Source organism: Apium graveolens, chromosome 9, assembly GCF_009905375.1.
Source record: "Apium graveolens cultivar Ventura chromosome 9, ASM990537v1, whole genome shotgun sequence".
NCBI classification, from domain to species: domain Eukaryota; kingdom Viridiplantae; phylum Streptophyta; class Magnoliopsida; order Apiales; family Apiaceae; genus Apium; species Apium graveolens.
In genome coordinates this window covers 230,237,340-230,309,428 of record NC_133655.1, presented here as the reverse complement: position 1 = coordinate 230,309,428, position 72,089 = coordinate 230,237,340, and the positions used below count along the sequence as shown (strand labels likewise).

General features: G+C 35.6%; 1 long non-coding RNA gene across 2 annotated transcripts; it reads left to right on the top strand.

Moving 5' to 3' along the window:
• Window positions 1-38,711: 38,711 nt before the first annotated feature.
• LOC141686981 (uncharacterized) lies at window positions 38,712-39,900 on the top strand. 2 transcript variants are annotated; one of them, XR_012560880.1, is made up of 4 exons: window positions 38,712-38,949; window positions 39,078-39,213; window positions 39,463-39,495; window positions 39,593-39,900. It is a non-coding gene; the product is annotated as an uncharacterized LOC141686981 (long non-coding RNA). The 2 variants fall into 2 exon arrangements; XR_012560881.1 differs by having other exon boundaries at window positions 39,463-39,500.
• The last annotated feature ends 32,189 nt before the right edge of the window (window positions 39,901-72,089 follow it).

The following is a 72,089-nucleotide window of genomic DNA, read 5'->3' as shown; positions in this document are numbered from 1 at the left end:
AGGGATAGGATCCAAACCTCGTATATAGGGGGGCGACCGCCCTCGTGCTTCGCTTCGCCCAGCATATCCGCTTCCTCCAACCTTGAATAGTCGGGGGAGTTGTCCCTTGTGGCTGAGGATGAGTTGCCCCTGTCTGGGCTTCCCCCTGAGTAGATGCATAAGTTGAATGGGGAGGAACCTCCACGGTTGATGAAATCACCTGGGTTGCCTCTAATGGTGTTCCTTCCTCTAGAGCTCCAATTGTTCTCCGTGTTCTCGCCATGGTTGTTGTTGTTTCCCACAGACGGCGCCAAATGTTATGGATAAAAAACCAAGGTTATTACTTGCTGTATTTAATACTAAGATTCGAGAGCTCAAGGCCTTTAATGGCTGCTCTCGTGTTTCGTGACTCAATCTGCCTTTACGAGATGCCTACGTATCTCTGTGAATTAGAGAATCAAGCCAAAAAACGTAGTTCTGATTGGTGGGGGTGAGACCCCTTATATAGATGTTGGGAGTCCTTGAATTGGACTTGGTATAGGAGACTTGGTGGGCAAGTCTCATAGTTAGAATGGACTTTGGAGTCCTAGATAGTAGGAAATTGATTCCTTATCCTTTTAGGTCCCCTTGAGGCTAATCTCCAAGGATTTATATTCTTATCGGGACTCTTTTCAACATCTGTTTTGTCCCTTATTAATTAATTACGAAATTAATTAATAATCAGGGCTTTTGGGCCTTTTTTATTCCATCAGGCCTGATCTGGTCCATCAGGCTTAACCTTTCTGGTCTGAGTATCATATATCTTTTTATTGGGTCTAGCAGCCCACAGCTTGTACAATTAATGCAGTATTTAATAATACAATCATAATTTATTTATCCTTATCACCCGAGGCATACCATATGTTAGCATGTGATAATTGAGTTGCTTAACCCTAACCCTGATCATATCATATGATACTTGAGATGTAAGCCTTATTCCTTGTAAATTATCGATTGTTGATTTCCCATATACTAAACCACACAAATACCATACTACTCCACAAATACATATACACCACATACCAAACACTGGAACAGAATTTCCTGAACATACAGAGACACATATATTCTACAACACCTTATAATATCAAAGAACTAAACCCTGTATAACCATTGAACAATTGTTCATTTATTACCTGATTCTTCTACGGGCTTGAAACCATTCTTCGTACATACCTTGATATACCCCAGTGATACACAAAAATTACCTTATGCTTCGAGACAAATGTCTTATCAATGTTGTTTATGATTTCGTTTTACGGAATTACATTGCTTATCGTATTGAAATGTTATATAATTGGATAGTTGTAATATCCAGGATATATCGTGTAGTTATTTTTATCAATAATTAAATATTCTGTGTTTATTATATGAATTTTTGATGAATTATCTGTTAAGTGGTATTTGTGTTCGAATGTTTAAATGTGATAAAATTTGAGTATTTTAATTTTTATATGTCCAAAATAAAGTATAGATAATTGTGATATTTTTCTATTAATTTTTATATTGTTATATGATTTTATATAGGATTTATGGTTTTAATAAAAAAATTTAATAGAGTAATTATAAACTATTTTGTATAATCGGGAACCAACCGACTTCAATCATTTGTACGTTTTTACAACTCGGAAGTCTCGAAAAACTCCTTTCTAACCTAATTTGAATATTCCGAGCATTTTCCATGTTTTGACTTTTTCGATCTAGAGTACGGTTTTACTCGTGCGGGTCCCGGCGCAAAATTTTTGATACAATATTCATTTCGGTAAATCGATAAAACCCGTATTTTTGAGAAACGAGATATTTTGATTAAACTATTATATTATCTTCTCGTAATTCGTGTAACCAAGGCGCTAAGACCAAGACCGTATTTACAAAAAGCTTGGTTTTGATAATTATCCTAAAATCAGTACCGAATTGGATCAGTTTTATTAATACTTAATGATTAAGTTTTCTGTTTTTATATCCGATACGATCCAACGGGGTACCATTATTCTGTAAATATAAATAGCCAATATAATATCTTATTCTGTACATATAATCATAACCAGACAGTTAAAATAGATAATTATCCAGAGAAACGAACCGTGTTCTTCGTGTTCTTCGCAATCGAACGAGAATTTGAAGATGTTATTGGAATCCGCTGGATGCGTATGAATAGTCAAATCGAAGCTCTGGAGGAGACAATCGTAACCGCATCAAAATCTTCGAATAAGGTTGAATATTTATTAATTTCATATTTTCAAATTTTCTTTTAAATTCAGTTTTTGATTTCAAGCAATTGTTTGAATGATTTGATGTTAAAATATGAATCCTGAGGTTGCAAGGATCGTTTTGGTATATAAGTTTCGTGATTATGGTAAGGATTTGGTTAAAAACGAGTTTTGGGTTTTTTCCAAATTTTAATTTGAATTTTTGAATTGTTCTTGAGTTTATGCTTGATTTTGATTATGTGAATAGATTCCTGGACTTAGCAGCTTTAATTCCGTATATTTTGCGTTCGATTTGGTTAAGAATCAACCAAGGTCGGTATTCGCCGGTTTCTCACCGGTTTTTCTTTGTCTTTCGCCGGAAAAGATGATGTGCTCGTTATTGGTGTTAGAAGAAAGAATAACTGGACTGTAGGGTGATTATAGGATGATTTTGCTTCAGAAACGAGAGAAAATCGTGCGTTTCGGTCATGTTTTGGCTCGCCGGAGCCCGCCGAAAATTCGACCGGAATCTGGAGAATTTCCAGAAACCATCGAATCGCCGGCCGTGTTCTTCGCGAATCCGGCGAAGTCCTTCCCCTCTGCAACTGCTGTTTGATCCAGTAGAGGAGATAACCTCTTTTCAAAACCTGTTTTTGCCATTTTCTTTTAAAATTTTATTCAAAATTCTATTTTTAATTCTAAAAATTCATTATTAATTCCAAAAATACTTTTTAATGATTTAAAAATTTAGAAATAAATCTGAAGTATTTAGTTAATTAATTTTAGTTAATAATTAATTATTTAATTAATCAATTAATTTAAATATTAATTGATTTAATTAGTTATTAATTAATTTTAATTCGTTATTTAATTAGATTTAATTGTTTCTTTTGATTTAAAGATTCTGAAAAATAGTTTCAAGCTTTAAAATATTTTCCTAAATTATGTTCAAGGCTCGATAATTATTATTAAATGATTTTAAAGTCAGATTCGGGTATTTGAACCTTGTAATTATTTATAAAATGATTATTTGACCTGTTTTAATTCCGAAAAATTTCCAAAAATTATATTAAATGACAGAAAAATCATTTTGACCCCGAACTTTCTTTGAAAAATTATTTTTATCGTATACCTTGCATGATATGTGCTATGTGATTATTATGTGATAAGCCTGTGTGTTCATTGTTTGATGGTTATCGTCATAACTTTCAATCCGTACGTCGGATTTGGGTGAAACGAAGGGTAGGGAAAAGCTTATGACGTCTATGTGACGATTAGAATAATATGAGATTGATTATTGATAGATACTTGTGATACCTAGCATAGGAAACGAGGCGTAAAAAAGGAAAGCAAGAGATCAATAAATAGAACCAAGGTGTAGAAAAAAGAAAGCAAGTGATCAGTGAGTAGATACGAGGCAGAAAAAGAAGGAAAGTGGTTGTTGAGTAGAACTGTTAGACAAGTACAAGTAAAGTTAGAAATCATATGTGATAAGGCAAGTACTTCTAAACCTTTCTCGAGATATATTGCAAATATTTCTAAACTTTATCGTGACATATTGTTAGTATTCAAAATAGTTATGTTTTATAGTATAAGTACTTTAAATCATTCAACATTGAACCCTGATCATATGATTTGATCTTTGAGTTGTAAGCCTTATTCTTTGTAAACCACCGACTGTTGATTTCCCAGATATTAAACCATACAAATACAATACTATTCCACAGATACATATACACCATATACCAGACACTAAAACAGAATTACTTGAGCTTACAAAAACTTATATACCCTAAAATACCTTGTGACGTCAAAGATCACACCTTGTATAATCATTGAACCAATGTTCATCTAATACCAGATTCTTCAACTAGCTTGAAGCCGTTTTTCATACATATACCTTGATATACCCTGGTGATACTCATGAACTGCTTTATAATCTGAGATAAATGTTTTATCAATGTTAATCTTGATTCTGTTTTATTGAATTATAATGTTTATCATATTGAATTTTTTATAATTGGATAGTTTTATTTATGTGGACTAGGTTCGTGGTCAGACCAGATTCGTGGTTGAATTAGGCCAATGTGTGTCTTGGATCCAGTTTATAGAGCGGAGCCGTGTTCCTTGCTCGGGGTTAGTGCGTGAATGATCAACAGCCTAATCTTGGTTTTCAAATTAAAATGAATATCCAATTCTAATGATTGTTTAACAAGAAATTTGATTCCTCTAAATCATTTCAATTGAAAACTATTTAACCTCAACCATTCTTATTATGACTTGCTGAGCTAGTTAGCTCACTATTGCGAATCTGTTTATGTTTCTACAGCTAAAAAGGAAATGGTTGATAGCGAGGTTTCCAGTCCAGTGTGTGCGCTAGGATTCCAGGTTAAGTTGGATCGAGCTAGAAGAAGCTTTATAGTATTGTTGAGTTATGCAAGATTGTAAGAATAATTTCACTATCAGTTGTAAGTTAAACTAGTTGGGATTTGGTACGAAGTATTAAAAGTTAAGATTGTGGCTTTTTTTCATATTTTAACCTATTGCGATCCATGGATTGAGTAAGTTAGGGTCATTGTATATATGTCATTTCATAAAAAAGTTTATATATTGTGTGTGTGTGTGTGTGTTGTGAGCCCCAAACTTTTGAATCGGGTTTGGAGGGTGTCACAGGTTGGTATCAGAGCTAGTTATAAGTCACCGAAATAATCCTAGATTGTCGGGATTGGGTAGAGGGTTAGGATTAGGAATAAGAAATAGAAAGATAGGACGTCATGAGGTTGAGTGCGACTGTATAGTAGGTTTTCGGTATGATTCGTATTGCGATTCGAGATTCTTATCTTGCTATATGATTTCCAGATAACGGTAATGGCAGATCCTATTTTCCCTGTATCATCTGATCATTCAGAGCCTTCTGTTTGAGGACCGTCATCTCTATCCATATTTGATCCACACCTTGTTCTTCCCCAGTATTGGCTGTATTACCTCCTGTTGCGATAGCTGCACCTCTTCAAGCCATTCTACCACCCCCTGATGTGAGACCACCTATTCGACGATCCCCACCTTCTAATTATGGTTCTACCGGATATTCAGCCATGAGTACATCTTTTCAATTTACCCCACAGCTTATTCCATACCATCAGTTGAGACCTGTCTTATGGAGCAACATTACCTATGAGGTATATTGCGAGTACATGAGATATTGAGGAAGGTGAGAAGAAACCTAGAAAGAGGGTTCAGGTGTTCTGGAGGATAGTTGTTACCAGGTTACATGAAGCCACTAGCGAGCATGCCACCCTTGACTATTTTTAAAGTGGACTATATAAGTTTTGAAGGAGTTTGAGAAGATTAGAGACTCAGAATTTTTTGGAATTAGATGACAGTGTTATGACGGACTAACGAAGGCAAAATGGACCCAATAAGGAGTAGAGGATATATGGAAGTGAATGGGCTCTTATATGATTGTTTCCCTAATTTGGTACCTTCTAGTGGTTAAGAAGGACAATAACCAACTCATATAGTAATGACGACCAAACGTATGATCTTCAAAATTTTGAACTAGTGTTCCAAAGAGATTTTCTTAACAAAATTTCTAAAAGTTCTTTAAACAAAATAAGTTTTAAAAATTGGTTAACAAATTAATACTTGGGTCTCTTATTTGTTATAAGATTCAGATTACCAAGAAGAATACTTGTTCTAGAATTTGTATGGTTAATTTAGAGGGCCAAGTGGACTCGCTATTACGAAGAAGTTCCAATTTCTTCCAATAGAAGAATGCAAATCTTGTTTGATAATGTTAACAATAGAAGTAGCGCCAGAGAAACTATTCACCAATTCCTGAGACTATTGGAGTTTAAAGAATTAGTTGATTAAAAGAAGCTCAAACATGATCGAAGAAGGTTGAGCAAATTTCCAGACATTTCTAGAGGAAGAAATTATTAGCAAAAGAATCGATATGTGGAATGATCAGTGGTTATTCTAAGTCGCATAGACGAAATTTGAAGTTATTCCATAAGAGCGTAATTATGGTCAAATTATTGAAATATTGAACGTGGAAACACGACGCTAAAGACACAAGGCTTAATAAATAGGAATCTATTATAATCAATTTATTAAGGCATTTCAGCGGACTTTCTAAAGTTATTATATGACTCGAATGAGGTCTATTGATCGAACGCGCTTTGAAGGTGTACATAAATAAAATGTGGATGGTGATCAACGGTATTATTCTCTTCTACAATATTACAGTATATATTCTTTTTGACTCTTGAATAAGAATGAACTTCTTTCATTATAAGTTCTCTGAGGTGATAAAAAAAAAAGAAGATTGTTGTATTCTTTTCAAAATCATTTTCCCCCTCAAGTTTTACTTTCTGATTTGGGACAAGCAGTATTATGGTGAGACGCTTTGTCAGAATGACGAAGAGTCGGGTGGGATGCCACCTAATCATGTGTTGTGTGCCATATGGTATGAAAGACTGGTCATCTTAAGTACCAACGTGGTTATCTCATTCATATTCAAATCATTACTCTTTCTTTCTTTTCAACTAAAAGTTTATTGAACTACATATCCTTCTAGTTATTTTGTTGCACTGTTGCTCTTTACAAAAGTTTTCCAAACAAAAATCAACCTATCATGAATCAAGCGGACAAAGTTCCAACCATAGGATTTACATATTTTAAGTGTGAGAAACCAGAGCATATGGCAAGGATTGTAAATCATCAGCCCCAGTCGGTGGTGCGCTAAGAATTATGGGATCTACTTCGATGATGAATAAGTCTCCAAGAACGAGAGTTTATGATATATTTGTATGTACGGATGTGATGGCAGGAATAATTACTGTGACTTCCTTATGTGCTAAAGTGTTTGCAGAATCGGGAGCAACTCGATCATTTATTTCTCGAGATTTTGTTGATAAGTTGAATTGCCTAGTTGAACTATTAAATGAGATCATGACTATAAAACTAACAAATCAAGAACGTGTATATGTTAACCAAGTGCATACCAATTGTGTGACTGAGATTTCTGGCAATAAGTTTGTGTTGATTTAATACCATTTAAGAGAGGAAAATTTGACGTTATTCAAGGAATGGTTTGACTACTTAAGCGTGATGTTCAGATAGACTGTCGTAATAAGAGGGTAAGTCTGAAGATGCCGAAAGAAAAGGTGACGATGTTTAGAATTCGAAGGCGAGTAAGGAAGTTTTAAAGATGATTCAAAATAAAAGGTAATTGTGGCAAATATGGGAGTATTATATTACTTATGTGATAAATAGAAGCCAGAAGTTAGTAAAAAATTGAAGATATTCTAAATGTCAATGAATATCTAGGTGTGTTTCCAGACAAGTTACTAGGACTTCCTCCAAATGGAGAAATCGAGTTTGCGATCGACTTAGCACCTAGAACGGAACCAGTATCCAAGGTCCCATACATAATAATGCCAGTGAAATGAAGGAGTTAGCAAAGCAATTACAAGAATTGTTAGGAAAAGGAGCGATTAGACCGAGTGTGTCCCCATGGGGTGCACCAGTATTATCTGTTAAGAAGAAGAATGAAAGCACGAGATTATGTATCGACTAGCGGAAGTTCAACAAGTTTACTATCAAGAACAAGTATATGTTACCTCAAATTAATGATTTGTTTGATCAATTAAAAGAAGCAAAATATTTTCTAAGATGGATTTAATATCTGGGTATCATCAATTGAAGATTGAACCTGAGAATATACCGAAGATAGCTTTCATAACTAAGTAAGGTCATTATGAAATTCTAGTAATGTCTTTTGGATTGACCAATACCTCAGCAACATTTAAACTTGATGGAAAGAATCTTTAAGGAGAATCTGGATAAGTTTCTAATTATATATATATGACATTATGATTTACTCAAAGTCAAGGAAGGACCATGCGGAGCATTTAAGAATAGCTTGGGAATTGTGAGAAGGGAAAAGTTGTATATTGAGTTTTCAAGGTGCGAGTTTTGGTTGCAGGAAGTTTAAATTCTTAAGATTTATAGTCAGTGATAACGGAACCAAAGTGGTTTTAGTGAAGATTAAAGCTATTATGAATTGGGAGAGCCCAAGAACACCAACAGAAGTGAAAATATTCTTAGGTTTGGCAGGATATTATCGGATTTTGTTCAAGATTTCTCGAAGATCCCAACACCTCCGACGAAGCTTACCAGAAAGGATGAGAAGTTTATATGGAATGAGAAGTGTGGGCAAAGTTTTCAGGAATTAAAGAAGAGATTGATGATGAGTGAATTTTATATCTACTTGGAACGCTTCATTAAAGGCTTAAGTTGGTGTTTTGGACTCAAGTTTTTGGTATTTTTGATGTGTTTTTGCGTTATAGCATTTCAGGCATCAGTTAAATGAAGAAAGGAGCTTTTCAAGGAAATATGCTGAAAATAGATCAGAATTGGAAGCCTAGGCCATTCTAGAGAATCTCGTTACCTTTGCGTGGGCAGTTGAATCGCCTAATTCTGACGAGTAGAACTCAAGATATGGCCAAAAGAAAAATCAGCAGAAAAGCACAAAAGTCAGGCACGGCCGCCCCAGAAACCGGCGCGCCCGCGCTGACTTTCTTCCAAAACAACGCGGCCGCCCCGCCCCGGTTTTTGCCCCAGAATCCTTATTTTAGTAGAAATCGAAGTTATTAAGGGTCCTAGTCATCCTGAAGCCTATATATATCAATAAAAAGACGTTTTAACGGGAAGGAGACCTGGGAGAGCAATAAGAAGACCTAGAGAGCACGAGAAGGCTACGGAGAAGAAGACTCTTGTTTTCTTTAATATAATTGATATTTGGATGCTTGTTTTCGATTTGTCTTTGAACCCTAGTACTCTTATATTGTTTATTATCATGCTTTCATTGGAACCCATGGTGACGATGAGTTCAGTTATGAACTAATCGTTATCGTGGGGTTCTAACGGATTTACTTACGGATTTCTATAGTTAATTTGTTTTAATATCTTGGTGTATGGTGATTGATTGATATCCTAGTATTGGTTGTGCTTATTCATCTTATGTGCGTAGCTAACATATAAGATAGTTTGTTAATCTTTATTGAAGCGATAGTGAATATAGAGATTTAGAACTTGCCATGCTAGCATAGGTTCATGTATTTGTTATGCATGATTCGTAGGTAATTTTAACCATCTTACTTTCCCTATGTAATCACGATAGATAACTTGTTCATTAAACTTTTATGTTGTCAAATTCTATAGACATATAGGGTCTCAACATAATTGGAGCGCTACAAGGAGATGCTTAGGAAGTGTCCTCATCATGGAATGCCTGATTGGATGATCATCAATTGCTTCTATAACGGTTTGGGAGCATAGTCAAGACCCATGCTCGATACAGCATCAGGTGGAGCATTATGGGCAAAGAGCTATGAGGAAGCTTATGATCTAATTGAACTGATGGCTGCTAATGAATATCAGTATCCAACTCAGAGATTGCCACAGGGCAAGGTAGCAGGAGTTCTGCAAGTGGATACAGCTACGGCTATCACTGCTCAATTAAGGAGTTATCTATGAAGATCGATTCTCTGGCTAACTATGGTGTTAATCAGATAACCAGTGTTTGTGAGCTATGTACAGGTTCGCATGTGATGGAGCAATGCGTTATATCTAGTGAATCAGCTCAGTTTGTGAGAAACTTTCAGAGATCGCAGCAACCAGTTCCAGACACTTATCATCCTGACAACTGGAATCATCCTAACTTCAGATGAAGTAACAATCAGAATCCGATACAACAACCATTCCAGCAGTTTGGAAACAAGCAATTCAATCTTCCTGGTTTTCAGCAACAATTTTCACAAAGACAACAACTCCAACTTCAACAACAAACTCATGATACAGGTCAATCCTCGAATGAAAAATATGAATTAGAGGAGTTGAGGCTTATGTGCAAAAACCAGGCTCTTATATGCCAAAGCCTGGCTGTTTCTATCAAGACTCTGGAGAACCAGATAGGACAAATTGCTAACGCCTTATTGAATTGATTACCAGAAACTCTTTCTAGTGATACAGAAGTTCTAGGCAAGAGGGAAGCTAAGGAGTAGGTCAAGGCACATTGAGGTCTGGGAAGGTTGCGAACCCCGAAAAATCTCAAGTTCCAGAATCTGAAGTTTTGGCTGAAGAAGATGTGCAGAAGGAAGCAAAAGTGGAATTAAGGAAGAAAACTGTGGAACACACTCCTCCTGAGGGTAATACAGGGGAGAAACAGGTCTATCCTCCACCTCCTTTTCCTAGAAGGCTGTAGAAGCAGAAGTTGGATAAGCAATTTGCTAAGTTTCTGGAGGTGTTCAAGAAACTTCACATCAACTTACCCTTCGCTGAAGCTCTTGAACATATGCCTAGTTATGTGAAGTTTATGAAGGGTATTCTATCTCGAAAAGTGAAGCTCGATGACTTAGACACCGTTGCTCTAACGGAGGAGTGCAGTGCTATTCTGCAACAAAAGTTACCTCCGAAGCTTAAAGATCCTGGAAGTTTCACTATTCATTGCACTATTAGAAACTTGTCATTTGACAAATGTTTATGTGATTTGGGAGCTAGCATCAATCTGATGCCTTTATCTATCTTTAAGAAGTTGGGTCTACCTGATCCGAAGCCGACATATATGTCCTTGCTTGTAGTTGGCCAATCGTTCTGTTATATATCCACAAGGCATTGTGGAGGATGTGTTGGTCAAGGTGGACAAACTTATATTTCCTGCTGACTTTGTAATTCTTGACTTTGAGGAGGATAAGAAGATTCCCATTATCTTGGGGAGACCATTCTAAGCTACAGGCCGAACTATGATCGATGTGCAAAAAGGAGAGCTTACGATGAAGGTTCACGATCAGAAGGTCACTTTTAATGTGTTCAAGGCAATAAAGTTACCCACATCTAAAGAGGAATGCTTTAAAGTAGAGATGGTCGATTCTGTAGTAAATTCGGAACTTGAGCAATTTCCAAAGTCAGATACCTTAGAGAGATCCTTAATAGGGAAATCAGTTATTGAAGATGAAGAAGGAGCAGAGCAACTGCAGGTTTTGTATGCACCTCCGTGGAAGAGGAAGTTGGATATGCCATTCGATTCTCTTGGGTTAGCAAAGCTGAAAATTTCTCAGGAGCATATCGAGTCGTCTATTGAAGATGTTTCCACACTTGAGCTTAACCCACTACCAGATCACTTGAGTTATGCATTCTTAGGTGCACCCCATGAAAAGGGCTTGGGATATATTTTTGATGATATAAAGGGTAGCCGAACGGATCCTCCAATGCCTACAGAGGGTTCTTCTCATACGCAACAGGCAGTTGATATGACTGGTATTGGTGATGCGCATTACAGGTGATTGACTAGGCGTATGGAGGCCATACACGACATTCACCATCATTTTGCTGTAGATTTGACACACGCTCTCGGTACTGTTTCCCGAGACATTGGTGTCGAGGTTGATTGACCACCAGATCCTCCACCCAAAGAGGGTGATCCTCCTGACAACTAGGTATGCCTGAATTCCTTATTATTACCTTCAATGAGGACATTGAAAATTTTAAGTTTGGGGGTGATAATGTAAGGATTAGTAATGTGTGTTGTGTCCATATAGTTCATATAGATTCATATTGCATATTTAGTTGTAGTTCATTCATATTTTTGCATGATTATTCATTTAGGATATATTTGTTTGCATTTTTGTTCATGTTATTATGTGAGTCCATGTAGTTGCATTTGCATGCATATAACATGATCTCTTAGGTTGAGCTATTTCTGATTGATTGGTTGATGTTGATGTGAGTGTAGTGATGACAAATAGAGGGATGTTTAAGTCCTAATGAATTGATTTGCATGCCAGAAACAAATATTTTCACAAAGTCTTATAGGGTTGGTTTTGATCTAGATCATGATCATACTTGTTTGTTGTTGAGATGTAATCACTTGTTTATATTTATAATTTTTGCTATTCTCGTAATGACGCCAAAGCACTGATTTTTAAACTGGAGAAAAACTTGGATTTCATTGCTATTTGTGAATAAGGCTAGGCGTCAAATGGCTAGTAGCCGGCTCATAGTTTTATGAGTAGTCTAGGATTGAATGAGATGGAGTGAAACACACTCATTCAGAAATTGTTGGAGAAAAAAAAAGAAATGAAAAAAAAGAGAAAAAAGAAAAGAAAAAAAAGTCTGTGTTTATGCATAATTGATCAAGAGTGGGCTCTTTAATACTCGGGTTATTAAATTCTTGGGGGACTTTGTGCCTAGTGACCTAAGGCTTTTATAGTCTAGGATCCGCTAACCTAACGCTCGCTACATGGGTATTATTGCATAAGTCTTTTGGGACCTCATTCATTGCACGGTCAAGTAAACATCTTTGTTATGTGTTCAATAATAGCATGAATCCTTGTATAACTCTAGTAGAAAGGAGGTGTTGTGAGTCATTATACGTTTAACGTCTATTCTAGTTATAAACTTGTCATTGTTTTGATGATAGATAAGTTATGATTATTGATCTAGTATCGAGAGTATTTTTGTTGAGCATTCGCACACATCGCACGTTTCTGGTTTGCGAGTTGGTTTGTGGGATTTATTCGAGCTCTGTTTTGAGTCATTGCATTCTTAGAGGCATCGGCTTATTCATTTGGTTATGGTTATTCTGAGGGGATCGATTGCGTTGTCATTTAGTTGCATTCACGTAGTTGCATTCATGCATTAGGTTTGTTTTGTAGTTTTGAGTCTGTTTATGCTTGAGGACAAGCATCGATTCAAGTTTGGGGGTGTGATGAGTGGATTTTATATTTACTTGGAATGCTTCATTACAGGCTTAAGTTGGTGTTTTGGACTCAAGTTGTTGGTATTTTTGATGTGTTTTTGCGTTATTGCATTCCAGGCATCAGTTAAATGAAGAAAGGAGCTTTTCAAGTAAACATGCTGAAAATAGATTAGAATTGGAATCCTAGTCCATTCTCAAGTTGTATATAATCTCGTTACCTTCACATGGGCAGTTGAATCGCCTAATTCTGACGAGTAGAACTCAAGATATGGCCAAAAGAAGAATCAGCAGAAAAGCACAGAAGTTAGGCGCGACCGCCCCAGAAACTAGCGCGCCCATGCTGACTTTCTGCCAAAACAGCGTGGCCGCCCCACCGTCAACGCGGCCACCCCGCCCTGATTTTTGCCCCAGAATCCTTATTTTAGTAGAAATCGAAGCTATTAAGGGTCCTGGTCATCCTGGAGCCCATATATATCAATAAAAAGACGTTTTTAACGGGAAGGAGACCTGGGAGAGCAATAAGAAGACCTAGAGAGCACGAGAAGGCTACGGAGAAGAAGACTCTTGTTTTCTTTAATATAGTTGATATTTGGATGCTTGTTTTCGATTTGTCTTTAAACCCTAGTACTCTTATATTGTTTATTATCATGCTTTCATTGGAACCCATGGTGACGATGAGTTCAGTTATGAACTAATCGTTATCGTGGGGTTCTAACGGATTTACTTATGGATTTCTATAGTTAATTTGTTTTAATATCTTGGTGTGTGGTGATTGATTGATATCCTAGTATTGGTTGTGCTTATTCATCTTATGTGCATAGTTAACATATAAGATAGTTTGTTAATCTCTATTAAAGCGATAGTGAATATAGAGATTTAGAACTTGTCATGCTAGCATAGGTTCATGTATTTTTTATGCATGATTCGTAGGTAATTTTAACCATCTTACTTGCCCTATGTAATCACGATAGATAACTTGTTCATTAAACCTTTATGTTGTCAAATTCTATAAACATATAGGGTCTCAACATAATTGGTATCTATTCAACTTCTATCTCTTTTGTGGATTTTTGGTAGTAGGGTATTCGTACAACGAAAGTTGGCTTTTGCTAATTTCATGTTATCTGATTAGTTGTCATCACCATTGCATGCTAAGGTTAAGAACAATGACATTGAATAAAGTAGTAATGAAGTCAGAATCCCATGTTTGTCTCATATAAGTAATTCAACCTCAATTCTCTTAGTTAATGTTATTTAGTATAATCTCTTAGTTTAATCAAAACCCAATTTGTTATTTGTCTTAGCATTGAGCAATAACCATACATTGTTGCATAAGCGCATAAATTGAACTTAACCTAAACCAGTCTCTGTGGGAACGAATCTGATCTATATCTTATACTACTAGTAAACGCTTATACTTGCGTGAATTTTAGCGCGTATTTTTGCCCTAACAATTGATCATGGGACTTGTTTTATCACTTTTAGACGATCAAGGAGAGGTTGTAATTTATAATGATGCTTCTCATAAGGGATTAGGTTGTGTGTTGATGCAGCATGATAAAGTCATTGCATATGTGTCTAGACAACTGAAACCTCATAAGCAAAAGCATCCCATTCATGACTTGAAACTAGCAGCAATAGTATTTGCTCTGAAGATTTGGAGACATTATCTATATGGAGAAAGGTATGAGATTTATATGTACCATAAGAGTTTGAAGTATGTAATCACGAGGAAAAGCAAATATTTTAACGCCCTCCAGACCCGGGGTATAAGTTTGGGGGTTACTAGCTAATCACCAAACCTGTACAATCTGATTAACAATAATAAAGAAATGAATCTAAACCCCTTTAACACTAACCAGGATCTTTTTAAGTTGAAGTTTGAAAACAAGAACCACAACTACTTTATTACAAACCAAATTCAAAATCTTACAAACTCTCTTTATTACAAACCATTGTCTAACCAGTTTTAAACTAATTTCATCTTTTATTCAAACACACTCAGTAACTATCTACACTCCACCTGTTCGGGAAGCTCAAAGCTTTCTTCCTGGATTGGGATCAACACCTTGGGTATGAGAGGATCCCGAGGCTTGACCCGCTTCTTTACCACTCGAGTCCTGATGGGTTTTATATTCCTGCTTAACTGAAAACAATAAGGTGAATAACAACAAAAAGGGGTGAGCCAAAAATTGCTCAAGAAGTCCGCAAAATATAAACAATGTTTAAGCAGTTTAAATGAATCGGTAACCTGGGTATATCTGCAAAGATATAACCCCACGAGAAAAGAAAGAAGGCCATTGCTGGCGAGTATAAACGAACTAAACTGGACACAAGTTCGCATCTATATTCTGCTGATCAGCCAGGATACAATGCAGATCTATATCTCCCTATACAGATCCAGTCGGGTACCCAGGCTCTACGACCCATCTCAAGGCACCGGTCATGTTCCAGTCCTTAGGATCAAGTAAAACTTAATCCCCAAAATTTCACTATCCAGTCCATAACATAGCAACCGGAATAATCGGTATGCTTTGATATATTCTAATCACCAGAATATATCAATATAAGTGAGTAACAGATGGAATATGAATAAGGAATTCAAGGAAAAAGGAGAAATCAAGAATCGAAATGAAATATGAACAAGAGAATAACAAGTGTGTATCAGTGATTATGAACAAGAATCAAAAAAGTGCAAGCGTGACAAGAATCTGAAGAAATATCACTATTCTGAAATTAGAATAGGGGAAAAACTTGCCTTCTGCGCGACTCACTACAAATATGTCACCTTCGTCTATCACCGACTCAACCTGCCTTGCTGGCTTAGCTTTTGTTAGAGAAATAGACTGGTTTAGTCATTTCGTACTTTAATTGCGTCTTGAACCGACTTCACATCGTTCCTAATGTCTACCCATGCGCTTATGACTGACTCGTATATTATATATTAACAAGTAAGACTCGATTAACCACATAATACACATAAGCACATAATCATTTTTATAGTTAAAATAATTTTTAGAATCAAAATCGACTCGCTGATCCCTCAACTGATCATTATCTGACTCATTCCCTATTTTTCAAAAAAATTCGGACTCGTCTCGGCACGCGATTCGGCTTATAATCAAACAAATAACAAAGTCAACTAAATTCTAGAAGAAATTAGGTTTTAATATTATTTTTAATGAAAAGAATTCATTTTTCTGAGTCAAAAGGGCTTTCGTTTCGCTCGAATCGGACTAACAGTTGGATCAATATCAATTAAACACGGATAATTCAATTTAATATTCAATATAAATAATTATTACTAATTTTTAAATCCTAAAATAATTTTTAAATAATTATTTAAGAAAAATCAGAACTAAAAATGATTTTTCTATAATTTTTGGAATTAAAATGAATTTATTATGATTTATTGAAAATTATTTGATTAATTATCAAAATAATTAATAAATAATAAATAATTAAGAAAATAATTAAATCTAATTTTTAGAAAATATTTCAGAATTATTTATAATATAAATCAATTAATTAAATAATTAATTAATCAATTTATAAAATAAATAAAACTGATTTTGTAATAATTAATAAAATAAAATAAAGATTAAATTCCAGAAACATTTGTCAGAAATCAAACTCTGACAAAATTGGATCAAAACCGGGTAATCCAATCGGGTCAAACGGGTCATGAAGAACACAACCGGGTCGACCTTGAAGGTCCACCAGTTTCTGGAAATTTTCCAGATTCCGGCATCCTTTGGCCGGACTCCGGCAACGTCCGTTCATGGCCAAAAAATACATCATTCCATTTCGTTTTTGTTCCCAAATCTTTCCCTGTATCCTTCTAAGTACGTTTTTACTAACCTGAACTCCGGCCAAAGTACATTTTTACTAACCTGAACTTAAAAACCTATGTTCTATACGTCAAAATGAAGCTTAGAACATGAAGAATATATTCACAACATCAAACAGAACCAAAAATCATCATATAGTTCACAAAATCATTCAACCCGACTTATAAACGGGTCAAAATACCAACTTTTGATTCTGTACATGAAACGTAACGTTCTATAGTGCAAATCAAAGCTAAAGAACTGTACAATCAAACCCCTAACATATCAGGAACCAAATATTCATAGAAATTACGGAGTTGTGATTTGAAAATTGGTCATAAACCCTAGTAATCGTGAATCACTATCCAGGAATCGTTTATGCAATTAAACACCATGAATCGACTGTAAATCATCTAACAAAACTATATCAATCATCAAAACATCATGATAACCCTAGAATCAAAAAGCCCTAATTCGAACATAAACCCTAGAAATCAAAAATAAAAAACTACGAATTAAAATATGAAATTGATGCTAGAAACAGAAAAAACAGATCAAAACCTTCGATTTGGGTACTTGAATCACACGATTTGATGCTGTAATCAGTGATAAATCACGACTTGAATTCCTGACCCGACCCTGTTCTTCCCAACCCGATTTCAGAGAATTTTGTGAATTTTTCTGATTTTTTCTGATTATTTATAATTAATTAAATAAAAATTGGGCTATTTATAGTAGTAAAATTAATACCCCTAATAAAAATTAAGGCCCTAATTCTACACTTTTTAAAATTAATAGGCCCCTAATTTTATATTTTTTTAATATTAAAATTTAATTTATAAATATTTTATATATACAATATATATGCCAAAATTTCCCAAAAATTATGAATAATGCAAAAATACAAAGAAATGGTATAAATAAAAGTCATATAAGTTTATAAAAATAAAAATGTAATTTTTGTGGGGTTTTTAACACCCAATGGGGCCCGGAAAAGTCATTTTTCACAAAACGAGAAAATTTATAAAATACCTAGATGTTCAGAATAATGCGATGGTAAAAGCCGTTTGATGAAAAATAAGGCCCATTGTTTTATTTGAAATACCTGCTTTGAAATCATGATTCGGATCGTAAAACTTTTGGAAATGCAAGCTATAAATGAAAAATAAAATATATGAAAAATATCTTAAAAATACCGGGACGACACAGAATGTACGTAACACATAGCAATTAGGGTTTGACAGTTAATTTCACATAAATGACACATTAACACATATAATTTATTATAAATATAATATAATATAGACGTAAATTTCCCAGACGTTACATCCTTCTCCCCTTAACAGGATTCTGTCCCCAGAATCTCACTATGAAAATAAATGAGGATATTTCTTTAACATTTCACTCTCAAGTTCCCAGGTTGATTCTTCAACCGTAGGGTTTCTCCACAATACTCGCACTAAAGACACAGACTTATTTCTCAACACTTTCTCTTGTTGATCTAAAATTCTTATCGGTTGTTCTACAAAAGACAAATCATGTTGGATAACTACCGGTTCATACTCTATTACATGCCTAAAATCAGGATTATATCACTTAAGCATCGACACGTGAAACACATTGTGAATATGTTGCATATGAGGCGGTATAGCTAATTCGTACGCAACTTTTCCCACTTTCTTTAAAATTTCAAATGGTCCGACGTATCGTGGCTTCAATTTACCCTTATTGCCAAATCTGGTTAATCCTTTCCATGGTGATATTTTGAGTAACACATGCTCTCCTTCCTGGTAGTCCATATCCTTCCTTGCTTGATCTGCATATTTGCGTTGCCTGTTTTGTGCTGCATCCAATCGTTTTCGAATAAGTTCTATCTTTTCTTTAGTCTGTTGGATTAATTCTGGACCCAAAACCTTGCGTTCTCCAACTTCATCCCAATATACTGGTGATCTGCATTTTCTTCCATATAATGCTTCGTACGGTGGCATTCCAATGCTTGCGTGATAGCTGTTGTTGTAAGAAAATTCAACCAAAGGTAAATGCTCATCCCAACTGCCTTCGAAGTCAATCGCACAAACTCGTAGCATGTCTTCAATTGTTTGGATAGTTCTTTCACTTTGCCCATCGGTTTGTGGATGATAAGCGGTACTCATGTTTAATTTAGTTCCAAGGCATTCTTGAAATTGTTTCCAAAATCTTGAATTGAAACGGGGGTCTCGATCAGATACGATAGATATTGGAACTCCATGTCGCATCACAATTTCCTTGAGATACAAGTGCACTAGCTTGTTGAGAGAAAATCTTTCATTAATTGGTAGAAAATGTGCCGACTTTGTTAGTCTGTCAATGATTACCCATATCGCATCATGATTTGCTTTAGTCCTTGGAAGTCCTACCATAAAATCCATCACTAGATGTTCCCATTTCCATTCTGGAATATCTAATGGTTGCAGTAATCCACTCGGACGTTGATGTTCCGCTTTAACTCGCTGGCATGTGTAGCATTTACTTACCCATTCTGCTATTTCCTTCTTCATATTCGACCACCAAAAGTTTTCCTTCAGATCGCGGTATATTTTTATACTTCCTGGATGAATGGAATACTTCGAACTGTGCGCATCTCGCAATATTTCTTCTTTCAGTTCTGCCACGTTAGGGATCCAGATTCTTGATGCAAAGCGTAGAATTCCTTCGTTATCCTTCTGAGTTGTAATTTCTTCTCTTGTTAAGTCGTCATCTTGACTCATCACTTCTTCTTGACAGCGGCGAATCTTCTCTAGTAATTCCGGTTGAAAAGTTATAGCGTAAATAGCTTTAGTAGATTCATTGGGAACACGAATCTCGATTTCCAACTTGTCAAATTACTTGGCTAATTCTTCACATGAAGTTAACAGATTCAATCTCTCTTTCCGGCTCAGCGCATCTTCCACAACATTCGCTTTTCCTAGATGATAACTGATCGTAACATCGTAATCTTTAATCAATTCTAGCCATCGACATTGTCTCATGTTCAGTTCCTTCTGTGTAAAGATGTACTTCAGACTTTTATGATCCGTGTAGATTTCACATTTCTCACCGTAGAGATAGTATCTCCAAAGTTTCAACGCAAATATGATCGCTGCTAATTCCAGGTCATGCGTAGGATATTTTTGTTCATGAGGTTTTACCTGTCTCGAAGCATATGCAATGACATTACCGTGCTGCATCAGTACACATCCTAATCCGCGGTATGAAGCATTGCTGTAAATGACAAAATTTCCATACTCATCTGGCAATACGAGTACCGGTGCGGTTACTAATCGATTCTTCAGCTCTTGGAAACTTTCTTTACACTTGTCATCCCATACGAACTTTTCACTTTTTCGAGTTAACTTGGTCAACGGCGTTGCTATTTTCACAAAATCTTTGACAAATCTTCTATAATATCCTGTCAATCCCAAGAAACTTCAAACATCCGTCAGTGTCTTTGGCCATTCCCAACTCAACACAGCTTCAATCATCGCTGGATCGACTTGAATGCCTTCTCTACTGATGATGTGCCCTTGAAATTGTACTTCCTTCAACCAGAATTCACATTTCGAGAATTTTGCGTACAGTTGCTCTTTTCTTAGAATTTCCAAAGGTATCCTCAAGTGCTCAGCATGCTCTTCTTTCTTCTTTGAGTAAATCAAGATGTCATCGATAAATACAATCACGAATTTATCCAAGTATTTCTTGAATACCCTATTCATCAGATCCATGAATGCTGCTGGCGCGTTGGTCAACCCGAATGCCATTACAAGAAGCTCGTAATGTCCATATCTAGTACGAAATGCAGTCTTGGGAATATCTTCAGCTTTAATCTTTAATTGATGATAGCCCGATCGCAAATCTATCTTCGAAAACCATGCGGCTCATTTTAGCTGATCGAACAAATCGTCAATTCTCGGTAAAGGATACTTATTCTTGATAGTGAGCTTATTCAATTCCCGATAGTCAATGTATAGTCGCATGCTGCCATCTTTCTTCTTCACGAACAATACCGGTGCACCCCACGGTAATACATTGGGTCTTATGATACCTCGGTCTAGAAGATCTTGCAATTGTGTTGACAATTCCTTCATCTCGACTGGAGCCATTCGATATGGAGGTTTCGAAATTGGTTCTGTACCTGACGCTAAATCAATCGTAAATTCAATTTCTTGATCTGGCGGTAACCCTGAAAGCTTATCTGGAAAGACTTCAGGAAATTCACATACAACTGAAATGTCTTCTATTTTAGGACTTCCCTTTTCGGTATCTAACACATAGGCTATATACATCTCACATCCCTGTCGAAGCAATCGTTTGGTCTGCATTACTGTCAGAAATTTCTTTCGCTGTTTTTTGCCTTTGAATATTACCGTTGTATTTTTCGCAGTTCGCAATCTCACTTTCTTGTTCACGTAATTGATCTGAGCATTATGACAAGCTAATCAATACATTCCCAAAATAACGTCAAACTCTCCTAACTTAAAAGGAATCAAGTCTACAGAGAAATGATGTCCGGCTATTTCTATATCGCACGCAGGACATACTCGATCTACTGGAACTTGGTCGTTATTCGCTAATTTTATAATTAACGTCTCGCCCAACCATTCGATTTTGCAATATAACTTATCAAGGAATTCTTCAGAAATAAATGAACGAGTAGCTCCAGAATTAATTAATACTTTTGAATCTACGGAGTTCACCAAGAGCGTACCTGCAATTACACTAGGACTCTACACTGCTTCTTTCATTGTGTTAGGAATATATGTGCATTAGTTTGATGATATGTTTAACAAAACACTTAAGTAGAAATTTAGTGTCAGTAGCCTCAACGGATAAGACCACTTTGGCTATCCGTTGATGGTGTAGCTTTACTTAGAAATAAGTCTAGTATTGTAGCATATTTCAGTCTCTGTATTTAAAATGTAATTCTTAGAAGTTGAGAGAAACTATAAGTCATGTTGACTACTAGATGATATGCAGATAGGAAGGCCAATTGTAAATATTTCATGCCTTGTAATTTTGTATAAATGAAGTGGTATCAACGGATGACTTAAAGACCTTCAACGGATGAGAAGCTAAGCTTCAACGGATGTCTCTAAAGCTTCAACGGATAACATCCTTCAACGGATGAGAGCATCAACGGATGAAAGCTTCAACGGATAACATCCTTCAACGGATGAAAGCTTCAACGGATGTTCTGCTAATTAGCCGTTGATAAGTGGTAGTTGTACCTACAGACAGAGGCACATGGGTTGACAGAGAAAACTGAGATGTGGTAGCCGAATTTCAGGATCAACAGAAAAAGCAGCCGTTCTTCTTTAGTACAAAGATGCAATAGTCAACAAAGTACTGGAGTGAACAGGAAAAGAAGCAAGTGAAGAACTTATTTTACTATTGTAATTTTATATTGTTTTTCACTTGTACACTTGGTAATATATAAACCAAGAAGAAGCTAGTAATTAGAGAGAGATTTTCCAGAGCTGTTAAGAAATATCTTGAGAGAAAATTCATCTAGTTTGTACTAGGATGCAGCTGTGATCAACATTGTTGAACACAGATTTTCTAATATACCATCTCTGGTGGAACAACAAATCCACCAGAAAAGTTTTTAAAGTTTGTTGTGTTCTTTACATTTTGTGTTTGAATATATATCTGTCTGCATTAGCTCAAAGCAATTCATACACTTGTTCATCTAGAACACACTGCTTTAATAAACTTCTCAAAACCTGAAAAAGTTTTGAGATTTACATTCAACCCCCCTTCTGTAAATCTCATTGTTAGTCCTCTAGGAATAACAATTGGTATCAGAGCAGGCTCTTGACATACAAAGAGTTTAAAGATCTTGGAATCTAACAAAGATGAGTAAGAAGGATATTAGAGTAAAGATCCCAGTTCTTGACAAAGACAGTTATCACCACTGGAAGGTGAAAATGCACCTTCATCTACTCTCCCAAGATGAAGGTTATGTAAACTGCATTGAGAATGGTCCTCACATTCCCCACAAAGTAGCCACAGTTGCTACGGCCACAATTGCTGTTGGTCAATCCATTCCAAAACCTAGAGCAGAATGGACAATGGAAGACACAGAAGAAGTCCACAAGGATAAGAAGGCTATGAACATTTTGTTTAATGGTCTTGACAAGGATATGTTTGATAATGTGATAAATTGTTCAACTGCCAAAGAGGTTTGGGACACAGTTCAGTTGCTGTGTGAAGGTACAGAACAAGTAAAAGAGAACAAAATGCAGCTTCTCATTCAACAGTATGAGTACTTTCATTTTGAAGAGAATGAATCTTTAAATGACACATTTAATAGATTCCAAAAGCTGTTGAATGGACTGAAGCTGTATGGTAGAGTGTACCAGGTGAAGGATTCAAATCTTAAATTTTTGAGATCCTTACCAAAGGAATGGAAACCCATGACTGTTTCCTTAAGAAACTCTCAGGATTATAAGGACTTTACTCTTGAAAGATTATATGGAATCTTGAAGACTTATGAACTAGAGTTGGAACAGGATGAGGTATTGGAGAGGGGGAGAAAGAAAGGAGGTTCAGTTGCATTGGTAGCTGAAAATGAGAAAGAATGCAGAAAAGAAACTGTGAGATCTACATCAAGCTCCAAAGATGGTGTAAGAAATCCAGAATCAGACAAGGGTAAAGAGCAAGTTGCTGAAAATGAAGACAACTCCAGTCAAGATGACTCTGATGGTATTGATGAGCATCTTGCATTTCTGTCCAGGAGATTTGCAAAGATGAAGTTCAGGAAAAACACTAGAGCCACTAAACCCTATAAGAACATGGTGGACAAATCCAAGTTCAAGTGTTTTAATTGTGGTATAAGTGGACACTTTGCAAGTGAGTGCAGAAAGCCAACCTCTGAAAAGAAGAAATTTGAACAAGTAGATTACAAAAAGAAATATTTTGATCTACTCAAACAGAAGGAAAGGGCTTTCATTACTCAAGAAAAGGACTGGGCAGCTGATGGAGATGAAGAGGATGAAGATGTGGATTATGTCAACCTTGCTCTCATGGCTGATTCTGAAGAAAACGAAGTTAGTTCATCAAGCAATCAGGTAATCACTACTGATTTAACACAGCTTACTAAAGAAGAGTGCAATGATGCTTTCAATGACATGTCTACTGAATTGTATCATTTGCGTGTGTCTCTTAAATCTCTTGCTAAAGAAAATAGTAGGATCAAAGAGAAAAATCTGTTTTTAAGTAATAGAAATACTGTGTTAGAAAATAAGTTGATTGACCTAGAGAAAACCAAATTGCATTGTATATCTGTTGAAAATGAACTAGCTGAATCTGTTAAGAAAGTAGAAATACTTTCCAATCAATTAGAGAAAGAGCAAGAGGTGATTAAAGCCTGGAAAACATCTAGGGATGTAAGTGCTCAAATTGCCAAAGTCCAAGGAATTGAATCATTCTGTGAAACTGCCTGGGATAAAAATAAAAAGAAACTGGAATTAATTGATGGACTGTCAACGGATGTGGAATCAACGGATGATGAAAGTTATCCGTTGAAGGAAGAAAAGGAACATCCGTTGAAGGTTCCTCAATTAAAACAGGCAGATGTTTCTAAAAGAGAAAATCTAAAGAAACTCAACAAAAAGTTTGGTTCAACTTCAAAGAACTTTGTCAAAGAAGGAGCAAGCACATCCAAAGATGTCAGAAAGGTGAATGTAGGGCACATGACCTTAGAACAGTTAAACAATAGGCTCAAGATGGTTGAGGATAAAAAGGAATCCAAAAGGAAATCCAACAGAAATGGGAAGGTAGGAGTTAACAAATATAACAATTACACACCTGACAAGTATGCTCCTAGAAAAAGCTGTGTGCATTGTAGTAGTGTTAATCATCTATCTGCTAATTGTAAATCTATTAAGAAATCTCCCATAACTGTACCCTCTTCCATGCCTAACATGTCTGTATCACCTCTACATGCTATGCCTGTTATGTCTCAACAAAATCCTTATGCACATTTTGCAAACATGCCATATTTTAACAATCCTTATCTTGCTGCATTCAGTATGCCTCAAATGCCATACAATATGCCAATGTGGAATAACATGTATGCACAATCCATGCCTAATAATTCTATAAATGTGCTGGATAATGTTGTGACTAACCCTACACCTCAACCAACCACATCTAAGACCAAGGTTGACTCAAACTCACCTAAGTCTAAAGATGCAGGAGGAATGAAGTCTAGGAGAAAGGCTAACAAGAATGGACCCAAGGAAACTTGGGTACCAAAATCAAATTGATTGATTTTGTGGTGTGCAGGAAAATAGAAGAAATCTATGGTACTTGGACAGTGGCTGTTCAAGACACATGACTGGAGATTTCTCCCTGCTCACAGAGTTTAAAGAGAGAGCTGGCCCCAGCATAACCTTTGGAGATGACAGCAAAGGGTTTACTATGGGATATGGCTTGATTTCAACAAGGAATGTCATCATTGAAGAAGTTGCATTAGTTGATGGTCTCAAGCACAACTTACTGAGTATCAGTCAACTATGTGATAGAGGGAATACAGTTTCCTTCAATTCTGAAGCCTGTGTTGTCACTAGTAAGGAAGACAGCAAAGTGGTTCTAACTGGAGTTAGAAAAGGAAATGTGTACTTAGCTGACTTCAACTCTACAGATGCAGAATCTATTACTTGTCTCTTCAGCAAAGCAAGTTCAGTTGAGAGTTGGCTATGGCACAAGAAGCTATCCCATTTGAATTTCAAAACAATGAATGATCTAGTCAAAAAGGACTTAGTAAGAGGAATTCCTCTTGTTGAATTCTCAAGGGATGGTCTGTGTGATGCTTGTCAGAAAGGCAAACAAAGGAAAGCATCATTTCAGAAGAAGCTTGAAACAACAATTGATGAACCATTACAGCTGCTACATATGGATTTGTTTGGACCAGTCAATGTATTGTCAATAGCAAGAAAAAGATATTGCTTAGTGATTGTAGATGATTTCTCAAAGTTCTCATGGATCTGTTTTCTTGGATCAAAGGATGAAGCAAGTGAAATCATTATCAATCACATCAGGCAAGTCAACAATCATCCTGACTTGAAGGTTAGAAATATCAGGAGTGACAATGGAACTGAGTTCAAGAATTTGACATTAAGGCTGTTCTGTGAAGAAAATGGAATCATGCATGAGTTCTCAGCTCCAAGAACACCTCAGCAAAATGGGGTTGTTGAAAGAAAGAACAGATCTTTAATTGAAGCTGCCAGAACAATGCTTGAAGAATCAAAGTTACCAACATATTTCTGGGCTGAAGCTGTTAATTGTGCCTGCTTCACTCAGAATATTTCTTTGATCAATCAAGCTAAAGGCATGACTCCTTATCAGTTGTTCAAGAGAAGAAAACCAACTCTAAACTTTCTTCATGTCTTTGGATGTAAATGCTTTATACTGAGGAATCAATCTGACCACAAAGGGAAGTTTGATGCAAAGGCTGATGAAGGAATATTTGTTGGTTATTCAGCTGGAAAATCTTATAGGGTCTACAATCTAAGAACCAACATTGTTATGGAATCTGTGCATGTTGTGTTTGATGATAAAAAGATTGATGGACTAACAGATGAGGGACATAATGAGAGACTCAAATTTGACAACATTGAGATATATTGTGATGATAGTGAAGAGGAGACTGATGGAGATGACACTTCAAAAGGGATTCAAAACATGCCCCTGGATAATGCACAAAATACTGCATCCATTGATAGAAGCAATGCAGTATCCGTTGAAAGACATAGTGCATCATCCGTTGAAGTACAAAATGAAGCATCCGTTGATCATAGTTCATCAACGGATAATCGATTTACATCATCAGTTGATAGAACTCCAAGTTCCCTGCAAAGGACCAACAACTCAGGGGGAGTTTCAACTAGTCAACACTCTGTCTCACATCATGACAATACTGAGGCCACCTCATCTAGAGCACATCTTCCACCACAAAGGAAATGGACCAAGAATCATCCCTTTGAACTGATCATTGGTGATGCATCATCTAAAGTGCAAACAAGAAGAGCTACTCAAGATGAATGTCTGTACAGTAGTTTTCTATCTCAGGAGGAACCTAAGAAAGTGGAAGAAGCTCTATTGGATCCAGATTGGATATTAGCTATGCAGGAAGAGCTAAACCAATTTGAGAGAAACCAAGTTTGGAAGCTGGTACCCAAACCAAAGAACAAGAGTCCTATTGACACAAAGTGGGTATTCAGAAACAAGATGGATGAAAATGGCATTATCATAAAGAATAAAGCCAGATTGGTTGCTAAAGGCTATTCTCAGCAAGAGGGAATAGATTTTGATGAAACATATGCTCCTGTTGCAAGACTTGAAGCCATCAGAATATTTCTAGCCCATGCAGCCCATGCCAATTTCAAAGTCTATCAAATGGATGTCAAGAGTGCATTTCTAAATGGGAAATTAGAGGAAGAAGTCTATGTAAGTCAACCTCCAGGATTTGAAGATCCAAATTTTCCAGACTATGTGTATTATCTGTTGAAAGCACTCTATGGACTGAAGCAAGCACCTAGAGCCTGGTATGAAACCTTATCAAAATTTCTTTTGGAGAATCACTTCACTAGAGGTACTGTTGATAAAACTCTCTTCTTTAGGGATGTTAATGGCTCTAGTATACTTGTTCAAATTTATGTAGATGACATAATATTTGGCTCTATAGATGATAAACTTTGCAAAAAGTTTGCTAAGCTAATGCAAAGTAAATATGAAATGAGCCTAATGGGAGAACTAACCTATTTTCTTGGTTTACAAGTTAAACAAGTTAGTGATGGAATTTTCATTAGTCAAACTAAATATATTTATGATCTTTTAAAGAAGTTTGACTTAATGGAATGCTCATCTGCAAAAACTCCCATGGCCACTGCCACCAAACTTGAATTAAATAAGACTGAAAGGTCTGTGGACATTACAAGTTATAGAGGCATGGTTGGTTCACTTTTATATTTAACTGCTAGCAGACCAGATATAATGTTTGCTACATGTCTGTGTGCTAGATTTCAAGCTGATCCTAGGGAGTCTCACTTAATTGCTATCAAGAGAATTTTCAGATATCTCAAGGGTACACCAAATTTAGGAATTTGGTATCCTAGAGAATCTGGCTTTGATCTGATTGGTTATTCAGATGCAGACTATGCAGGTTGCAAAATAGACAGGAAAAGTACAACAGGCTCCTGCCAATTCCTGGGAAACAAGCTTGTATCATGGTTTAGCAAAAAGCAAAATTCAGTCTCTACTTCTACAGCTGAGGCTGAATACATTGCTGCTGGAAGTTGCTGTTCTCAAATGTTATGGATGAGGAATCAACTCCTTGATTATGGACTTCATGTTGATAGAATACCTATCTTTTGTGACAACACAAGTGCCATAGCCATAACAGAGAATCCTGTGCAGCACTCAAGGACCAAGCACATTGATATTAAGTACCACTTCATCAGGGAGCATGTCATGAATGGTACAGTGGAACTACATTTTGTTCCAAGTGAACAACAAATTGCTGACATATTTACCAAGCCACTTGATGAATCAACATTCACAAGATTGGTAAGTGAGCTAGGTATGCTTAATTACTCTTAAAATTCATGTCTTCTTTGCAATTTGATGAGAAGCCTGAAATATATTAGTTGCTAGAACAAATTTGACTTTTAACAAAGTTTATTCCATCAACGGATGTTCCCTATCCGTTGAAAGTCAAAATTGCTCTATCAACGGATATTCATTATCCGTTGAAAGACAAGTATATCTCTGGAACTTTTATCCGTCAACGGATAAAGATGAAGTACCTTTCAACGGATGACAATTTACATTATCCGTTGAAATGTCACATCAGACGTTTGAGGTGTTTCACAGCCGTTGATTCTATTTTCTTAACCGTTGATACCATACATACATCTGTATGTATTGGTTTTAAAGGTAGTTATTAGAATACTTACAGTTTATTCTTAAACGGCTGAAATTCACTAACACCTACTTATTGATTAATCCTTTATTTATTTCTTTTTCTTTGAAAGCATATAAGCCCTTCTGATTGTTCATTATTACTTTACGCTTTCTTAGAATTTCAAGCATTTACCATTTTCTCTCTGCAAAACCTTCAAGTTATTCTCTGCAATTTCTACTCACAACAATGGCACCAGTCGTGAAGATTATGTCTCAATCTGGGTTCATCTACGAGAAGAACAATTTCATAGCTCTGGTAGAAAAGAATGAAGCCCACTCAGATTATCACAAAATGATGGACTTCATCAAAAACTGTAAACTTAGCTATGCAATGCTGGAAGCCCCAACGATTTTCTGTGAAGTAGTTGAGGAGATTTGGACAACTGCTGAGTTCAACTCCATGGATATGACTATCTCCTTCACTCTCAAAGGTAAAAATCACTGTATTAACTGTGATGACTTACAAGCATGTTTTAAATTACCTGAGAACAATGCCATGACACCACACACTGATAGTGATGTATCCAGCATGTTAGATTCTATAGGTTACTCTCTTAACTCTGCTAATTTAGGGGGTATTAGACGAAAAGGCCTTAGGAAAGAATGGAATTTTCTTGGGGATGCCTTCATAAAGGTTTTCTCTGGGAAAATTAGTAATTTTGATGCCATAACTTCATCTCTTGTTAATATGTTCTATATGCTTGTTTCTGATAGGTACTTTAACTTTAGCAACTATGTGATGCTAGAATTAGGTACTAGATTGGGTAACAAAGCTAATAGACCTAATAACATCTATTATGCTAGATTCTTTATGTTATTGGCTAACCATGTTGCTGAAGGTTTAGTCATAATCAATGAGAATAATAAACTCAAGTGCTGGGCACAAGAGAAAAGAGTTCTTGCAGACTTGAAGAGAATGGATCTTAACAGCAGTGTGCAATTGGTATATTTACCAATCATGAATGCACCCCAGGTAGGTGAGGTAATTGCTTCTACAACTCCTACTTCTTCCATCCCCTCTATTTCTTTATCTTCTAGTGTGGCCATGAAATCTGTGTCAATGCCCTAACAGATTTCTACCAAGGTCACCAAATCTAAACTTTCAAAATCCAAGACAAAGAAAACCACCTCTGTTGTTTCTCAAAAGACAACAGTTGTAACAACAACCATTAACCCTGAGGGAAGTGAACAGGGTGTGAGTGGTGAGGGGAGGGGTGAACATCAAAGAAACCCCCAGGATAAGGAAGGAGAGTTGAGTGCTTCCCAAGCTAGCCAAGCCCCAGTTTCTCAAAAAGCTGTGGTGGTTGAAAAGGTTTCTAGCACATCCCTAGTAGCATCCTCCCAAAAGGATGTTACTATTGAAAAGAGTTCCCAACCAGGAACACAGAACAAAAGAAGGAGGGACACTAAAGCCAAACACTCACCTACAAAAGCTTTTATTAGAAGAAAGAAGGCTAGAACCCAATCTTCTACACAGGGTGCACACACTGCACAGATACATCCATCTGTCTCTGTGCCTTCTCAAACTCAGTTTGATGTGACTCCAATAAATGTGGAGTCACAGCCCCATTCTCTCACAATAATCACACATCAATCACCAAACACTTCATCACCATCTCTGGATGTGGATATGTTATTCCCATCAATTCCTGATTCTCCCTCTTTACAACTCAGGGAGGAGCCCCACTCAAATACAGGTGATCATCATCTTTTAGATGATTTGTTGGATCACCCGCAAATTCTTTCAGATATAATTGAAGGATCTGTATCAACACATATCAAATCAATCTATACAGATTCAACAGTTATATCACTTTCAATTTCATCTTCTTTTCCTTCTTCAACGGATATCACTCATCCGTTGACAAGTGGTTGCTCTTCAACGGATAAGCTTAACAGCAGTTATCCGTTGATAACAACAGTTTCAACTTCAACGGATATTCCACATCCGTTGATAGTCTCTACACAAATAACTGAAATGATTCCAAGTGTAGAAGACATGAATACTGTGCAATCACTTTTAGGATTGAGGGCAGGGAGTGAAAATTTGAGTGAGAGGCTGGGTTGCTCCCAGGCAAAAGGAGAGATTGAGAGCACAAAAATGCATGCTATTTCTTCCAGCATGGCAAAAGTCAGTGAGTGGAGTACCACCTTAGAAGGTGAAGGTGAGGGAGTGAGATGTGTGAGCCAGGGGGAGCCCCTGATGCAAGAACATAGAGAAAAAGAGAGAAAAGCAGGTACAGTTGATACAAGGGTGGAACCAGCCATTGCTCATGAGTCAATGATTGTGGATGATGCTGAAAAGGAAAGACAATTTCAGCAACATTACAAAGCTGTAATTGATAACATTTCCTTGGATGCTGACACTTTTACTCATCCTGTGACAGCCTATCAACTGTTGGCTGCTCAGGGCAATGAGGAGGCAGAAAGGACACTACATTTAGTGCACTCAACAGAATCTCTTCAAAGGGATAAAGCTGCTATTAACAGGATGCCTTCTACAGCTGGTGAGCCATCTGAGGAATTTGGAGTAAATTCTGATGATGATGACTCTATTTCTTCTGATGGAAGCATGAACATAGGGGGAGATGAAGACCCTAATTCCATTCCTAATCTACCTGAATGGGCCTTGACTAAGGAGCATAGAACAGGTGAATTCAATGTCTACTTGGTCAAACAAATCATCACTATTCAACAGGCCATTCAGAACACTTCAAATGCAAATATCAAGGCTATCCTCCAAGCTCACCTGGACTCACTGCATCTCATGAAGTTGCAGAAAGTAAAGCAAAATATGAGTCTAGATGATCTCAGGAAAGATATTGCTGACTTGAAATCCTTCACTTCAGAAAAATTGGATTCAGTCATGCCCTATGGTACTTTGCAGGACTTGGTTTCGAGATTGAAAAAGGAATCAGTTACTGAACAAAGGCTGGCCAAGTTGGAAGACAGAGTTCAAGGAATTGAAGATTCTGTGGCCACCCTTCTTCTCAACCAACAATCTCAAACCAATCTCCTAATGCAGCTGGCAAAAGCACAAGGCTTGACCCCTCTCCTTGATGATAACAAAAAGGGGGAGAATAAAAGGGAAGGGGAAGGAGAGCCCTCTACAAAGATTCAGATATCTAAAGTGCTAGTTCCTGCCATCACTACCTCTCCAATCATTCAAATCAAGGGAAAACCTGATGGAATTGATTTGATTCAGCTAGCAGCAGCTGAAATACAAATGAAAGAACAATGGAGGAGAATTGATGAAAGGTTGCAATTGGTGTTTGGTTTTACACAAAATAAATCAACATCTGTGAAATTTAGCACAAAGATTGAACCAATCAACATGGAGCTCAAGCCAGTAGGGAGAAATAAGGTTGGAGAGACTTCTTTCAAGAATTTAAAACCTATGGTTCTAAAGCCTAACACTAGATCCAGTATGGACTCCACAAAGAAACCCCTAGACTTTGCTCAGATGCAGGAAGTAGACTTTCCTCTTCCAAAACCTGATGGAGACAAAGTTCTAAGTGCAAGCATCATAAAGAAGAAGGAGACCAAGGACAAGGGTGAGAGAATGGACATGGCCTTTATCTATAGAGAGGGAAAGAGTATCTGTGTGATGCAAGGACATCCCAAATTTCTAAAGGCCAAAAGGGAAGAAACCAGAAGGTTGAAGAAAGAAGCTGTAAAACTCAAGGCTGACAAAAGAGCACAAGCAAAGCTTGAAAAACAGCTAAAGTCAAGCCAAGTTGAAGAAATGAAAGGAATTGAAGTCAGGGGTGAAGAAAAGATTGCTAACTTAGATGAGGTTCTTGGGAGCATATTTGGTGAAAATATGGAAGAAAGAGAGGAATGGCAGAAGGGAAACAGAAGAAAGGCCAAGGCACACAGAAGGAGTGAAGATAACCCTGAAGATACCAAATCTATATCTAAACCACTACCTTCCATACCTGAACCTTTTGTTGCTGATCCCTCTATAAATATCCATGGTGAACCAATCATTCCAAAAGAGGAACCTATTGATTGGGACAACATCACATTGCCTACCTTTTTAACCACTCTACCACTACCAAAGAAACAGAAAAGCAAATCTAAATCTACACCTCCCCTAACCTCTAAGAAATTCACTCAAAAACAAAAACCTAACCCTAAGCCACCCATTTCTAAAGATGATTATGTTCACATCTGTGACATAAAAGAAGCTTCAGACATTAATCTCTATCTGGATGAGCTGGAGGAAGTAAGGGGAATAGCTGCCTACAGACAGCTACCAGAGAGATTGGTTTTCAGATATAAGGGAGCTGGGGAAAGAACATGGCCTCTCTACAGGATTCTAAATGAAGGCTACTCTACCTTGATCAGAGTCTTTTCAGCCATCAAAAAGGATTCTGGCTTTACCAGAACAGCCAAGACTGAAATTCTCAACAAGATTGCCAACATAAGGAAGACTTGGAGGGAACCAAATGCTTTGCCCAGAACCTTACTCATACAAGAAAGGGGAACTAAAATTCACAAATCACCACATTGGTTGATGGAATTTAGAGATGACAAAGGAGTCAGAAGATTTTTCAGACTTGAAGACCAACTCAAGATTGCCAGCAATGAAACTCTCAAGGAAATGCAATCTAAGTTGGATATCAGTGATGAAGATGAAGCTGAATTCTTCAGACAACTCCAACTCCAATTTGAGGAAAATGACAAAGGGCTAGGAAAGAAAACCAGGGAACAAAGAAGAAAATGATGATTTGCTCAGGCTAAAGGAGCACCCTTGGAAATACTGTAAATCTTCAATTACCTCCTAGTACATACACTTTTGCAGCACTTTTATATTTCTACTTAGTTTCAATTCAAATATTTGTTAAGTGTTTTGTTATCATCAAGTTAACCCTGAATTTATGCCTACAATTCTTATAGACATAAATAGGGGGAGATTGTTAGGAATATATGTGCATTAGTTTGATGATATGTTTAACAAAACACTTAAGTAGAAATTTAGTGTCAGTAGCCTCAACGGATAAGACCACTTTGGCTATCCGTTGATGGTGTAGCTTTACTTAGAAATAAGTCTAGTATTGTAGCATATTTCAGTCTCTGTATTTAAAATGTAATTCTTAGAAGTTGAGAGAAACTATAAGTCATGTTGACTACTAGATGATATGCAGATAGGAAGGCCAATTGTAAATATTTCATGCCTTGTAATTTTGTATAAATGAAGTGGTATCAACGGATGACTTAAAGACCTTCAACGGATGAGAAGCTAAGCTTCAACGGATGTCTCTAAAGCTTCAACGGATAACATCCTTCAACGGATGAGAGCATCAACGGATGAGAGCATCAACGGATGAAAGCTTCAACGGATAACATCCTTCAACGGATGAAAGCTTCAACGGATGTTCTGCTAATTAGCCGTTGATAAGTGGTAGTTGTACCTACAGACAGAGGCACATGGGTTGACAGAGAAAACTGAGATGTGGTAGCCGAATTTCAGGATCAACAGAAAAAGCAGCCGTTCTTCTTTAGTACAAAGATGCAATAGTCAACAAAGTACTGGAGTGAACAGGAAAAGAAGCAAGTGAAGAACTTATTTTACTATTGTAATTTTATATTGTTTTTCACTTGTACACTTGGTAATATATAAACCAAGAAGAAGCTAGTAATTAGAGAGAGATTTTCCAGAGCTGTTAAGAAATATCTTGAGAGAAAATTCATCTAGTTTGTACTAGGATGCAGCTGTGATCAACATTGTTGAACACAGATTTTCTAATATACCATCTCTGGTGGAACAACAAATCCACCAGAAAAGTTTTTAAAGTTTGTTGTGTTCTTTACATTTTGTGTTTGAATATATATCTGTCTGCATTAGCTCAAAGCAATTCATACACTTGTTCATCTAGAACACACTGCTTTAATAAACTTCTCAAAACCTGAAAAAGTTTTGAGATTTACATTCAACCCCCCTTCTGTAAATCTCATTGTTAGTCCTCTAGGAATAACACATTGTCATGTTGAAAGTTCTTGCTCTGGGATGATTAGGCGGCGGTGGAGGAGGTAATGCCAACACTTTCGGAATACTAGCTGCCATTGCTGGTCCTTTGCAATTCGTAGCGATATGCCCTTTCTTTCCACACTGGAAGCAAGTAATTTCTGCTGTTTTTCCCATTGGACATTCGTTAGAATAGTGCCCTTTCTGCTTGCATTTGTAACATGTCACATCCGCTTTGATACATACGCTGATATGTTTTCGACTACACATCTTGCAATACGGCACTGGGACTCTGACAATTCCCTGCTGGCTGGGGCTTGGAAACGATTACCTGTTTTATGGATACCTTGTCCTATCCTTTTAAAATTCAAATTTGTCCGGGCTTGAAATCCCGGCTTCCGGCTGGAGCGGTCTTGGAAACTTCCCTGTCCTCTTTCCTTTTGAGATCTTTCGCTTTCCCCTTCAATAATCAAGGCTTTCTGGACTATGGCGGTATACATCGTTAATTCAAAAACTGCAACTTGTCCACGGATCCACGGTCGTAATCCTTCTTGAAACCTTTGGACTCGTTTTTCTTCAGTATCCACTTGTTCTGGGACAAACCTAGCCAATTCAGTAAATTTGGCTTCATACTCTGTCACGGACATACTTCCCTGCTTCAGTTCCAAAAACATAATCTGCATTTGATTTCTCACATAGCGAGGAAAATGTTTTTCTAAGAACAACTGTTTAAACCTATCCCATGCAATCACATTTTCACCTTCTAAAGCCTTCTTGGATTCCCACCAATAATTCGCTTCTCCTTTTAACAAGTAACTAGCAAAGTTAGTCTTCTGGTCTTCACCTATCTTTACTAGCATAAATGTTTTCTCTATTTCTTTCAACTAAGTGGTAGCCTTAATAGGATCTGCTGACCCATCATACTCTGGAGGTTTAACCGACTGAAACTGTTTGAAAGTAACAATATTTATAGCTGGTGGTATCTTGGGCTCAGGACGAGGTGGCTGTTGTAACATTTGCTGTTAAATCTGCATCTGTTGCTGCATCATTACCATCTGTTGTTGCATCAGATGGAACATTTGGTTCGTGGTATCATTGGTTTGTTCTACAAGAAATTTGATATTTACCTACTAATTTATATTGATAGGTAAAAGTAACTTTTACGTACAAATACATAAAAGTAGGTGATCATTGGTAGATAAAAATTAATCTTTTAAATCTTCAACAAATCATTCGATTGATGGAAGGCTTATTCTGGAAAAACTTATTGGCTCTCAGTATTTTCTCTTACGCAATTATTTTTACCTTTAATTGTAATGACTCCATGTTGACATGTCAATATTTATTTAATGTTGATCACTTTATCCAACTAAATTGCCACGTACCTATTGTAACAAAGGAAAACCATCACAATTCAATTAATAAAAATAATTATAAAATGAAATGAAAAATCATTAATAACCGATACCCCTGTACATTGCTTTTCTTATTTATATAATTGAAAAGTCGTGCTTTCATCAGTATAATTGGAATCTCCATTTCATTATTTATATTATCAAATTATTTTTTTGTTATAAATTATAAAAATATATGTTCACCCTTTTTATCTTTAAAACTCAAACATAATATAAAATGTTCCAATAAAATATTAAATTTCATTAAATAATTTCCTAACACCTCATATAATATATATTTTTTGAGAAACTATCATACAATATTTTAAAAAAAGTGAAGTTTAGAGTTTTAATTTTAGGAAGTTCCGAATTAGGATTTCAATCCCCAATATTTCCATCATTTTTAGTCATGTTAGGCACCCAGATTTGGCTAAAAAATCGTTCTAAATGATGTGACATGAATAATGTATCATTTTGGACTATTTTAATCGATAATTTTGATATAAATACATCATGGTCATGGGAGGAGAATTTATGATTATGCCTCCGGAACCAGAGTCTGTCGCTTAAGTGCGGTTTATCTTGATTCACCTGATTTAGCCCGTGGGATTTACCGGTATGCACCCTAAGGATAACGGTTGCGGGTTCGCTACGAAAAAAGAAAAATTCTTAATATAACACGTACAATTTGGAGATACAATTTTGGATATTTAACCTTTTTCAAATTTAAATAATAAAATAAGAGAGATGTCATGTATATAATAAAAAATCTTGGGGACCAATTCGAGTTTGTTATGTCCAAACTTTTAGTTAATTTAGTGTGTAATGAGATTGGGATAAGAGAAAAGGAGAACTCACCCAATAATTAAAATAGTACATCTTAAAAGAGGTTCTGTGTTTACTCACTTCTATTCGTGATACTGGAAAAGAGATGTCAAGTACGATAGTCTAGCCGACAAACCGACTAGTGATCGATTACTTAGAAGCGGTGTTTTATTATTTATCCTTGTTTAGTTGTTTGATATGGTAATCGAGTTCAAAAAAAATTGGTCACTCGAGATCAAACTCGAGTTTGGCTTTCTTAATTTATTATTATTATTTTATTTTAAAATTTTTCAAAAAAAATAAATATGAAATTATACATATTTTAATTTTTTCTAAAATATTGATATTTATTATAGAATGATATGAGATTTATTATTAAAGCTTATGTTTAGTTATTTTTTCAAAATTATCAAACACGTAATTTATATTTAAACTTTGTTATTTTGAATGTGTTATTAAACAATTAGTATTATTAATAGTTTTAGCTTTCATTAGTATATAACTATATATAAGAAAAAATTAATAAAAAAATGATACTCAATTAGTTATCTGAATACTCATTTCGAATACTATCCAAGTTTCAAGTATTCATATTTTCAGAATAAAACCGAATGGAACCAATTTTTAATTTGTATTACATTGCTTAGAATACTAGTCAACTTAATAATTCGAGTCTACGAATGTTCAACAAATTTGAACAAAATTATGTGTTCAATTTGAACTTTCAAGGCTTTACTCACGTATTACTCGCACATAGTTGTTCAATTAAAATACCTTCGATTGATGCTATGATTAGTTAATCCGATTAATAAACGATTATGTGACTAATCATTACAAAATATTTTTACCATGGCTTCCTTAGAACAATTCTCATACAACTTAAATGGAATTTTAATATTTTTTCTTGAAATAGTTTATTTTGTTTAAGAAGATCAAAATTTTAAATCATATGCATTAATAAAATGAGTATTAATAAAATTTCAAATGATTATTTTTTTGCTAAAAAATTTGAGTAATATATTTTAGAGATTTTTTGAAAAATACCCAAGGCAAAAAATATTTTTGTAAAAAAACATTTTTATTTGCTAAAATACTAGTATTTTTAATTTTCTTTGTAAAAATACGGTATTCTGCAAATCTATTCAACTAGATGCAATATTCAAGGAGTGTCTTCAAATTCATGCAATCTCGTACAGACTCGAATACAGCCAAAAAAACTCGATTCAACTAGTTGCATATCTGTTTAATTTTATTGAATTCCGTATTTTTACAAAAAAAAATCAAAAGATAGTAGAACAGCAAAAACCTTAAAAAGGTTAGTATTTTTTATTATTTCTCTATCTTTAACTAATTTTTCTAGTCCTGATTTGTTGAAGCACTATATCAAAAAAAGTGAACTACTCCCTCTGTTTTTTTTATCTGTTTTTTATATGACGTTTGACTTTTGTGCACACGGTTCTAAATTTGACCACACAATTAAAATAATATTTTTTATATATTTTTTTATGAATAAAAATATATAACTAAAACTTTAATTTACAAAAAGAAAATTTTAAAAGTTATTATTTTAACTATATGGTCAAATGTACTTAAATTTGTGCAAAAAAATTAAACATGTAAAAAAAAGAGTGAATAATAAATCTGAAACTAAACACGTACCGTACCTGTTTGCCGCTTTACATTTTTCAACTTCCCGGCCAAATATCTTGATTTTTTTAGATTGCCGCTAAGTGAGATAATTAGATAAAGGTAATGGGAGGTTTGTCCCTTAAATCTAGTTTTGACAGTTGTGCTAATGAACCCCTAACATCTAAATCCTTGCCTTTTAATTCTCATTTCGGCATTAATAACTTTCTAAACGATATCCTAATTAATCACGATTCACCGACTCCAATCATATTATTTTGATTTATTTCAGCAAATACAACCTTTGAATCCCTAAATAAAATTTCTCCACTTTGGTCTCATCTTTCTTATGGTATCTTCTTCCCCTCTGTATATATGTGTATTTAGGTCACAATATATATAAATAATATGTTGGAATGACCAATGGTCTTTGTTTATATTAGATGCATAGCTTGATATGTAGTACTTTGTTTTGTTCAGGGCTATGGAGTACATACACCTACAAAGTGTGTGATGATTTTACTGAATCAAAGGCTACCTGCTGTATAGTCATTAATACCCAGCCACTGAATACTTTTATCATATTGATAAAATTCTTGTGCTTGATGCTGGTCAGGTAAATAAACACCCTTTTTGATACTAGTTTATCCAAGTGAAACTAAAATCTTATTGATGTTTACTAAAATTGATGCAATGTCATATACTATTTTTCTGTGCACTTTAAGTTGATATTACATAGCAAGAGTAGTAGACGCAATCTCATAAAGCATCCTGGATTAATTTGACTGTAGTGATTTCTCTCTGAAAATTAAAAACTCTGTTCTTGAATTTGATGATGATAATTTTTTTTTTGTGATATCTTAAGAAGCATTTCTGGAGGAACTTCAACACCTACATGGTAAGGTATTATTGTAGTTAGGGATTAAAACAAATTGAGTTCTATGATTAATTACTTTTAAAGTTATGTTATAATGATTTTTCTTCCTCTTTTCCAGGAACATTTGTGTACTGCTTGTTAGCTTTCTTCGTGGATGTCGAGCATTAGTCAAGTATATGATATATGAAGCTCAGCGGTTTGCAATGCTTTGACAGATTCAAGTCTTCAAAGACAGAGAAGATTGAAAATTATATTTCATGTAGCTCAGAATTATTTTCCTGACTGTGCATGAGAAAATTGATGATTTTTTTCTAATATTTATTGAACCATTGATAAGTAGCTTGTATTGTAATGTTACGGTTCTTTTGTATACAGTAACCACTCTTTTGTATGACAACTTTTATAATAATATAATAAAAAGGATTTCTTTAACTTTTTTGTTTATTCCTTTTATTGATGACAAAATTAATAAAGTTTACTTCATTCGTTAAATGTTACTTTTCACAAATGCCACGTTGATTATTCTCAATATGTCACACGGACCACTCTTAGGCTGACACGTGGACTGCCTAGTTCCACGTGAATTATCCTCAACGTGCCACATGGACCCCTCTTAAGGTGACATATGGACCGCCTAGTTCCACAGGGACAAAATTGTGAGGTGCCATGTGGATCGATATTAGATGGGCACATGGATCAATATAGCCACGTAAGAGAATGACATGTCAATTGCTGACTTATTTATGATTGTTCTATAAAATGGGGCCCACATAATAATTTACCTACCAATATAGATATATGTAGGTAAAAACTCTCTTGGGTGCCATTTGCTGATAATAAAACAAGTGATGTCTTTTTAATAGTTTATTAAACAATTGACAGTAGGTAAGAAAACCATTTATCCTCTATTAACAAAATTTAGATAATAGTTCGAAGGAAGAAAATAGTTTACGTAATATAAAAACAGGAAGTATAAACAGTTAAATGAAATGTTTGTTCTTTTCTTTCCTTCTCTTTTTTTTCGACAGAACTTATAATACGAAAAGCTGTAAAATAATAAAGTAAAGGTAAATGCTGTAAAACTGTAAAGACTTAAATTTAAATAAAGAAATTTGAAAAGTTCATTTTATATATGACACCAGCCTCAGGTGTAAGTGCTTGGTACAAAAAGTCTCGCTCTGCTGGTCATAGCTACGGCTACAAGTCAAACTAACTATTACAAGTCAAACTACTGCTACACACATACACACTACTCACTATGTCATACTAGGCTTCATCTATATACATCTTTCCTCTAAAGTCAATCATCTCAAAACCCTGGCGGAATATGCCGCAGCTCATCTCGAAGTATCTGGACCAATGTATGTGCTAAACGGAAAATCCTATAAAATTCCGCAAAAGAAGGCGGCCCCTCATTTGTCAAATCATCCAACTCCGAGGTAGCACTCATCAAAGCAGACTGTAACCTCTGCCTCATCATATAATCTGGTTGTAAGGCGGCTAACGGTCCTCGGTCTCTCTGATCAAATAAATGCATAATCTCTCTACACTGAGCTCTCCAGTACTCAACATCCTCTCTCATAACCCTGTACTCATGGTACGGTACCATATGTGGCTGTGCAACCTGTCCCACTGACTCCTGCGACGGAACCCTCGGCATACCTGCACCCTGCTGTGGTAACCCCAACTGTAAATCCACATCATGCTCACCCATTCCCTCAACTGGGATCATCTGAAATATGTCTGGCTCAGGGCATGTACTGGTATAGGAGGTAACACTGGTGGTGGTGGAAGCTCTGGCTCAATCCCCGGTATAAACTGATGCTCTACCGGAAGTGGAAGTGGGATCATCGGCTCAAAGAACTCCAATGGATCAAACATCTATATAGGGTCATGAACTATCACCTGCACCGGGGGTGCTGGCTCCTGTGGCAATGGTGGTGGAGGTGGAAGAGGAGGAAACATGAACTCAGATACTGGTGGCACAACTGGTGCGACTGGCCCGGTAACTGTTCTCTCAGAAGAAGCCGAATAACCTGACGACGCTATCTGATAATATACCAAAGAAAGAAGAAAGGTCACTAAATCATTCCTAACACTAATACTTTCCTACCCTAATCTTATCTAAATCCTAACACTACTCTTCCTAGTTGACTATTCATATCCTATGTGATCTCCCTATCTTATCTTAACCCTAATGTTCTTATTTTCAGGGACCAAACCTACAGCTCTGATGTCAAACCTGTAACGCCCTCCAGACCCGGGGTATAAGTCTGGGGGTTACTAGCTAATCACCAAACCTGTACAATCTGATTAATAATAATAAAAAAATGAATCTAAACTCCTTTAACACTAACCAGGATCTTTTTAGGTTGAAGTATGAAAATAAGAACCACAACTAATTTATTACAAACCAAATTCAAAATCTTACAAACTCTCTTTATTACAAACCATTGTCTAACCAGTTTTAAACTAATTTCATCTTTTATTCAAACACACTCGCTAACTATCTACACTCCACCTATTCGGGCAGCTCAAAGCTTTCTTCCTGGATTGGGATCAACACCTTGGGTATGAGAGGATCCCGAGGCTTGACCCGCTTCTTTACCACTCGAGACCTGATGGGTTTCATATTCCTTCTTAATTGAAAACAATAAGGTGAATAATAACAGAAAGGGGTGAGCCAAAAATTGCTCAACAAGTCCGCAAAATATAAACAATGTTTAAGTAGTTTAAATGAATCGGTAACCTGGGTATATCTGCAAAGATATAACCCCGCGAGAAAAGAAAGAAGGCCATTGCTGGCGAGTACAAACGAACTAAACTGGACACAAGTTCGCATCTATATCCTTCTGATCAGCCAGGATACAATGCAGATCTATATCTCTCTATATAGATCCAGTCGGGTACCCAGACTCTACGACCCATCTCAAGGCACCGGTCATGTTCCGGTCCTTAGGATCAAGTAAAACTTAATCCCCAAAATTTCACTATCCAGTCCATAACATAGCAACCGGAACAATCGGTATGCTTTGATATATTCTAATCACCAGAATATATCAATATAAGTGAGTAACAGATGGAATATGAATAAGGAATTCAAGGAAAAAGGAGAAATCAAGAATCGAAATGAAATATGAACAAGAGAATAACAAGTGTGTTTTAATGTTTATGAACAAGAATAAAAAAAAGTGCAAGCGTGACAAGAATCTGAAGAAATATCACTATTCTAAAATTAGAATAGGGGAAAAACTTGCCTTCTGCACGACTCACTGCAAATATGTCACCTTCGTCTATCACCGACTTAACCTGCCTTGCTGGCTTAGCTTCTGTTAGAGAAATAGACTGGTTTAGTCATTTCGTACTTCAATTGCGTCTTGAACCGACTTCACATCGTTCATAATGTCTACCCATGCGCTTATGACTGACTCGTATATTATATATTAACAAGTAAGACTCGATTAACCACATAATACACATAAGCACATAAGCACATAATCATTTTTATAGTTAAAATAATTTTTAAAATCAAAATTGACTCGCTGATCGCTCAACTGATCATTATCTGACTCGTTCCCTATTTTTCGGAATTTTTCGGACTCGTCTCGGCACACGATTCGGCTTATAATCAAACAAATAGAAAAGTCAACTAATTTTTAGAAGAAATTAGGTTTTAATATTATTTTTAATGAAAAGAATTCATTTTTCTGAGTCAAAAGGGCTTTCGTTTCGCTCGAATCGGACTAACAGTTTGATTAATATCAATTAAACACGGATAATTCAATTTAATATTCAATATAAATAATTATTACTAATTTTTAAATCCTAAAATAATTTTTAAATAATTATTTAAGAATAATCAGAACTAAAAATGATTTTTCTATAATTTTTGGAATTAAAATGAATTTATTATGATTTATTGAAAATTATTTGATTAATTATCAAAATAATTAATCATTTTTAAATAATTAATAATTAATAAATAAATAATAAATAATTAAGAAAATAATTAAATCTGATTTTTGAAAATATTTCTGAATTATTTATAATATAAATCAATTAATTAAATAATTAATTAATCAATTTATAAAATAAATAAAACTGATTTTTTTTTATAATTAATAAAATAAAAATTAAATTGCAGAAACATTTGTCAGAAATCAAACTCTGACAAAGTTGGATCAAAACCGGGTAATCCAATCGGGTCAAACGGGTCATGAAGAACACAACCGGGTCGACCTTGAAGGTCCACCGGTTTCTGGAAATTTTCCAGAATCCGGCAGCCTTTGGCCGGACTCCGGCAACGTCCGTTCATGGCCAAAAATACATCATTCCATTTCGTTTTTGTTCCCAAATATTTCCCTGTATCCTTCTAAGTTCGATTCTGATCAAAACATGACCATATCATCACCGGAACTTCATCTCCAGTGATCTGCAACCCACAACTCCGGACAAAGTACGTTTTTACTAACCTGAACTTAAAACCCTATGTTCTATACATCAAAAATGTTAGGAATATATGTACATTAGTTTGATGATATGTTTAAACAAAATACTTAAGTAGAAATCTAGTGTTTGTAGCCTCAACGGATAAGACCATTTTGGCTATCCGTTGATGGTGTAGCTTTACTTAGAAATAAGTCTAGTTTTGTAGCATATCTCAGTCTCTGTATTTGAGATATAATTCTTAGAAGTTGTGGGAAATTATAAGTCATGTTGACTACTAGAGGATATGCAAATAGGAGGGCCAATTGTAAATATTTCATGCCTTGTAGTTTTGTATAAGTGAAGTGGTATCAACTGATAATTTAAAGGCCTTCAACGGATGAGAAACAAAGCTTCAACGGATGTCTCTAAATCTTCAACGGATAACGTTCATCAACGGATAAAGCTTCAACTGCTAAAGCTTCAACGGATAAAACATCAACGGATAAGAGTGTCAATAAAGCCATCAACGGATGAAAGCTTCAACGGATACTCAGTTGCATAGCAGTTGATAGTAACAGTTTCTAAAGCTGACAGAGGCACATGGGTTGACAGAGACAACTGGGATGCGGTAGCCCCTTTAAGGGACAGAAGAAAAAGCAGTCGTTTTACTTTGGTATAAAAGGGAAATAGTCAACGGATATTCCAATATTGTACTGGATAGAAATGGAGTAGAAACAAGTGGAGAACTTATTTTATTATTGTACTTTATCTTTGTCTTCACTTGTAAAACTTGGTGGTATATAAACCAAGTTGCAGCTAGTAATTAGAGGTGTATTTTCCAGAGCTGTTTAGAAAAACCTTGAGAGAAAATCATCTAGTTTGTACTAGGACGCAGCTGTGATCAATTCTTTGAATCACAGATTTTTCGAAATACCATCTCTGGTGGAACAACAAATCCACCAGAAAAGTTTTTTAGGTCTTTGTGTTATTTACATTTGTGTTCTTGAATATACATATGTCTGCATTAGCTTAAAGCAATTCACACACACCTGTATTGTATTCACTTAGTCTTAAAACTGCTCAAAACTTGAAAAAGTTTTGAGATTTACATTCAACCCCCCTTCTGTAAATCTCATTGTTAGTTCTTTATAAATAACAAAAATGAAGTTTAGAACATGAAGAATTTATTCACAACATCAAACAGAACCAAAAATCATCATATAGTTCACAAAATTATTCAACCCGACTTACAAACGGGTCAAAATACCAACTTTTGATTATGTACATGAAACTTAACTTCTATAGTGCAAATCAAAGCTAAAGAACTGTACAATCAAACCCCTAACATATCAGGAACTAAATATTCATAGAAATTACGGAGTTGTGATTTGAAAATTGGTCATAAACCCTAGTAATCGTGAATCACTATCCAGGAATCGTTTATGCAATTAAACACCATGAATCGACTGTAAATCATCTAACAAAGCTATATCAATCATCAAAACATCATGATAACCCTAGAATAAAAAAGCCCTAATTCGAACATAAACCCTAGAAATCAAAAAATCAAAAACTACAGATTAAAACATGAAATTGATGCTAGAAACAGAAAGAACAGATCAAAACCTTCGATTTGGGTACTTGAATCACACGATTTGATGCTGTAATCAGTGAGAAATCACAGCTTGAATTCCTGACCCGACCCTGTTCTTCCCGACCCGATTTCAGAGAATTTTGTGAATTTTTCTGATTTTTAATGATTAATTATAATTAATTAAATAAAAATTAGGCTATTTATAGTAGAACAATTAATACTCATAATTAAAATTAAGGCCCTAATTCTACACTTTTTAAAATTAATAGGCCCCTAATTTTATAATTTTTTGAGTATTAAAATTTAATTTATAAATATTTTATATATACAATATATATGCCAAAATTTCCCAAAAATTGTGAATAATACAAAAATACAAAGAAATGGTATAAATAAAAGTCCTATAATTTTATAAAAATAAAAATGTGATTTTTGTGGGGTTTTTAACACCCAATGGGCCCCAGAAAAGTCATTTTTCACAAAAAGAGAAAATTTATAAAATACCTAGATGTTCAGAATAATGCGATGGTAAAAGTCGTTTGATGAAAAATAAGGCCCATTGTTTTATTTGAAATACATGTTTTGAAATCATGATTCGGATCGTAAAACTTTTGGAAATGCAAGCTATAAATGAAAAATAAAATATCTGAAAAATATCTTAAAAATACCGGGACGACACAGAATGCACGTAACACATAATAATTAGGGTTTGACAATTAATTCCACATAAATGACACATTAACACATATAATTTACTATAAATATAATATAATACAGACGTAAATTTCCCAAACGTTACAAATGTAGTGGCAACGCGATAAGAAAGAAGGAGAAAGTGAATGTGTTGACTGCACCAGAAGAGTTATCTATGAAATTTCAGAAATTTGAATTGGAAGTCAAAATTTATAATCCAAAAGAAGGAAGGATATATAGTATGACCTTTCAGCCAGAGTGTTAGAGAAGATAAAGAGATGTCAAGAGGAGATAATAGATCAAGATGTTAACAATTTAGTAGGAGGAAAGTTTTGCACTCAGAAGAATGATCACGGGATTCTCAGATTTTCTTCCAAAACTTGGATGCCACAAGTGACTGGACTAAAGAATGAGATACTACAGGAAACTCACAATTTTAAGTATTTAATCTATCCAGGAAAGTGTCAAGATATACAGAAATTTAAAGAAGAATATTGGTGGCCAGATATGAAAAGGAGATTTCAGAATGGGTTAGAAGGCGTTAAATATATGTCAAAGACTAGTGGATTATTGCAACCGTTGGAGATGCAGAATGAAAATGGGAGCATATTACTCTGGATTATATAGTCGGATTACCAAGAACGAAAGCGAACCATGATGCCATTTGGGTTAAAGTGGACAGACTAATTAAGTCAGCTCATTTTCTACCTATTAATGAAATATTTTCATTGGACAAGTTGGTTCACATATAATTGAAGGAGATAGTAGTTCATCATGGAGTCCCTCTGTCTATTATGTTTGACCAGGATTCAAGATTTATTTCAAGGTTCTAGAAAGTTTTCAAGAATGTTTGAGGAGCTAAGTTGAATATTAGTACAAATTATCATCAACAGATTGATGGCCAAAGCGAAAGAACGATCCAGACAAATGAAGATATATTATGTGTTTGTGCCATTGGTTTAAGAAGAAATTGAGATGAAGTTGGGAAACGTGAGATACTTGGACTAGAGTTAGTACAACAGATGAAGGAAGTTGTCGAGATTATTTAGAAAAGGTTAAGTGCATCACATGATCATCAAAGGAAATATGCATATCAGGATAGAAAGAATATGGAGTTTGAAGAAGGATATTTAGTATTGTTAAAAGTGTCACCGTGTAAGGGATTATCCAGGATCGGAAAGAAAGGAAAGCTGAGTCCTAGATACGTTGGACCTTTTGAAATTTTGAAACGTGTCGGTAAGGTAGCATACGAATTATCGTTACCCCCGCAATGGAATATATTCATAATGTTTTCATGTGGCAATGTTTAAAAAAGTATAATCCAAGATTCTAGGCATGCGATAGAATATGAACCATTAGGACGTCAAGCAGAGTTGTCCTATGTTGAGAATCCAATAAAGAGCATAGAAAAGAGAGAGAAAGTGTTGAGGAATAAAATTGTAAAGTTGGTAAGAGTATTGTGGAGAAACCCAAGGGTTGAAAAGTCAACCTGGGAGTTAGAAAGTGATCTGCTGGAAATAATACCCTTAGTCACTGCTTAAGTGATTCTGGGGACAGAATCCTTTTAAAGGGGGAAGGAATTAATATCCGGGATATATCATGTAGTTATTTTTATCAATAAATAAATATTTTGTGTTTATAATATGATTTTTTGATGAATTATCTATTAATTGGTATCCGTGTTTGAATGTTTAAATGTGATAAATTTGAGTATTTTAATTTTTATATGTCCAAAATAAAGTATAGATAATTGTGATATTTTTGTGTTAATTTTTATGTTGTTATATGATTTTATATAGGATTTATGGATTTAATAAATTAATTTTTTCGAGTAATTATAAACTATTTTGTATAATCGGGAACCAACCAACTTTAATCGTTTGTACATTTTTACAACCCGTAAGTCCCGGGAAAACTCCTTTTTAAGCTAATTTGAACATTCTGAGCATTTTCCATGTTTTGACTTTTTCGATCCGGAGTACGGTTTTACCCGTGCGGGTCCCGACGCAAATTTTTTGATGCAATATTCATTTCGGTAAATCGATAAAACCTGTACGTTCGAGAAACACGATATTTTGATTAAACTATTATATTATCTTCTCATAATTCGTATAACCAAAGCGCCGTGACTAAGACCGTATTTACAAAAATCTTGGTTTTGATAATTATCCTAAAACCAGTACCAAATTGGATCAGTTTTGTTAATACTTAGTGATTTTTTTTTGAAATAAGCGGACTTGCTTTCATTAAATTAAATCAATCCTCAAGACATCACAAATAAAATTCGGAGCAGTATTAACCAACTCCTGCACGCCTGACATAGAATGGGTGGCCCTGGCTAACACATGAGCTACCTCATTCGCAGACCTATGAACGAACTCAACTAACACCTCGTCAAAGTGTTTAAACAACTCGATACATTCTCCCTGTTGGGAACCACGGACTTGGGGTGTTACTACGTTTTACGATAAAGATTACGAAAAGAGGATTACCTTGTTAATGGTTGATTCCATGCTCTTCTATTGTATTCCCAAATTCCCTTGAGCGAAGTGTGTCCTCCGTCTTCTCAAGTTATCCTCTCTTCTTGCTCCTTGGTGGCTACAATATGTTTTCACACACTTGCCAAGTAAGAAGAGAATAAGAATATATATAGGCTACAATAAGGACCATGGATAATTAGGTTGGGCCTTCTAATTACATCTTGAGCCTAGCCCAATATAATTAAATATTAATTCAATCCACTAAAGAATTAATATTTGCACTACCTTTCCTAATACCGTAATTTAATTAATTCGGTTCCAATATTATTTGCTTATTAAATTCCCCATGTTTAAAATATCATATGTCCATTAATTAAATAAATTACTGATAATTTATTTAATTAATATCTTTTATCCTTGATCATCCACTCAACCTTTATTTAATTATGCCAGAATAAATTCCACCTGCAGGGTTTCACATAATTAAATCTTTTTGAGCTTTCAAGGGGACATCATTAACCTGAATATTATCAGGACATGGATTCCTTCAATAAATAATATCCACCATGTATATAATTCCATCACCCAAAATATAATAATATAATTCAAAAGAATTATTTCATATATAAATCAAAGCATGTAAATAATATACACGTGTCAATTACTATTTCCGGATTAAGAACCTAAGCATTAATAATAACATAGAATCTTAGTTCTCCTTCTCAATCAGTATTAAGGGAACAATTCTAAATTTGATCCTGTTCAATATACACAAAGTATACTAGTATTATTTATTAGTCAATATAAACTAATCTAAATAATACTACAGCCATACCAGTGGATTGTCCAACACCACCTGTGCTGTGAACCTTATTATATTATATAACCGTATTTAATAATCTAATATTCTGTATCCCATTTGATACTAGATTGTTCACAATATATAATATTAGACAACATGTAAACATTCAAATGATTCTCAAATAAACTGGCCAGAAATAAATGTACATACTTCAAATAAATATTTTCAGTATACACTAACACTCCCATAGTGGTATGAAAATAAGCACACCCTTGTACTCCTTTACACACATCTGCAAGCATCTTCGAATCTGTCTCAAATATACATCGTCTAACCCCAAATCCTTCACCCATGACAAGGCTTCTTTTAGCGCAATTGCTTCTACTTCCCTGGGCTGGAGTTGCACTGCAATTTTCAGACTTCTGGATCGAATAAAGGTCCCTGAAGCATCTCTTATCACACTACCTATACCAACACAGCCTAACTCTTCCAAAATAGCATCATCATTATTAATTTTGAAGCAACCCTGTGGTGGAGGACTCCATGATCTGGGGCTTGAATTCATGACAGGCCTGAACCTTTGTTGATCCTACTGGCACAACCTCCAATCATGTAGCAGATTTGCTGCTGTGGCTTGAACCCCAAACTCCGACACACTTACTTTATCCCATACCCATCTATTTCTTCACTGCCATAAACTCCAACACATCATACTAATACATACTATTTTCTCTGTACTACACGAGCAAAATAAGTGTTGCAATATATCTACTGCATTACTTTCGTATCCTTCATAACTTACTTCCTGAATACCAACTTTCTCCCATACAGTCCTTGCAAATGGACAATCAAATAGCACATGGGTTGCATCCTCATTACGACTTAGACACTGTTAGGAAATGAATAACACACAGAAGGGGGGGTGAATGTGTTTTAGGCATTTTTGTGCTTTTCTTGAATTCTTTATGGTTGAACAAAATAAATCAAATCTTGTAGTGAAACGTGTTAATGCAGAAATTAAACATGCAATAATAAAGAACACAGATCTTTCAAAACCCACTTAATTTTATATTAAAATTAAGAATGTTTTGCTATAAAATTTCTAGGCTCTTTGTTGATTAAGAGCTTAGCTTCTTCTAGAGAGAATTATAAGATTTTCTATCTAAATTGTTACAACTAACAGAGGACCAATGTTAACTTTATAATTCAGTAACTGCTGGTTTACACAGTGTACAATAAGACATGCTATTAACCTTTAGTAAACTGTCACTTGTCATTTCCATTTTAGGAAAAGTGAATCTTCTATTTCTGGCTTAACATATCTTAGCACCCTGTGATTACTTTGATCTTCCTGTCAGTTAATCTTCACCATTGATCTTGCACATAATTCAAGCTACTTTTTGTAGACTTGTCAATCCAGCTGGTTGGATTGTTTCTTGATTGTAGATCTTGGATATTGAACTGGTCTACAATTTGTACTATGAGAATTTACCTCGAGATCTCTAGTTAGGCATATAGAGATCTTGACATCTCGATAAGTATATTGACTTATCGAGATCTCTAATACTCCATAGTGAATTTGACTAGTAGAGGTCTCTGAGTTCTCTATAAGAGAATTTGGCTTGTCGAGATCTCTCAGCTTCATGTCTTCACTTTGACTTGTCGATAACTTAAAGTTCTCTAGTGAATTTTGACTTATCGATATCTCTGAGTTCTCTAGTGGAATTTGACTTACCGATAACTCAGAGTTCTCTAATGAATGTTGACTTATCGATATCTCTAAGTTCTCTAGTGGAATTTGACTTATCGATATCTCTGAGTTCTCTAGTGGAACTTGACTTATCGATAACTCAGAGTTCTCTAATGAATGTTGACTTATCGATAACTCTGAGTTCTCTAGTGAAGAAATGACTTGTCGATATCTCCAATCTTCATGTCTTCAATTGGCTTGTTGATATCTTTCTGAGTTCTCTAGTAGCTTTCCTGACTTCTCGATAAGTCATTTGGAGTTCTCGAGTGACTTCTTTATAACACTAAATCTGTGACTTGTAGAGATCTTGACTTAGAGTATTTTTATCCAAACAGATTTATTCAACTCCAAGCTTCTTCAAAATTCTTCTGAGGCATGATCTTCTTGATCTTCTTCCAGATGGAATCCTTAGGCTTGATACTGTTTAAACAAAAAGTCTCCAGTCTGCTCTTTGACATTTTTACAGACTTTAAATGATACAAGTTTAAATGCAAACTAAGATAACAATACAACTTACTTAGGGTTGTCAATTTGACTTAGTCTTGTTAAGGTACAGGAATGTCTTGCACAACAATCTCCCCCAATTTGTGAGAAGATTGCTTAACACAAATTCATGCCTGTTAACAAGACTAACCCCAAGCTAAAATGGAAAGTAGAGTAATTACATGAAAATTGACACAATTACAACTTCTATACAATAGAAGATTTACAAGATTTAAGTAGTTACAAGAGTCAGGTAAAGACTGTTTTTGCTTCTGTTTCTTCTCTAAGTATATCCCTTAATTGAACAAGAATTTCAAGTTCTTCTACAATAGGGGTTCCACTTAGAGCTTCGACTAGTTTGAACATGGATTCCCTTGGATAACCACTGTTTAGTAAATCAATTCTAAACCTTGAGAATTGGCCAGCTTTGCTGTTAAGAAACTTCCCATCTTTAGTTATTCTGCTCCTTCCTTTTGCTTTTAGTTCTTCTGACCTTTTTATGAACATTCCAAGTTCTTCATCATACCTTCTCTTTCTTTCCTCATATTCAGCTTCATTCCTTTTTCTTCTTTCTTCTCTCTCAATCAACCATTCAGCCAGAATTGATCTCCATGCTCTAGTAGCAGAGTCCTTATCCTTTAGCAGGCTTATCACTCTCTTGATTTCTGTGGGAGAGAGTGAATCCATTAAAGTGCAGCCAAGGAAGATGAATGACCCATCTTCATAAAATATTCTAACTTGCCTTAGAGATACAACCCAGACTCTGACTATTTCCTCAGCAAGTTGTTAAAAATAATCTTCATATGAGATGCACCAATTCAAAGGTAGGAAGTCAGATTGCTTGAAACAGTTCCAGATGGCCCTTACAGTGACTTCTCCTTTATCTCTAGGCTTGGCATTCTTAGGCTTTCTCCCAATAGATTTAAGATTGACTTTTAGTGAAGGCTTGGCTAAAGGTAAGGTTGTGATTTTCTTGAGACTTGTTTGGCTTGTGGTGATTGGAATTTTTAGGAAAGAGTTGGCTGTTTGTTTGTATAGAAATTTGGGTTTTGAGATGGTATAATGTTTGAGATAGTTAATTTTGTAGGTTGAGCTAATGGTTGAGCTAGTTGTGTAAGAACCCAAATTTTTGACATCAGTAAAAGACCTTTATGAATAGTAATATAATAACTTAAATTTTTGAGACCTTGTAAAAACGTTTAATGAATAGTAACCCTGACGGACGGGGAAAACTTTTTAGCCCACACTATGTAGTGCATGAGAAAATAAGTTTCGGAGTTGATACTTTGATTATACATACCAAATGGGTGTATGTAAACGCTATTAGTTTTCGAAGAAAACGAACTTTGGAAAATGACCATATTTACGAATCATCGAGGATTACGGGAATCACAATATAACTACGAATTTAAAACCCTACGGATTTATATCCAAGAATGATAATTCAAAACAAAAGGAATAAATATGAAAGGAATTACGTCGCGAACCATTTACGAGAAAATATTTCAAAAACGTTTAAGCGACCGAGCGAACACGTAGATGATTAAATAAATGTAACGCACTAACTAACCATGGTAAGAAAGTAACCATGGTTATTTTATCAAATAGTGAGCTAAGGTATAGGATGATCAACCAAGGGCTAGCAAATAGTAAGCTAAAGAGCTAAGTTAAGTAGCTTAACTTGTAAACTACAAAGGCTAGCTAGTTTTGTCTCCAAGATTGACAACCAAGATCAAATCCTAGGATATATACTAAGGAATAAAAATCAACTACAAGCTATCACAACCTGATTTCCAAGAAACAACCAAGAAACAACCAAGAAGCAACCAAGGAAGCAAGCATAAACCCCCTTCTTCACTTCTTCCATTCGGCCTTCTTCATCAAGGGAGGAATTCAAAATCAAAATCTAAAGTTCTAGCCATGGTTAAATCCTCCCATTAATTCTCAAGCTTCCTAACAACCAAACTAAGGTAAGATAATTCTTTAATCTCTTTTTATCAAGGTTTGATGTGTGAAATAAAATCAAGAAAGTTACTAGTGAATAGTATGAATAGTAACCCTTCTTTGGTTTCTTGATTTCAATGGTGGTTTTAGGTTCCAAAAATCATACCAAGCACTTCCAAGAGTCCACCATCTTCAAGAAAGGTAAAAATCCTTGACCCAACTTTATTTAAGATTCAATTTCAAGATCCTTTTAGTATGTAGTTATAAACCTAGTTTTGAAGGTGATGTTGTTGAGATCTTGATGTTTAGCTAAGTAGATTTAAGGTTGATTGTTGTTGCCTCAAGAACATGATGTTTCTGAGAGGAGTTAGTGTGTTGATGATGATATGATGATTGTTGGTGGTAGTATAAAGATTTAGGGCGTAAACGAAACCCCGATCGTAAACGTAATCTCGTTAAAACGAACAAAATGTAACTTTAAGTTTCTGCAGAAAGTCCCGAGGATGTAGACTGTAGTTTCTTAAAAAATAACCCTTGATTATGATAGACAATGTTATAAAAAATAACCCTTGATTATGAGATTAGGAATACTGATTAAGATTATGATGTTTATTAGAACACCCAGAACGAGAGTAAGTCGGGGAAACGTGTCTTGGACTCCAGGCAAGTTTTCAAACCCTACCTTTTAAGAACTGTTGTGTTGTGGATATTTTACAAAACTGTGATATATGCATGAGATTGCTTTAAACTGTTTTACAAAGTTTGAGATGTTTTACATTACTCAATTGTTGATAATTCTAGTATATGTTCATACCGAGTTCGAAATGTTATATTTAGACTGAGAGTCGGTCGGTGTAAGCTTATAAAAACCCGGAGGTATCTCGGAGGAGTTTATATTTGAAAACATTAATGCTAGCGAGTAGCGTGGTACGTATATGATTTAGACCAAGGATCGGTCGGTAAAAAATTATGAAAACCCGGAAGTATTCCGAAGGTGCTTTATTTAAGAATATTAGCGCTATAGTAGAGCGTGATGTATAAGTTGTAAGACCGAGAGTCGGTCAGTTTTGTTTTTATAAAATAAAAACCCGGGAATCATTCCGGTGATATTTATAGGATGATTAAAGTCCACAGTAGTTACGTTTTAAGGGACTCAACGTCCATTTACGAAATACTAAACACCTCGAACTTTTATTAGAACGATTTCCAAATATCGCATTCCCTCAACTATACTTTATCGTTCGAATAATAAATATCTATTTACTATTCATTTATTATGGGAGAAGTATTCTCCAGTGAATATTTATTTCAGACTCGATTAAATATTAAAGATTATTATATTACTTAAATATAAATTAGTTGAGGAATATTATTTCAAATATTCATTTCAAGTAAACTCATTCGAGGTTTAATTATTTACCGATTAATATTTAATTATTTATTATTTATTAAAGGATTCATTTATGATTTAAAAATCATAAAACCTGATGTAAAATACTTTCTGATTTTCGGAAAATCATCCGAATAATTTCAAATCGTCGAAAAAGGTCATCTCGACTTATTTTAATATTTTGAATATAGTTTCAAAGAGAAACTCCCCCTTTATTTAATTATCTGTTGACAACAGTCAACTCACATCCTTAGTACTTCCTCCGAAAACTTTCGGAAGTAGATATATATATATGAAGTAAAGCTATGCCTATCAACAAGCAAAATGCTTGGGGGAACCTCGATGTGGTTCGAGTTATCGAGATATGATAGGGTTTCCTAAAGGACAAGGGAGGGGTAGGATCCAAGTACTTCTTATATTGGATAGACTACTGGTACCGTAGGAGACGGTACAATATGTACCTAAGGACCTGCGAAGTGTGTGTATACCCGAAATGAGGACACATAGCCCGTATGCGGCAAGGGTGATAACCGGGATACGAAGGTGTCGTCCTTCTACATGTAGAAAAGGTTACTTTTAACGTAGTATGACTGATCATCGTATGCGGTGACTCCAACGAATGTCCTATTCTTCCAATTGGAATTGTAATGCAATACCGTAACCCAAGCCTAGGTGCTGGGTTTACTGTTAAGGTATTCGCAGGATAATAAAATCCCCTAAAGGATTGTTTTCATAAGAAGGTGTGTATCACCAATGAAAACTATTTTCGAATAAAACGTAATTATCATAAATGATGTTTTACGTGAGTTTATCATACAGTCATTTTCATACTGTACATTATTATGCTGGGCATTGTAGCTCACTCTTGCTTTCTTTTAAATGACACAACACAACAAATAACCAATATGCCAGTGTGGGACTTAGTCGCTTACATTCATGGGGAGGATCCCTGGCAGCTTTGTCTCAGGTGTGCCAGAGTATCAGATAGGTATAAGATATCATTCGTAATTATTATAACTTCATGTAGAGGTTATGAATAATTGTTTGAGATCCTGTAAAGTACATTTGAGTTTTAATAACAGATGATACTTGTTGTACATCATTTCTAAGGCTATAACTTGTGAGTGTGTGAGATTGGGGGGTTTGTGATATGGAATTATTGGATTATTGAGTTAATGCAGGTTACACATGATTGAAGGATTGCGTGACGACCCAGATTCCTGACCCCGGATTTGGGGGCGTTACAAGTTATGTTTGGATTTTTAGGGTTTGCTGTGGTTCTGAGCCATCATGTCTCCTTTTACTTCTTCTTTCATTAGCTCTCTTCTTCTCATCATTTTTCTTGTCATCCTCCTTCTTCTTCTCACCACCCATGCTGCCAGATAGCTTAATGGATTGACTTGGATTTGAGCCAAAAGGATTTTGATCATCTTTCTTCTGCTCATCATCATCCAAAATCATCCTTGTTGATTTGAGTTTTGGGCAAGTTGGCTTCAGCATCATTTAAGTATCTCCCCAATAGCTTTATCATCTCCACATCATCAAAGTTCTTATTCTTCTTAGATTTTAAGCCAGTTTCCAGAATCATGATAAGCTTCTTATTGGCCATGACACATTATTTAGGGATCTGAAAATGTTTGAAGTATTTGGTGTTTGGAAAGATGTATGTTATACCCTTGCTTGGTTGTAGATATGCTTCAGGAAAAGCAGCCACTTGTGCATTCTTCAATTCAGTTAGCAGCAAGGTTTCTTCATGAGTTATAACTTTGACTTTGTTGATCAAAATGTCCAACTCAGATGCCCTCCTTGAAACAAGATAATTGAGGCACACCTGCATACATCTATCTATCCCAGAGTCATTTGCATTGATCACTATCTTCTTCTGTAGAAAGTTGTCTTGATTTACCATGATCACCCTTATGAAATATATTGTCTTGTCCAAGGCCTTTTTGTATGTGAAGTGATTATTATTGAGAGAAACTTTTAGGGCCTTAAGCAATTCATCAAATTCTCTGCTCAGACTAGGTCCTTCAGCAGCCCTAATAAATCTCTCTATGTCAAGATCTACTTCTTGAGTTATATTCTTTTCAGCACCCTGGACTTGAGATGATCTGAATTTTGCCAGCCTAGCCTCTATCTCCCCCTTAGTCTTGTTGGCAGGCATAAGGAGGGGAGTAGGAATTTCAGGCCTTACCTGTTCTGGAAGTGAAGGAAGTGGAATGTTGAGCTTTCTTATGATGGCTCCCAAAGTAATATAGTTTTGCATTTGAAGGTTCTTATGAGAGTCCACCAGGGTCTTTATACCTGTCTTTTGGCTTTTGACTAGAGAAGTCAAATCCTGAACTTGAGTGTTGAGAGAAGCATTGGAGTTTTCCAAAGAAGTAACTTGAGTCTTGAGGTCTTGGATGTCTTGAGAAGAAGAACTTGTAGTAGTAGAGAGAGCAGCAGATTGGCCAAAGTTAGCTTGCACAAATTTCTGAATTTCATCCATGACCAAAGGTGAAGGAGTGTATCTTGCAGTGTGCATTTGATCCAACTTCACCCTTGTATCATTGGATTTAGTGATATGCTCTTGAACAACTTTGTGCAGATCTATAAATGAATCTTTGAGCAGATTTACACTTTTATCCATCCCACTGAGATCATATCTAGACATTTGGTCTGAGAAAGTTTTAAATTAATTCTTGATCTCAGTTTGTGAGGGGATGATTTGGTCCATCTTTTCTCTGACCATCTTCATTACTTTGTCTTGATGTCCATCCAATGTTATTTGAAGAGCTTTTCCAAAGTTGTGGAAAGCCTTGATTTGAGCCTTGTAGACCTCATTGATGGCATCATAGACCTCCCGTGGAGTAAGAGATCTGGCATTGCTTCCCAAGATTGTAATGCACTCTTCTCTGAATTTTGCAAGCACACCATCCATCTCAATTGTGAAGTCCTTGTCCAACCAAGCATCACAGTTGGCATCTTCACCAGCTTCATCAACAATCTTTGCTTGATTATCTTCCATATCAGCTTGGTAGGAGAGCATGATAGCTTGGTAATCTTGGTTGGACATATTGGATGTGAGGAATTGCTGTGAGATTTGAGCCATGCCTCCAAGCTGATCAACTCTAAGATCTTCAATAGTAGATTGTTGACTTTCAGTGTCTTGGAGACATTGAGAGATGAGGTATGTTTGAGAGGTAGAAGGTTGAGCATCAGAACCACCTGTGACTGAGGTCACAGTTTTACTCACAGATTGCTCTGTGGTTTTGACAAGTTGTTGTTCTTCACTTAAAGTGGGAACCTCCAATTGAATTGGAGGGGATTTAAATGGGTTACTGTCATGTGCACCAGTATCAAACCCTTGTGCTTCTTGCAAAGCACTGTCACTTGAAATTGATAAACTTGTCTCTCCCATAGCAGGGTCATTGGCAATTAGACTCCTAGCTTAATTTGCCAAGGCAATTTCAGCTAGGGTTTTGAGGGGAGTTGTCCCTATATGAGAAACCTCCAATTAAATTGGAGAGGATTTAGATAGCTCCCTCTCAGGAGTACTACCCTCAAACCTTACAGTCTGTGAAGATTGATTTGCACATGAAGGTGCATTGGTGACTTTCATGGGGTCTTCAGTAAAAACTGATGAATCCCCCATGGTTTTGATGGTGTCATCAAGGTCTACCCCAGCTAGTAGCCTCTCACCATCTAAATGTGGTGTCTGGGTGGTGAGCAAGGTTTCTTGAACCAAGTCACTTGATTTATTTTGCATTTGAGAATTAGATTCAAGTGTAGTTTGTAGAGAAGAAATTTTAGAGATTAAAGAGTGTTGCTCAGATGTGAGTGTTGGCAGCTCCCCCTGAATAGATGAGGGAGCTTCAAAAGATGTGCCCTCACTATGTATGCCATCCTTATTTCTCCTACCATACACTTGAATTGCTTCAGGTGCAGGCTATACAGACTCTGTACAAGGTGCATTGGGGTGAATGCTCTTTTCAATAGACACACCCTGTTGAGAGGATGTATCTAGAGTCTGTTTAGTCCCCATTTTTACAACTACATCCTGTTGGAAGGATACATAGGTGGCTTGAGTGGTCAACTCAGATTTCTTGCTCTTCTTTGATCTCTTGACCAATGGTGACTCAGCCTCTGTTTGTTCCTCACCACTCTCTTGTAAAAATATTTTGGTTACCCCCTTTCTCTTCTTTTTACTCACCTCATCCTTTTGAGAAGATGAGGTGGTTGGTTTCCTAGCTTCTACAGGTCTTGAAGGAACATGATCAATATGGGTAGGTTCCTGTGGGTGTGCCTGTGTTTGTGCTTCCACAGGCTCAGGAACCATTGTTGCACTAGGTTGACTTGCACTAGTTCTCATGTCTTGCATAGAATAAGGATAAGTCTTAAATCTTTCAATCATGAAAGGTGTTAACTTAAGACTTACTGGAACCTTATTCTTAGTAAGAAGTGGTCCAAATAAAATTTTGGATACTTGCTTACAGTTGCCAATTAGTGTCCTGTTTACACCTTCTAGCATATGTATGTCATTAACTTTATAATTTAAAGCTGAAATTATAAATCTAGGCAGAAAAATCTCCTTATCTCTTGACTCCAATGGCATTGTGAGTCTGGTGCTCAGCTCCTCTAGTATGTAGTGTCCTACATTTATCTGTTTATTGAGGGTCATTGAGTAGACCGGCTTCTGGACAACACTTGAAATGTTGTCAAATCCCAACTTCCTGCAGGTGAATGCCCTTATCACAGAGTCAAACAGGAATGACCATTCCCTCCTCAGATACTTCTTGTTCATTCTGGCCAGATTGATCCTCTCGGAGTAATTGATGAATTCCATGAATTCATACAACTCATCCTGAGTTGGAGCCTCCACCAGGTTGTCATTAGGAATATCCAAAGCCTTATTGACATCATCCTTAAGGATCTCCACCTCTTGTCCCTTGATTATATAGTTTATCACTATAGTTGCAGCTTGATTCTCATGCACAACTGTCCTTATTGCTGCTGTGGTCCAGAAATCCCCTAACACGTCCAAATACAACACAGGATTAACAATGAGAGCACCTCCAAAGTAGGTCTCAGAAAGGAACTTGACAAAGCATTGAAAAGCTTCAGGTGCTTGGTTTGCATCTAGAAATGCAAGAAAGTTTGTCTCCCTAGGGATGAAGGGTACAAGATTGTTGGCAGCCATTGATATGAGTATGAAGTTTAGTGGGTAAAAGAAATTTGTGAGAAAGGAGTGAAAACGAGAGAGAAATTGGTTTTTGGATTGAAAAGCTAGGTCACTTGAGTTCTCGAAAATGTAAGTATGTATATGTATCGAGAAGTCTAGGTATTTATAGTAAAAGCTATTGACTAGTCGAGAATTCAATAATAGACATTTGAAGTATACTTATCGAGAAGTCATTTTGAAATGAGAGACATCTTGATAAGTCATTTTATTTATTTTGTAGAAAATAAATAAAGATTGACTTATTGAGATGTAAAATAAATACCCAGTTTGTCCAAATTAGACTAAAAAGTTTCTAATTTTTATTTGAATAAATTCATAATAAAATCAGAATATTTTTGCCACGAGTATTTTAATAGAATAATTTATTAGTTTAAATTATTTCAGTTTTGAGTTATTGATAAGTCTAAAAATAATACTTGTAGAGAACTATGTAAGTTAACACTTGTAGATAACTCTACAATGACTTATCGATAAGTCATAATAATGCTTGTCGAGGAGTCACTCGAGAAGTCAGTAAATTGGCTTATCGAGGACTCATTCGAGAAGTCTTAAAATGACTTGTCGATAAGTCAATTAGACTTATCGAGAACTCAGTTCTCTATATACTCCTGATCAATTTTAATTCTGCCTTGTGATAATTTTATATATTAAGAATATAAATTACCAGTTGAGGAGTTTACTTAGAATTTGAAAAATTCCAAGTTGAATTTTCATTTTTGAAGACTAAATATGTAGAGATTTCTGAAATATTTATACTTCATATTTCAGTTAATTTCCAATAAAATCAAATTAATGTTGATTCACTGGAAATTAATCTGATACAACACACTAGCTGAGTTCTTGCCTTAGGATGAAGAATTTAGCATTCCAATTTCACCTATAAGTCTAGTGAAAGTAGCTTCATCCAAAGGTTTAGTAAAAATGTCAGCAAGTTGTTTTTCTGTTGGAACAAAAATAAGCTCAACGGTACCATTTGCAGCATGTTCTCTAATAAAATGGTACCTTATATCAATGTGCTTTGTTGTAGAATGATTTACTAGATTAGCCACAATAGATATAGCACTAGTATTGTCACACATAATGGGAATTTTGTGTAACACTAGGCCATAGTCCATTAGCCGATTTCTAATCCAAAGCACTTGAGCACAACAACTTCCAGCAACTATGTATTCAACTTCAACTGTGGAAGTTGACACAAATTGTTGTTTCTTGCTATGCCAGGATATAAGTCTTTGTCCAAGAAACTGACAGCTCCCACTTATACTCTATCTGTCCACCCTGCATCCAGCAAAATCTGCATCTGTGTAACCAACAACTTCAAAACCAATTCCCTTGAGATACCATAATCCCAAGTTAGGAGTCCCCTTCAAGTATCTGAAAATTCTTTTAACATCCATCAAATATGATTCTTTTGGATTGGCTTGAAATCTTGCACAAAGACATGTTACAAACATTATATCTGGTCTACTTGCAGTCAAGTAAAGCAATGATCCAATCATTCCTCTATAACTTGAAATATCTACGCTCTTGCCTTTTCTGTCTTCATCCAACTTTGTTGCTGTAGACATAGGTATAGAAGCAGGTGAACAATCAACCATAACAAACTTCTTTAATAAGTCCTTGACATACTTAGTTTGGCTAATGAAGATTCCATCATTTTTTTGACTAACTTGAAGTCCAAGAAAATAACTTAATTCCCCCATCATGCTTATTTCATATTCACTCTACATAAGCTTAGAGAATCTTTGGCACAACTTCTCATTTGTAGATCCAAAGATAATGTCATCTACATAAATCTGGACCAGAATCATGTCATTACCATGGTTTTTGTAGAAGAGAGTCTTATCTATGGTACCTCTAGTAAAACCATGTTTAAGCAGAAATTCTGACAATATATCATACCAAGCTCTTGGTGCCTGCTTTAATCCATATAGAGCCTTGAGTAGTTTGTACACAAAATTTGGAAATTCTGGATCTTCAAAGCCAGGTGGCTGTTACAAATACACTTCTTCTTCTAACTCACCATTTATGAAGGCACTTTTCACACCTATTTGATACACTTTGAAATTTGAGTGTGCAGCAAATGCTAGAAAAATTCTTATTGCTTCAAGTCTTGTAACTGGAGCAAAAGTTTCATCATAATCAATTCCTTCTTCCTGTGAGTAGCCTTTTGCAACCAACCTTGCTTTATTTCTGGTAACCACACCATTTTCATCCATCTTGTTCCTGTACACCCACTTTGTTCCAATTACACATATATTCTTTGGTGCAGGAACTAAATCCTAAACTTTGTTTCTTTCGAACTGATTGAGCTCCTCTTGCATAGCAGATATCCAATCAGGGTCCATTAGAGCTTCTTCAGTTTTCTTGGGCTCAACTTGAGATAGAAACCATGCATGTAGGCACTCATTAGTAGTTGCACTCCTAGTCCTTACACCAACATTTGGATCACCAATTATTGCATTTGGGTTGTGACTTCTATCCCATTTTCTGGTCTGAGTTTGTTGACTGGTGCCTTCATCATTTTCTTCATTATTGGTATGATTTGTAGATTCTTCTTCTCTTTCTCCCCCTGAGTTTGTGCTATTAAAATCAGGTGTTTAAGATGAGCTTCCATTTTCATGATGATCTTGTCCTGTAGATTCTTTATTTATTATTTGTTGTGCATTTTCTTCACCATCTTCATCAGAATCACTGTTGATGTTAAGATCTTCAAATACAAGGGCTTCAGCTTCATTTTCATTAAGACATTCCAAGCCTGGACATTTGTCATCATCAAAAGTCACATATGTGCTTTCCATGATCTTCTTTTGATTAATCACATAAACTTTGTAGGCAGTTCTCTCCAATGAATATCCCATAAAAATTGCTTCAAAAACTTTAGAGTCAAATATTCCCACATATTCAGAGTTGTCTTTTAGAATGTAACACTTGCTTCCAAACACATGAAAATGCTTTACTGTAGGCTTCCTTTTAGACATGATTGAGTAGGGTGATTTGCCATGTATTTTGTTGATGAGATATCTGTTTTGAGTGTAGCATGCAGTATTAACAGCTTTTTCCCAAAAACTAGTTGGCAAATTGGCATCTTGCAGCATTGTCCTTGCAGCTTATACTAATGTTCTATTCTTTCTCTCAATTACACCATTTTGTTGAGGTGTTCTAGCTACAAAAAATTCTTGGATAATGCATTTTCCTTTGCAGAATTCACTCAATGTTGTATTTATGAATTCTGTACTATTATCACTTCTCAATCTTTTCACACAATTATGATCTTCAGCCTGTTTTTTTATCTTCTTTATGTGCTCAATAATGATGTGTGGAGTTTCATCCTTAGAATGTGTGAATTCTACCCAGGTGTATCTTGAGAAATCTTCCACCATTACAAGTGCATATTTATTCCTTGAAATTGATAAGACATTTACTGGCCCAAACAAGTCCATGTGAATAAGTTGTAAATGTGCAATTATGGAATTCACAGTTTTTGACTTGTGACTTGATCTTTTCATTTTTCCTTTCTGGCAGGCTTCACAAACTTCAATTTGGGCAAACTCCAGCTTTGGCATGTCTCTCACTAATTCTTTCTTGACCAGAATGTTGACTGCATTGTAGTTTAGATGTGAGAGTCTCTTGTGCCAAAGTTTGTTTTGCTCTGTGGATGCCTTGGTATAGAAGCAAAAAATTCCACCCTCATTTGTTGAGTCCAAATATGCAACAAACAAGCTTCCTTTCCTTGCTCCTTTCAGAGCAACTTCACCAGTTTTCTTGCTGATGAAAGTGCATTATTCTTTGTTGAATAAAATTTCAAAACCTTTGTCTACAAATTGGATAACACTGAGAAGATTTACTTTAAGACCAACTACCAGTGGTACATCATCAATGACAATATTTCCAGAAACAATCTTGTTATATCCTATTGTGAATCTTTTGCCGTTGTCTCTAAAGGTCACCAAAGGGTCAGCTTTCTCCTTAAATTGTGATAGCAGGGCTTTATCACCTGCATATGCCTGGAACATCCACTGTCAATGATCCATATGACCTTCTTCATTTTGCCCTTCACACAATGAGTTTTAAATGTGTTTAGCAACCCAAGCAATGTTGGGTACTTTCTTCTTGTTAACTAATCTAGCAGAAGTAGAGTGAGTTATTTTAGATAAAATAGGATTTAGTGACTGTTGTGCATTTTCCCTATTATCTGTAGACCCAATCATTGTTTCTTTGAGGTATATTATCAACTTTTGGCAGCTCTTCCTTACTTTCAAATTGCAGGAAATGCAGTCAAACTTGTCACAAAATGAGTAAGGATCATTTGCATTGGCTTCATTGTATTTGCAGGCTCCTTCAGCTGGCTTACTAACATTCTTTTTGCAAAGGTGAGTTAGGTGATTCACAGAGCCATATTTCTCACACTTCTTTCTTGGAGCATCTGCAACATAAGCAAAATTATTGCTTTTGTTTATCCCAATTTTCCCATTTCTATTTTTCTTCTTCTTTTATAACGCCCTCCAAACCCGGGTCAGAAGTTTGGGGCTCACAACACACACACACAATATTAAACCTGTATATAAAATATTATATGCATTGACCCTTCTTTACACAACCACATATCGCAACAGGTTAAAGTATGAAAACAAGCCACCACCTTAACTTTATTACATCGTACCAAAACCCAACTAGTTCAACTTACAACTGATAATGATATCATTCTTACAATCTTGCATAACTCATCTACAACATAAAGCTCCTGCTAGCTCGATCCAACTTAACCTGGAATCCTAGCTCGCACACTGGATTGGGAATCCTCGTTATCAACAATTTCCTTTTCAACTGTTGAAAACATAAAAAAAAGTTTGCAAGAGGGAGCTAACTAGCTCAGCAAGTCAACATAACAATAATTGAGGTTAAACAATAACCAATTGAAATGATTCAGAAGAATCAAGTTTCTGAATAAGCAATGATTAGAATTGGATATTCACTTTTTATTTTAAAAACCAAGGTTAGGTTGCTGATCAGTCACGCACTAACCCCGAGCAAGGCTCCAGCTTTGCTCTATATACTGGATCCAAGGCACGCATTGGCCTATTATGACCACGAATCTGGTCCGCATTTATAAAACCATCCAATTCTAAAACAATTCAATATGATAACCAATGTAATTCAATAAGCTGAATCATAAACGATATTTATTTTGAAGCATAGAGTGTTTCACAATACTATGAAGGTACAATAAGGAATTCAAAAAGATTGAGTTTCAATCAAGGAAAGAATCAGAAAGTAGAATACCAAGGGTTCAAGGGTTCCAAGGATTAGTCTTCTGTTAAACAAGGAATAAGGGTTGGCATGTCAAGCAATTCAATATCAGAAATCAGTATATGGTAGATATGTATTTGTGGAGTAGTATCGTATGTGTCTGGCTCATATCTGGGAATTTAAAAATCAATGTTTTATGAAGAATAAGGCTTATGGCTCAAGATCAATAAGAATCAGGGTTCAAGGTTAAATAGTTTAAAGAGCTTGCAATATGAAACAGGAGTTATTTTGAATAATGGCGACATGTTATGAGATAGTTCGAAAATACTTGCAATATATCTTGAAGAAGGTTCAGAAGTACTTGCCTTATCACGGATGATTACCAACTTCACTTGCATTCATTTATCATTTCTAATAAAAAACCACTTATCTTCTTTTTCTATGCCTTGCTTCTATTCACCGATCACTTGCTTTCTTTTTCTACGCTTCAGTTCTATTTACCAATCATTAGCTTTCTGTTTCCATGCCTCGATTACACTGCTAGGCATCATAAGTAACTATCAATACTCAATCTCATATTATTCCACATCGTTACATAGACGTCATAATCTTTTATCTACCCTTCGTTTTACCCAAATCCGATTTAAGGATTAAAAATTGTGACTGAAACCGTCAAACAATATGCACATAGGCATATAACATATCAATCAAATAGCACGTATCACATAGCACGCAAGGTATTCGATCAAAATAATTTTTCAAAGAAGATTCGGAGTTAAAATGATCTTTCAGGTATTTAATACAAAATTTTGAACATTTTTAAGAATTTAAACGGGACTCCGAATCATTTTAAAATTAAATAGCAGGGTTTGAATTCCCGAATCTGAATTTAAAATAATTTTATAATAATTATCGAGCCTTAAAAATAATTTTAAATAATATTTTAAAGCTTGAAACTATTTTTCAGAATTTTTAAATCAATTTTAAATAATTAAATCCAATTAATTAATTAATTAAAATCAATTAATAAATAATTAAACTAATTAATCAATTAATATTTAAAATAAATGACTAATTAATTAATTAATTATCAACTAAAATTAATTAAATAAATAATTTAGATTTATTTTTGAATGAAAAACAACTTTTGAAATTAAAATAACCATTTTTGAATTTTTGGAAATTAAAAACAATTTTCTGAAAATAATATAAAAAGAAAATACAATTTCTGAAAATTATTAAAACAGAAATCAGATTTTTGGATATTTTTAAAACTGAAATCTGATTTTTAAAAATTTCTAAAATAGAAATATTAAATCTGTAACTTTTGCAAACGTCAGGGGTGGAAATTGTAATTCGCCCCCCCCCCCCGTCCCCGTCATCTTCCCCATACCGGCCGGAACTCCATGGCCGCCGCCATGGAGCTTTGCCGGCGGTTGGAAAAACGCCCAGATTTTCACCAAATTAATGGGGCTTATTCTCCTCGTTCCTATCAACCTAATTATGCAAACCATTTAAACAAAACTTCATTAGATTCTCCAGAAAAGCCGGCCGAAGTTCCCGACGCCGCCACGCGGTGGTTTCCGGCGAGCACACTCCAGGAACCCTCCGTACATCACACATACCTCATTTGACTCGTTTTTCAACGATCTACACACTGATATAATCAATTTCATCTAATAATCCCTAACAAAGAAACGCCTAATTTTCAATTAAGAACATTCAAACACATAAACCCTAGTTCTTCAATTCGAGAATCAAATTCAATTTTCTATATGTTATTGAACTCAGTTTTTGACATATAATATACCAAATTGACCGGGAAGAAAAGATCTACATGATTATGCCATCAAATCATATCAAAAATTTCAAGAACAAAAATTCCTAATTTAATCCATAAATAATTCGAATTAAATTAATTAAATAAGGAAAATACCTTAATTCCTGCATAAAAACGGATGATTGATTATGAAAGTACTTTTCGAGAGGTTCGATTTGATATATTGCACGCCCGAATCGGAGTTCGATAATGTCTTCGTTCGTACGTTTGATTCTCAAGAACGCGACATAAATTCGTCATTTTCTCTGTATTTCACGGGGTTTTACTGACTGATTGTGATTATACGAATAAAATGAAATGATAAAAGGGTGTTGTGAATATGTTGTGTACTTGATGATCACCTCAACAAAATATCTAAGTAGATTTTACTTAGTGAAATAATGTAGCACTCGACAGATAAGGGTTTTAGTCCCGACGGATAACTTATTATAGTCCCGACGGATGATTAACTTATTATCCATCGAGTGAGTAGCTTATGTAATAATAAGTTTGTAGCACAGTGTTGTATGCACCCTTGTATAGAATCTGTAGCAGCATATAAGTCATGTTGACTTCAACTAGATATGCAGAATAGGTTGATTAACTGTACATAAGCAATGTCTTGTAATTCTGTATAAGTGAAATGAAGTCAAGTGCCAAAATAGCTACCAACGGATGATTAACAAAGCTTCGACGGATGATTAAATGACTATCAACGTATGTTTAACATAGCAGTCGACGGATGATCAACTAAGTCATCGACGGATGATCTAAAAAGTCGACGGATGAACATTTCAAGATTCAAACATCAGTTGAACAGTGAAAGCTGACACACAGCCTTCGAGTTGTTGGATACAAACACACTGTGGGAGCCCATTGACTGGGTAATAAAGGACGAAAAGCAGCAAAGATCAAGACTGTTAGATTTAATATTTGTTTAGTCCTTTTGACTTTGTAATCTTGGTGATATATAAACCAAGAGAGTAGAAAATAGAAAAACAAGTGTGTGAGAGCTAAGAAACAAAAACAGAGAAATCTTTGTAAGCACTATCTTTAGCATTTCCTGTATTCTTAGCAGTTCTATTTTTGTAAGCAGCTGTGAGCATTTCTGCACACAGAGTCCTCTCGATATATTATATATATCTCTGGTGGAATTGTTTAAATCCACCAGAAAGTTTTTAAAGACTCTTGTTTTTAATTACTTATGTTTTGATTCATTCAAGTTTACATTCCGCATTGTGCTAATCAAACCAGATATAGTCATAATCGAGTTGAACATTTTTATTTTCAGAAAAAGGTTCAAGAATTCCATTCAACCCCCCCTTCTGTAATTCTTGCTATATTGTTAAGGGACTAACAATTGGTATCAGAGCAAGCACTTAATCTACAAAGAGTTTAAAGATCAAAACAATTCAGCAAGATGAACAAGAAAGATGTTGGAGTCAAGATTCCTTTTCTTGATAAAGATAATTACCATCATTGGAAGGTAAAGATGCATCTTCACATGCTTTCTCAAGATGAGGCCTATGTGGACTGCATAGAAAAAGGCCCTCATGTTCCAATGAGAGCTGCAACAGGAAATGAACCATCTGTTCCAAAGCCAAGACATGAATGGTCTGATCCTGATATTGAGCAAGTCAGGAAAGATAAAAAGGCCATGAACATTCTGTTCAATGGTGTTAATGCAGACATGTTTGATAACATCATCAACTGCAAGACTGCCAAGGAAGTTTGGGACACAATACAGATAATCTGTGATGGTACTGAGCAAGTAAGAGAAAATAAAATGTAGCTCCTGATTCAGCAATATGAGCATTTTCACAATGAAGAAAGTGAGTCACTCACTGACATTTTTAGTAGATTCCAAAAGCTACTAAATGCTCTTAAGTTGCATGGAAGAGTCTACCAGACTAAAGACTCCAATCTGAAATTTATCAGATCTCTTCCAAAGGAATGGAAACCAATGAAGGTCTCATTGAGAAACTCACAGGATTATAAGGAGTTTACTTTGGAAAGACTGCATGGCATTCTGAAGACCTATGAGCTTGAAATAGAGCAGGATGAAAGAATGGAGAGAGGAAAGAAGAAAGGAGGATCCATTGCACTAGTTGCTGATCTGGAAAAGGAGAAGGAAGTGAAGATGGAAGCTGTGGAATCAACTTCAAAGGCCTGTGAAAGCAAGGGTAAAGGGCTAGCTGCAGAAAATGAAGATTCATTGAGACAAGATGACATGGAGGACATTAATGAGCACCTAACATTCCTTTCAAGAAGATTTGCCAAGCTCAAGTTCAAAAAGAACTTTGGAGCTGCCAAGCCAAATAGAAACATGGTGGATAAATCAAAATTCAAGTGTTTCAAATGTGGCTTGGCAGGGCATTTTGCAAATGAGTGTAGAAAGTCAGATTCCAGTAAGAAAAGATTTGAGTCTGTAGATTACAAACAAAAATACTTTGATCTACTCAAACAAAAGGAAAGGGCTTTTATTACACAGGAGAATGACTGGGCAGCTGATGGCTTGGATGAAGATAAAGATGTCAGCTATGTCAATCTAGCCCTTATGGCCAAGTCTGATGAAACAGAGACAAGTTCCTCAAGCAATCAGGTAATCACTACAAACCTTGTACATTTATCTAAAGCTGAGTGTAATGATGTAATAAATGACATGTCTACATAATTGTATCATTTGCGTGTTACTCTTAAATCCCTCACTAAAGAAAATGCTAAAATCAAAGAAAACAACTTGTTTTGAGTGAGAGGAATAATGTGCTTGAGTCTCAGTTTATTGAGTTTGAGAAACTAAAAATTGAGTGTAGAATTGCGAAGGAGGAATTAACTGAGTCCTTGAAAAAGGAAGAAATTTTAAAGAAGCAGCTCGATCGTGAACAAGAGGTGATTAAAGCATGGAAAACATCCAGAGATGTTCATGCTCAAATCACCAAGGTTCAAGGAATTGAGTCTTTTTGTGATGAAGCCTGGAAAAAGAATAAGGAGAAACTAGAACCTATTTTGGTAGATGGGTTGCTGACAGATATAGACACGACGGATGATGAGGACTATCTGTCGAATAACAAAAAGTGTTATCCGTCGAATGATAAAAATCTTCATCCATCGGCTGTAAGCAAACCCATTAGCAAAGCCAAATTAACCAAGCTAAATGATAAGTATGGGTTTATTTCCAAGAACTTTGTTTCAGGAGAGTCAAGTCAAGCCTAGAAAGGGAAGAAGGCTAATGTTTGTCACATGACTGTCAAACAGTTAAGTGACAGACTTGAGAAAATAGAGGTAAAAACAGAGACTAAAAAGAAAAACAATAGGAATGGTAAAGTAGGGATTAACAAACACAATAACTACACACCTGATAAATATGCTCCTAGAAAAATCTGTGTCAAGTGTGGTAGTGTAAATCATTTATCTGTTAATTGCAAATCTGCCATGCCTACTCCCATGTCTGTTCAGCCTCAATTCTCTAACATGAATGCCATGCCTCCCATGCCTGTTAATGTTATGCCTACACAGAACATGAATGCACAGTTTGCTAATATGCCATTTGCACCTAATCCATATTATGTTGCATACAATATGCCTCAAATGCCATTTAGCATGCCTTACTGGAATAACATGTTTGCACCAAGCATGCCATTTCCTTTTAGCCATAACATGCATGATAATTCTGTTGCATCTAGTGGTTTCAAAGGCCCAACCCAAATGACTAAGGAAGAATCTGAAATTCCTAAGTCAAATGAGTTAAGACCTAAGAAACAAAAGAAGAAAGCTAACAAGGGAGGACCCAAGGAAACTTGGGTACCAAAATCAACTTGATTTGATTTTGATGTGTGCAGGGAAACAGAATGAATCTTTGGTACTTGGATAGTGGTTGTTCAAGACACATGACTGGTGATTCTACCCTGCTCACAGAGTTTGAAGAGAGAGTTGGTCCAAGTATCACTTTTGGAGATGACAGCAAAGGTTATACTGTGGGATATGGCTTGATTTCAAAGGACAATGTCATCATTGAAGAGGTTGCCTTAGTGGATGGTCTCAAACACAATCTGTTGAGTATCAGCCAGTTTTGTGACAAAGGCAACTCAGTAACCTTCAATAAAGAAACCTGTGTTGTGATTAATAATCAAAACAACAAAGTGGTTCTCACTGGTGTGAGAAGAGAAAATGTGTACCTAGCTGACTTCAACTCAACTAAAGCAGAATCTGTAACTTGTCTTCTCAGTAAAGCAAGTCAAGATGAAAGTTGGCTATGACACAAGAAGCTATCCCATTTGAACTTCAAGACCATGAATGAGCTGGTAAAGAAAGAGCTAGTTAGAGGTATTCCTCTGGTGGAGTTTACAAAGGATGGACTGTGTGATGTCTGCCAAAAAGGGAAGCAGATTAAAGCATCATTCAGGAAGAAACTTGATTCAGCAATTGAAGAGCCTCTACAACTGCTTCACATGGATTTGTTTGGACCAGTCAATATATTGTCAATCTCAAAGAAAAGATTTTGCCTAGTAATTGTAGATGATTTCTCAAAGTTCTCTTGGACCTATTTCCTAAAGTCCAAAGATGAGGTTAGTGAAATCATCATCAATCACATAAGGTAAGTTAACAATCATCCTGAATTCAAAGTTAGAAGAATCAGGAGTGACAATGGAACTGAGTTCAAGAACAATGTCATGGGAGCATTTTGTGAGGAAAATGGAATCTTGCATGAGTTTTCAGCAGCAAGGACTCCATAACAGAATGGAGTAGTGGAAAGAAAGA